General features: G+C 50.7%; 2 protein-coding genes across 6 annotated transcripts; one reads left to right on the top strand and one right to left on the bottom strand.

The window, feature by feature from the left end:
• The first annotated feature begins 3,980 nt into the window (after positions 1-3,980).
• MFSD4A (major facilitator superfamily domain containing 4A) lies at positions 3,981-25,932 on the top strand. 4 transcript variants are annotated; one of them, XR_012584326.1, is made up of 11 exons: positions 4,953-5,293; positions 12,019-12,217; positions 12,338-12,577; positions 17,864-18,032; positions 19,707-19,822; positions 20,880-21,053; positions 22,798-22,945; positions 23,609-23,679; positions 23,880-24,000; positions 24,812-25,000; positions 25,720-25,932. XR_012584326.1 is itself a non-coding variant. In XM_074563967.1 (10 exons), the coding sequence occupies exons 1-10, from the start codon at positions 4,206-4,208 to the stop codon at positions 24,874-24,876; spliced, it is 1,356 nt and encodes a 451-aa protein (XP_074420068.1). In that variant the 5' UTR covers positions 3,981-4,205; the 3' UTR covers positions 24,877-25,932. The 4 variants fall into 4 exon arrangements, 2 of the variants coding, with proteins under 2 accessions (XP_074420068.1, XP_074420067.1); XM_074563967.1 differs by lacking the exon at positions 4,953-5,293 and adding an exon at positions 3,981-4,258 and having other exon boundaries at positions 24,812-25,932; XM_074563966.1 differs by having other exon boundaries at positions 24,812-25,932.
• On the bottom strand, positions 22,940-49,548 carry ELK4 (ETS transcription factor ELK4). Of its 2 annotated transcripts, XR_012584328.1 has the most exons (8): positions 48,858-49,548; positions 40,136-40,351; positions 37,800-38,723; positions 36,506-36,622; positions 34,356-35,339; positions 26,771-26,942; positions 26,150-26,433; positions 22,940-23,638 (listed from the first exon to the last, which is right to left on the bottom strand). XR_012584328.1 is itself a non-coding variant. In XM_074563968.1 (5 exons), the coding sequence occupies exons 2-5, from the start codon at positions 40,340-40,342 to the stop codon at positions 35,241-35,243; spliced, it is 1,347 nt and encodes a 448-aa protein (XP_074420069.1). In that variant the 5' UTR covers positions 40,343-40,351; positions 48,858-49,548; the 3' UTR covers positions 33,790-35,240. The 2 variants fall into 2 exon arrangements, 1 of the variants encoding a protein (XP_074420069.1); XM_074563968.1 differs by lacking the exons at positions 22,940-23,638; positions 26,150-26,433; positions 26,771-26,942 and having other exon boundaries at positions 33,790-35,339.
• Between the last annotated feature and the right edge of the window lie 8,023 nt (positions 49,549-57,571).

A 57,571-nucleotide genomic window follows, 5' to 3' on the forward strand; every position in this document is an offset into this window, starting at 1 on the left:
TTGCCTTCTCTCATCCTCAGCATCATGCTTGTCCTCCAGCAGGAAAACCAGATCCAGGCAGCCAGGATACACATACTGTGAATGTTCTCTGGTGTGATTCATTTGCAGAATACCGATAATATATATTTAACTAGTGTACAAATGAAAGATGCATTTTAAAAGAAATGATTTTAAAGATTTATTCCAAAAAGAAGCAATGATTTTTTTTATAGAAAGTTTTTTCTGGAATAAATGGAAAGGTACAAAAAAAAAAAAAATAAAAGATTGTATCCATCTATCAATCTTGTGTCTGAATGTTTTGTAAGAATATTTCAATTTTTATATTTCAGATGTGACATGGACTATTTTGTGGATGTGCTCATTTTATTGCTAAGGCTTATATTACAGTTGTATTGTGAACACTCCAAAGCCAAGATCAGACAATAAACTTTATTGAATACGGGATAGTTTTGCACAGGATATAATTTTTCTCTCTTTTTTTTTTTTTTTTTGGTAGGAGAAGGAGCGGCTTTGGGTTTGCATTGCAGCTAGGTAGCACTGACATCTCGGGCGCACAGGTCCCTGGGCAGGTTCCCGAGCGGTGAGTTGCTCCGTGGTGGGTGTGCAGGGGAGGACGGCTGCCGGACCGTGCCGTGCCAGCCCGTGCCGTCTTCGTGCCTTCCCATCAGAGCCATTCCCCACAGCTGCTTTGTGTGCAGCTCCAGGACACCTTTCATTCTCACGCCTGCTACAGGGCGTTTTCCAGCTGTGATAAACTCCCAGACACAGGCTTGGTACAAATGGAGTTTCCCGCTGCCCGACCTTTGCAGGGGGTTGAAACACAAGACCTCGGAAACTTGTGCGCAAGAGGAGAATGTTTCTGCGGTCCCTTGCGTGGATCCTAAAGCCCTAAACAAATATTGCCACAAGCCTATCGGGCAAATAAAGCACGGAACTGGCATGCCCAGCCCATGGTTGCAAAGCACCTGGAGGGCAGAGCTGGGGACGGGACAGGGGAGCCGTGTTTCTCCCAGCCCCAGCAGCTAAAAATGTCCTTGAGGTCAGAGCTATTCAGCATGGAAATCCCTTTACGTATTCCTGCTCTCGGGGCCCATCAATGCTGACGAGAAGCTACAGCCCCCCGGCTCCGGGGGACCTGGGAAGAGCCAGAGAAGGAGCGTGGGGGGACCTGTGGCGTCTTTGGGTCCAGCCCCGTGGCGTGAGCCCGCGGACGACGGGTTTAGGGAAGGGGGCAAAGCCCTTCACCCCCCTCCCCGGGCGGCACCTCCAGCAGCGCCCGGCCTGCCTGAGTCACATTCAGGCATTGACGTGGGCAGATCCCAGTAACCAGCTGTTTGCCAAACCAGTTCCTCCATCTGCCACTCTCATTCTACCAGTCTGGCGGCAGCTGACAGCTGGAGCTGGGGCCAGGGGAATGCCACCGAGCAGTCCCAGCCCACATCCTCTGCCCGCGGACCCGGCCAGCAGCTGGATGTTGCCGGTGGCCCAAATAACTGTGACCTCCCCGCCCCGTGTCCCTTCGGGAGTCCTCCTGCCCCACAGGGATGCTCAAGCCAAGTCACCCGTCGCTCCCCGCGTCTCTCGGCGTATCTCCCTGCAAAGCGGGAACGATACCCGCTGCCCTTAACGAGATTAGTTGTGTGTCATTAAATTACAGGTGCGTTTCGGGAGGCTCAGCCCAGTGGTTTCATTGCAGCCCGCCCTCCTCTGCCGCAGTTTTAGTGAAGTGCAGGAGGAAGCACATCGATTCCAGCGAAACGGGGGTGGGAGTTATTTCAGCTGGATGGTAGGAAAACCTGTAGGTGAGCGCTTCCTCTTTTTAGAGGAGTGTTACAAGATCTGTAATAACTGGGACAAGATCTCAGGCTAACGTTTGACCTAGAAGTTGAGCCAAGGTTTCCAAATCACACAGCGCGTTTTGAAACTCTTGACCGCGAAATACGTGAGGTGAACACCTCTCTCGTGTGTCGCCGCTCCAGCTGCCCGGCCCCGTCACGCTGGGTTGCTGGGCATCGTACATGCAGCCTAGAATAATTCAACCTGCCGTGTGGAGAGTTTACCCTCTGTTTTAAGAAGCATCACATCTTATTTCAGTAAGGTTCAGTGATTTGAGGTGTTCTTTTTCCTATCTGCTCAAGCGTGCTTGGTGGTGGGTATTTTGGGCTGAGTTACAGCTCTTGAGAGGCATCAGTGGTCCCATCTCCAAATGCACACGCGGCTCTTTGGCCCATCACACCGGCAGACGTGGTTACTGGGATGACATGTTGGGGTTTCTGAGGGTGTCAGCCCAGATTTGCCCTTTGTGGACTCTTGGCAGAAGGGGGACGGGGGAAAAACTGTTCAACGGTATCTCAGCGCCAGGCCCTTGGCCGCCACTGCCAACACAAACACCGGCGAAAGCCATGAAGGAGCCCATCCCCGGGCGGCTGCTGTCCCAAGCCCACCCTCAGCTGGTTCTTCCCCCAGGAAACCTTTAGAAAACCTATTACTAGAATTGAATTTTCCTGCTGTGTTGAGACAGGGCTAAGAGAAGCGATGCCAGCATCACAACAATGAACCTGAACTGAAAATCTGGCTTCTGGGTTGAAGCTCTATAGAGCAGTCGCTGCAAAGCAGGACAGATCATGTTAAAGAAGTAATTGCTCCACTGGCTGAAAACATTAACTGATATCGTGTGAAAAAAGCCTGCTGTGCCTCTTGCTGCCCCAGGAACGTGCAAGGGCACAGGAAGCAAAAGGAAGGTGTTTCTCAAGTGCTCGTCGGATCTTTTTGCGCAGCGATGGCAGGCACGGGCTGAGGCTGCGGGCTGCAGTCGTGCTGCTCCGCGCTTCCTCCATTCATGATTCCACTTTGCAGTTCGCAGCAAGTGCAAAAAATGTGGGTGTTTAATTCATTGCAAGTACAACATCGATTTCAGTTTGGAAAACAGCTGAAAGTGCCTCCTCGTGAAGCTAATTCGGGTATTGCATACACTCATAGTCCTGTGGCTTGCATTTTTATGAGCTGCCTCTGAGGGTCTGGGTTTCAGTATGTGGAGCCAGAAAGGATCTGTGTGTTCTTATGCTGACTAACCCACCTACGCTTCGTTTCTTATTTGCAAGCATATCTTGCATGATTTGTGTTATCCCTGGTGAAACGGCCTGATATTCCTGGAAGCAAGCGTACTGGCATTTAGGTCATTGCTTTGCAGAGCAGGGTCCGCTGCTGCGGCTGGGGTAGGGGTTGCACAAATATTTGTAACCTCCGGTGCCTGGATGCTGCCTTTTCCTCTGGGGGGGTGGCTGCAGTGAAGCTGCAAAGGTGGGGAAAGCATCGCTCAGCCATTTTCCAGTTGGGGAAGTCGGAGCCCTTGATGCTGTCAAGGGATGGTGGTGCAGTAATGGAAGCCAGGAGTAGAGCGCAGGCCTCCCCGACTCCCTGTCCGGTAAAGGGAGAACCAAGATCAAGCCTGAGATCAAGAATGCGGTCCAGGGGAACCACGTGTAAAGCCCCATCAGCCCTTTCCTTGGGGCATGGCACCGGGTATGTGGAAGATAAGGATCTGCTGTTTCATCAAGTGACTCCAGCTCCACACACAAGGAGATGTATGGACAAAGAGGGGCAGGAGATGACCCTCCCAGCAGCACTTCCATGGAAAGGCCTTTACTGTCACAATCCTTCCTCCCTCGTGCTGTTTTGTCCCCACTTATGGATGGGGAAAGCGAAGCTGAGGTAGTCCGCAGCACCGTGGCCTTTCTAAGCCAGGTACTGCCTGGCAGGGAGGGCCCATACATCAGCCCCCCCCCCCCCCAATCCTGCCATCCAGGCTATTAAGGAAGATGTTTTATCACGTAATGATAAAACCTGATTTCCGGCCATGCTGTTGACTCACTCCGTGTCCGTAAGCAAAGTGCTTCATTCCTTTCTGGCCCTCAGTTTCCCCATCAGTAACAGAGGATAACAACATTGCTCATCCCTCCAGGCAGCTGAGCTGTTTCTTTGATTGCTTAATGGTTTCAGGTGCAGGTGCCTGAGGCTGCAGGAGTTCTCCATCAGGGCAATCAGGGTCTATTGCCCACCTGTTCTATGTTCCCTTTGGTGAAGGAAGAGGGCATGATCCTGCTCTCCTTACTCTGGGAAGACTCCAGGGGATGCCATGGAGCAGGAAGAACAAGGACTCAGATGTAATTTGGATTGGCTAAACATTAAGCTATGTCCAGGTGGAAATGAGCACCCACAGCACCGGAGCAGCATTCCTGAGGGACGGGTCACAGGATGTGTGAGTACACCTGTGGGTCCGCTGGCATGGGAAGGGACCTGGTGTGCAAGGCCTGGAGCCAGCCTTCTGCATGGCTGAGCTCCATCGGTTCTGGTTTGCCTGGAAAGAGCGTTCTAAAAATTGCTAGTCTTTCCTAGCTAAAGTAGGTGAAATATTTATAAATCCATCCTCTAGAGGAGACCTTTTGCGTAAGCATCAACCACTCCGACTTTAAAATGCGCACCCCCCTCCAAGATATCTTGTGCTTCTCATCCAGAGAAGGGGCAACTTTAATTGCATTTGTCTGGAACGGTTGCACCAGTTTACGGGTACGGGAGACCGCAGAGACAGTCAGCAGCAGAGAAAGGGGATTTCTGGGTTTCCTTGCTTGCCTCTGCTCTGTGTTGCATCAGGTTTGATGCTGTGGCCGTAGTTCAGTGCGTGGACCACGCAGGCGGGTCGGGGGCTGCCCCACTTTTGGCGAGATGATGCAAAACCCGGGGGGATACGGGGGAAGGGGGGAAGAAATCGGGCTCCTTTCGGCTCCCGGGAGGGATGCGCTGGAGCGGGGTCCGCCGGGGCGGCTCCGGGGGATGAAGGAGGGGTGTCGGGGGATGGAGAGGGGGGTGCCGGGGGATAGAGGGGGCTCCGCTCCGCCCCGGCCCCGGGAGGCGGCGGCAGTTCCCGGTCCCGGAGGCGGAGCCACATCCTGCAAAGGAGGAGCGGGGCGGCGGCGGGGCCGGGAGCCGGAGCGGGGCCAGGGCAGGAGCGGGGCCGGGCGGCGCGGGAGCCGCATCGCCGTGGCCGCCCCGCGCCGCCGCCCAGGATGTGGTGGGACGAGCGGGTGTCGGCTCGGTTCCGGAGGAACCTGCAGCCCACCCTCACCTACTGGAGCGTCTTCTTCAGCTTCGGCCTCTGCATCGCGTTCCTGGGGCCCACGCTGCTGGACCTGCGCTGCCAGACCCAGAGCTCCCTCTCCCAGATCACCTGGGTCTTCTTCTCCCAGCAGTTCTGCCTCCTGCTCGGCAGCTGCCTCGGAGGGGTCTTCAAGAGGACGTAAGGCACCTGGCAAACTCATCGCACCTCCCGTGGGTGGGCTTAGCTCTCCGCAGCCCCCCCACCCCTTCCCCGCTTTCCTCCTGGGTCGGGGGTGGGCAGCACCGGCCACCCCCAGCCCCGCTCCGGGCTTCGCCTCCCGCCGGGTTTGCGTGGCTGAGCCGGGATGCTGCCATCCGCGTGGGAAAACCCTTCCCGAATGGAGCCCTCCGTGCGGGTCCCTGAGGGTCCGCAGCCTTCGGAGGGAGGGGGCTTCCCGGGAGGTGCGGGGGTGGCAGTGGCTCTCCCCATCTCCACGGTTCCGTACCACCGGAGAGAAGCTGCCGGTTCCCCTGGAGCTCAGGACAGAGATAGCCTTAGCGTGAAGTTACGGCCAGAACTTCCTGGAGGGTGTTTTCCTTAACCTGTTTATCACAAAAAAAAATATTATTGTAAGCCTGTTTTAATAACCTCGGTGTCAGAAGTCGAGGCGGTTTCGTGCTCCTCGGGAGTTTGGGGAGATGCGAGTGGTCCTTGAGGTCTGGCTGCTGCGGGGGCAGAGGCAGCGTCTCGGCAGCACGGGGTGGCTGGAGACAGCAGAGAACTTCGTGGGGCAGTAGGAGACCCGGGCACGGCCCGACGGGGGGTTGCGCTGAGCCTTCTGTCCAGGATGTGTTTAAAATAAATAATACACAGTTGCTCAACCCTAAAGATCGACAGGCATTTGATTTGAGGCTCGTCAACAGCTCTGCTCTACTGAGAATTGGCCGATTATTTACATTGTCAGTAATTCATCAGGCAGTGATGTAACGTGTCAGCTCTGTGTGTATCTCTGATATACACGTCATATATTTATATATGTGTTTAACATGTATATGAGAGAATTTTGCACGAATCCTCCTCTGCTCTAACATGCCCATTCGAAAATGCTTTGTTAAACTTTTGTCTGATGAACTGGGGAGGATGTTGGCTAGTGAAGGTGGCATTAGGGCACCTGTTAAATTACCATCCTGGTATATTGAACTGTCCCAGCGCCCCTGTCCGGACAGAGCCCAGAGGGTTCATGGAGCAGCCGGAGGTGCCGGCTGTGGGGCTGTGCTGGGGGCGGAGGTGCGAGGTGGGGTGCACGGGAATGGGGACGGCACGTGGGAGCCTTGCCCTGGGTCTGACACGGATCCGAGACTGCTGGGTCAGCAGGCAGCGCCTTTGCCACCCCCTGCTCTGCTTCACGTGTGTTTGGAGGAGCAGCGAAGGAAAATGCAGAATTGTTTCCTGCTGTCAGCTTCCCACCCCGAGCTCCTGCCCTTGGCGGGTGCGTTGCACAGACCCGTTTGGGGTTTCATGCCCGGGAACTCCCAAACTTTTAACTGCGAGGCAGCACGTTGCGGGAGAAGAATGTGTTTGTCGCTCACTGTGGTTATGGACCAGGATGTGTTTGTGATCGCAGCCTCTTGGAACAACGGGCTTCTGCGAAGCATCCGCGAGCCCCAGCGAGGAGCGGCAGCCCTGCCAGGCGGGAGGGCATGTTTCGGATAGTTGTAGCTTGTGAGCGTTGCGGGGGGTTACTCGGAGTAGTGCGGCGTAGAAATGTGTGGGTTTGGATGAGAATAGTATTAACTGTTCAGGCTCTGAGAGCTCCTGCACCATCCCCTCTTCAGGGGGGGACAGAGCTGTCCCGCGAAGGATTTCTGCTTCTGGACCATGCTGCGGGTTTATAAATCAAATTATGCTGGGCTGTCTTCTCCAGTGAGGAGATGGATAGCTGCTGGTAGAGGGTCCCAAAGCGTGGCCTGTCTGCAAGCCAAGCTCTGCCCACAAGCTGCGTTTGATTTCTAGTGCCTGAGGAACATAGACTTTGCTGCTTGCTTTCGATTAAACTATGTATTGGTCTGAGCTGTCTGCTCTGAGTGATGGACTCGCGAGGGAAAGCAATGTTGGTACTGGGTTCTGTGACAGAAGTGGGTAATGGGACTTAAATAATGGTTTGGTTCCTCTTGCCAGAGAAGTTGCTGAATGCTGGGCTGTAGTCTCCACTCTCTGGGCCCAGCTGGAGTCCTGGAGCGCTGGGAGGACGGAGCATAATGATGGCATCGACTCAGCATGAGTCTGGACTGCCAGAATTAGCTCCAGAATTCCCTCTCGTGCAAGATTTCAAGGAAGAAGAAAGTTTGCCATTGCGAGTTTCCCCCAGGGATGTAGGAATGCGATTGTTGCCTGCGGTGCTCAGCCCCAGAGAGCCAGGTTTGCCGCGGGGTCCCTTCCCTGGCGTGTCGGGAGGTGCCAAGGGCAGAGCATCCCCCCCGCGTAGCCGCATGGTGCGGTGTTTGAGCTCACACTGGGGTTCACAACAGGCTGCCACTCTCTGGCAACTCACGTGTGGGGTTTGCTGAGTTGTAGTTACAATCTCTGCTTCAGAATCCAGCTTTTTACAGGGTATTTGCATGAGTGGGGTTGGGGTTTAGGTGGAGCACGTGCTCTGGCTCAAACCCCAGTGCTGCTGTGGTGTTGGTAGAGGTTCTTCCAGCAAAGAGAGCCCCGGCAGCAGCTGATGCCCTCCGTGGGGAGCCCTGTGCACCTTTGCATGGAGCACACTGATGACTCTCGTTTCCTGGTATTACCCGGAGCGGATTCTCAGAAGTGCCTGACGCGTCGCGAGGCTGCAAATCCAGCCAGCAGCGTTGGGGTGGGAGCGCTGCGAGGACCTGAAATCCCTGCCTAGACTCAGAAACCCAAGTGGGAGGTGAGCTCCTCAGTAAATCCACCCCGGGCGCCTGGCGCTGCCAGCTCCAGGGGTGAGCTCTGTGCGCCTGCGTCCCCCGCTGCTCTCCCTCGACTCCCTTGCTGTTGGATTTTAAGCTTGCAAAGGAGGTTGTAGAGAGGTGGGGGTCAATCTCTTCTCCCAAGTAAGAAGCGATAGGACAAGAGGAAATGGCCTCAAGTTGTGCCAGGGGACATTTAGACTGGATATTAGGAAAAAACTTCTTCACAGAAAGGGTTATCAAACACTGGAACAGGCTGCCCAGGGCAGTGGTGGAGTCGCCATCCCTGGAGGTATATAAAAGCCGGGCAGACGTGGTGCTGAGGGACATGGGGTAGTGGTGGTTTTGGCAGCGTTGTGTTGGTGGTTGGACTCGATGATCTTAAAGGTCCCTTCCAGCCCAGACGAGTCTATGATTCTATAAAATCATGTTCTTCTATGCTGCTGTGCTACACACGTTTGTGACAGACGCACCAGAGTAACTGAGTGCCTGTGCCCCAGTTTGCCTTCCCCCCCCAAACCTGCATTTTTGTGTCCTCCTGTGTTTTTTGCTTTTTCTCCTGGCGTTCGGGTCGGCCCCGAGCTGGTCCCGCTGGTGTCAGCAGAGGAGGGGAGGGGGCTGGTGGGTCTGTTGCTGCATTGGAGCCCTGAGCAGGCTCCGCTCAAAGGAGTCATCCACGCCGGGAGCTGATGAGACGGGACCCTTTTACCCTTCTTTTGTCTTCACCCCGGGCACGTCACAGCCCGTCAGCTGAGAGGGGGTGACCCTGTTCTCTCCCTGCCCTTCAGACTCCCGTCTTCTGAAGGTTCCTGTCCAAGCACGTGGCTGGTGCACGCAGGACACTTCTCACCACAAAGTAAAGCCGTTTGTCTCTGAGAGCGCGGTGACTCGAGCACGAGCTCCTCGAGGGGGCAAAATGCTCCCCAAGGCTGGCTGGTGCTTCCTGCTGGAGACAAGGGTACCAGAAGGCAGATGTGGGATAATCCACGCCGCCTTCTTCCTCCGTGTCCTCGCCTCGTCCCCTTAGGGCTTTGGGGTTTTAATTATGAGTGTTGCAAGTCTGAATTAGCCTGATTATCATTTTTCTTCTTGATGTGAGGGACTGAGAAAATGCTCCCTGATGTGGGGAAAAACATACTCGAAGAGCGGCTGCTGCAACAGAAACACCGAGGAGGGGGTTTATATAGGCTGTGTGGGAAGGCGAGGGGAGGCTTCGCTGGTCGTGGCTGTGGGGTAGCGTTAACCATCCTGATCCTATAGAGGAGATCAGCCTAAACCTTTCGTGGGGAGCTGCAGACCTTCCCTCAAGCCTTGTGATGGAGCCAGGACGTGCTCTGGGTGCTCCTGAAACAGAGTCCATGGTGTTACAAGGCTGGTTTCATACGCTGCTGAAGCGGAGCCTGCCCTGGGCCCAGCTGCAGCCGGTGCAGAGCTGTGCTGGGGACGTGGGGACCAGTTAGTGATGGGGAGGGCAGCGACGTCAGAAACCAGACCATGGCATAATATCAGGGTGGCGTTTTAAGCCCTTTGGGAGGGCGCGTTGGTTTCGTGTCATCAGGACGCAGCATTCAGACCCCCTCTGAAAGGCATTTAAGGATGCTTGCAAAGAGGTTTGTTTCTAAAGAAATCCCCCAGCTGGTTGTTCGGTGCCTCCCTGGGTGCTGAGCAGTGTCCTTCGACTGCGTCTTGGGCATGGGAAGCGTGGGAAGCCAGCAATTTCTTGGTCCCCCGCTAATGCCAGAGCCAGGGGAGGGGGCAGCAGGGCTGCTGGTGTTTGCAAGGGGGGGTGCAATTGTGTTATTAACATCTTACGGCTGGAGGCAGGAATTTTTGCTTGACGGGGGAAAAGTGAGGTGATCTTTTTAATGGTTTTTAAGTCCATAACATCATCTGCAATTAATGTTTAACTCTAGTAATGAACATGCTCCCTAGCCAAGCACAAGCGGCGCTGTGGTTGTTTTGCTGGGGCTTGCAGAAGAGAAGAGGCGTTTCTGGGATGTCTCGGTGCGTGTTTCCCTGTTTCCCTGTCGCTCCCGGCCACGGATTTGCCAGCTGCCAGTGCCTCTGCCCATCTCCCTCCTGCTGCACCCTGGAGAGTGCTGCCTGGGCTCGAAGCGGCTTCTCTCCCATTTGCTGCTTGTTTTTTCCTGCCGTGACTGTGCACATCTCGCTTGGCTCCCTCCCTCCTCCAGAAATCCCACGCTGGCTCCCCATTTTGCTGTCGGAGGAAGATGGGTAGTTACGGCTTTGCAAATACGCGGTCTTGGCTGATGGGTGAGCGGGGCTGGGCTGGGAGACGGCAGTGCACCGAGGCGCTGGCACAGCCAGGTTTGTGCCACCGGGCAGGAGAATAAAGGAGACGTGTCCTTGGCCTGTTTCCCCCCCCTCGGTGCCGTCAGAGAGCAGTGGAAGCAGGATGTGGAAGGGCCACATCACTCTGGGTTTGCAGGTGAATGAGGGGCAGGCAGAAACGCAGTGACATGCCCGAGGCCGGGCCGTTCCGGACGAGTGCTCAGGGCAGGAGGGCTGGTAGCGCGGTGCCCGGCGGAAGTTATCTGCTGTGGCTCCAGCCTGGGCCTCCGCGGAGCCTTCTCCTCCCTCTCTGTGCAGAGCGTGAGGCAGGCACAGGGTGCAGACAACCCGCAGGAGCGAGCCGTAGGCATTTTGCTTGCCGGTCGTGTGTCCATACGAGAGACGTACCTCGTAGCATGGACCTGCAAACCCTGGATGAGGCTTTGGGCAGCCTGGTCTGGTGGGAGGTGTCCCTGCCCAGGGCAGGGGGGTTGGAACTAGATGATCTTTAAGGTCCCTTCCAACCCAAACCATCCTGTGATTCTGCGAAACCCATTCTGTGGCCAGGTGGCTGTGCCCCACATCCCCCCCGCAGCAGACCCCGATTGCTAATTAGCAACTCATTGTAGCTGGCGGCAGTTGCAATGGGCTTCTACCAGGGTTTGGGAGCCCGAGGAAGGGATGTGCCACTGCTACTTATTCTCCACTGTGACTTCATAATCCCATCTTTCTGCTGGTTTCAGTGCTTTGCTGTCTGGTCCCTGCTTCCTTCCTTCCTGCTTTTCCACTTGGCAGCTCCGGAGCCGCGCGGTGCCAGCCTGGGCGCCGTTCTCCAGCGAGCTGGCGAGCGCCCGGCTCCCATGGCGAGCAGCCTCCCCGCTCCGCCCGGCAGCCCTGCCCAGCTCGGGATGGAAGACACCAGTTTTACCTCCGCCACATGCATCCCTTGGGCTTCTCCAGGGGACCGCGTGGGTTGGAAAGTGCACTGGGAACGGCGGCAGTGCTGCATCCCGCCCCGTCGTGCTGGGGAAAGGGGTGATGCTGCCAGAACAGAGATGGCGCAGGACATGAGGGGGAACCGCAGCGGCTCCCCAGTGCTCCCAGTGAGGCAGGACGGCATGCGCAGGCAGGTCCGGGATGACACGGGGATGGGGATGCCAGCAGCTGTCTCCCTGCCTGGAAGTGGGATTGCCCAGCAGCTCTCCTGCCTGCTCATGCAATACAGCCCTGCAGGAGAAATGCCTTGGAGCTGCTCAGAAGTCATGATGTGGCTTCATCTGCACATACCCGTGGCCCTGTCCATTCCCAGATCTGCCCGGTTAACAAGGGAAGGTTCTCAGGCCTTATTCTGCCTTGAAATGTGCAGAACATGGGTTTGAAGGGATGGTTACTCTTCTCCATGAAAGCTGGGTGGAAGATCTACCTCTTTGAGGCGTCACCCTCCATGCAGGAGGTGGCAGTGCCCTAGGCTGGCCACGGCTGTGACGTGGAGGCACTGGGGGTGCGAGGTGTGTAGCATCTCCCTTTTCTTATCATAGGAGCTGCATTAGTTGGATCTACAGCCTGTGGGTGCATCTCCTGCTAATGCCTACACCACCGACTGCCCTGGGGCTGAAAACGGGAGGCATGGCTGTGGTGTGGATATTCCTCTCGTGGTGGTAATTCTGTCCTGTCTTTCCTCTTTCCCTGTCTCAGGTTGGCTCAGTCCTTGTTTGCACTCTTTGCCTCGTCACTGGCAATCTCCTTGGTCTTTGCCATCATCCCTCTGTGCCACAATGTCGTGGTCCTGGCTGTGGTCATGGCTGTGGCAGGACTGGCCATGGGTTGCATCGACACCATCTCCAACATGCAGCTGGTGAAGATCTACCAGAAGGACTCGGCCGTCTTCCTGCAGGTGAGCATGGGGCCCGCGTCTCCCCTCTGGCCTCTGGGGCCTCCGAGGAAGAGGGGTGAGGGGCTCGGCCAGAGAAGAGCAGTAAACCCCTGCTCTACTTGTGTGTCTCATCTCTTGCAGGCCCTCCATTTCTTCGTGGGCTTTGGAGCGCTGCTAAGCCCGCTGATAGCTGACCCCTTCCTCTCGGACACCAACTGCATCCTCTCAAACTCCACAGCCAACACCTCCAGCAACCTCCCTCACATCCGCAAGTCCCTGGTCCCGCACCATCCAGGCAACCTGTCTCATTACGACCTGCCGATGAAAGGCATGGTGGTCACACGCGTCTCCTACGCCTTCTGGATCATGGCCCTCATCAATGTAAGTGCCGCAGCGGCCCAAGCTGTTGCTGGGAACATCCCTGCTTCTTGCCTTTGCAGGTGGTTGTGGTGTTTGGGGGGTGTTGGTGCCTGTTAGGTGGTCCCAGTGATGGAAGGGGGCATGAGGATGGTTGTGCTGGTCCACAGCAAAGGTTTGTTTTTTGCCAAGTGCCCAGTTTCCAGCAGGTGCCTGGGGCAGGAGGGCAGGACTCTGCGACCACTGCACCGTCAGATGGGATAGGGTCCATGGTCCGTCCTGTGGGGATCTGTCTGGTCTCTCTGGCAGCAGGTTGTACCCCCGGGATCCCCCTGGGCAGGAGTTTTACCAGTTAACTACTCTCGGAGCCACAAGGTCTTCCTCCCTGGTCAGTCTGGGGAGGGGGGAGCTCGGTGGCGTGGGGTGGTTTGGTGGGAGGGCGATTTGTGGCGATGTTCATAGGGAAGCGCCCACGGATGAGCTGAGGTACTGGGGCCAAAAGCTTGTTTGTGGTGTCTCTGCCTATTTGTTACGTTTCCCTGGTGATTTGCAGCAGACGGAAAAGTGGCCCTTCCTTTGTGAGAGATGGGGTTTAGCGCCCGTCCTCTTTCTCTGCCCTGCTGAGTCCCAGAGCGGATCTCCAGCGAGCTGCCCTCGCCTCCAGGCTCTCTTTGAAGTGTAGCCCCGTGCCTTACCCCCCGGCTAATACCCGGATCCCAGCCTGGTCCCGCGCACAGCCTGGCTGGGCTGTGGCCATCGTCGTGCCCGTCCCCGGTCCCTCGCAGCGGGGCTGGCTGAGCTGCCGCTGGCGTTTCCCGTCCGGCAGGAGCCCCGCCAGCGTCTGTGTAATTGTCCATGTAGATCGGGAGCGATAAGAGCGGAGCGCGTTGTTGCAGCAGTGGTGCCGTTCGTGCCGGGATTGACGCTGAGACGCGGTACCTCCTGCCCCTTCCCTGGGCAAGTTTAGCCATTGCTTTTCTGCCAAAACAAGGATGCGCTAGTGCTCCTTCTCCCTGTCCCAGGCAAGGAGCAGCCCTTGATCTTCTCCCACTCCATCCCCACCAGGCAAAGGGAACAGGTTTCTTTGTGCTCTCGGTCTCACCGTTCGCTGAACTACTAAAACATACCCCAGGACACCTGATCCAGGGGCTTTCATTAGAGCAGGGTCCTCAGAGCTCGCTGATGTGAGGAGAGGAACAGGCGGGTTCTCTGTAATGAGTTTCTCTGTAGAAGTGCCACAAAGAATGCTCTCTGCCTAGGAGGAGAAACCAGCTTTAATTACCTCCAACTCTGCGTATGCCAGGGGAAATGGGCTTTTAATTACACCTGAGCGTTATCTATTTTGCCAGTGAATCCTGAGCAAACTAATTTAGCTTTGAAGGCGGCGTTTAATATCTGCTTTGACTGCGACGATGTGTCCGCTATCTGGAGCGCTGATGGGAGGGCGGTTGCCGGACCCCACTCTTTTCCTAGCAGCGTCCTGTGGATGTTTGGGGAGCAGGATGGGACCCTGGGCTGAGTCCCGCTGTGCCCAGCAGCTGACCGTGAGCTGGGTTTGGGCATGGCTGTGCACCCCGGTGCCGTTTGCAGGAGGCGGGGGTGGGGATGTCGCACACCGTGGAGCATCACCAGGAACACGCAGGGAGACCCAGGGTGCTGGGAGACGGATGGATTTTGGGATGCGGGTTAGGTACCACACATAAGAGGAGTGGGGAGCCGGACATACGCCGCACACGCGGCTCTTGAGCGCGTCCCCTCGCCAAAGGCAAGCTGTTATTGTCTTTCCCAAAGCCTCGCTGAGGGAGCTGCCTTCGTTCCTTGTTTAAACTAAATAACCCAACCCACTGGCTGGAGATACCGAGAGCAGCTCGGCTCCAAAACTGCTGACCCTTTTTTAAGGTGTAAACGTCAGGGAAAGAGGATGATAATTGGTGTTTAAAACCCCCAGGGAAGTGGATGAAATGAGTAAGCTATAGAAATGGAAACCAGGACCAGCAACTTTGTTATAAAATGGTCAAAAACACATTTCCATCCCAGTTTTCGCAGGGCTGTGTGTAGTCTGACAAGACACAAGCTGAAATGATTCATTGCAATTTCTTGCATTGTTTAAAGTGGAAATGTCTCAATTTGACTTTTGGCATAAATGCAACGTGTGAAGCTGACAGAGTGGTTGTTTCGATGTTGTTGAAGCAAAATGTTTTTGCTTTAGTAAAATTAAGTGGTTCAACATTATCAAAATGAAGTGCTTGGATGACTCCCGGCCAAAATTTTTCATTCTGAGAGAAAATTTTGGCTTTTCATCCAGATTTGGAACAAAAACATATTTTAAAATTCAGTTTCCCACAGAACGGAAATTTCATCATCCAGCCTGTTCCAAGGGGCTGGAAATCAGGAAAATGTTCCTCCGAGAGGGATGTGTTTGTCCGGAAGGTGGTTTCCCAGGGGAAGTGTGGGACACTCCATTGTGCTTAGGTTGCTTAAAAGTAGCCCGGGCACAATGGCAGGGACCAGCCCCGTGCTCCTGGGGGAGAGACCGGAATAGACACTGGAGGGAAGGAGCCTGGGTCATACCCACGCTTAACTGCGTGATGCAGCAACTTGTTGGGTTTATAATGACGGTTCAAAGCTGCCAGGGGGAGGGAAACATCCCCAGTGAGTGGAGCTGGAGCACCAGGTCCAGCTCTTGCTGCCCGTGCAGGCTCCTGGTGGGATGCTCCGATGTCCCTCTCCCCCTGGGGGAAAAAACCAAAAGCCTTCTGCCCAAAAAGGCGAAGCAGAGTTGCTCTGGGAAGAAAACCCATGAGCAAACGGTGATTGCACCAAAATCTCTGCCCGCTCGAGAGGGAGGGCTGGTCAGCGATGGGGACCGGAGGTGCCTGGCTTGCTGTGGCGGGGGATGGCGTGGGGCAGGGCAGTGCTCGGAGGACCAGTGCCCTTGTTTTAGGGGCTGTGGCTGCAGCTTGTCTCGCTGTTTGGGTTCCCCACGGGGTGGGAAGGCTTTGAGAGCTCTTTGCCTCGTGCCAGGCAGCCGAGGTGTCGACCCCAAGAAAACCAAAGCTGCTTTAAGAGCCGGGTAGCGAGATCCTGTCATAAGCACGGTGGCCATGCCCCTGCGTGTCTTGGCACGTGTCCTGGCTCCAGGGGCCAGCGAGGCTCGTTGTCACCACCCGACCTCTCCAGCACGCGGGAGCCGCGGATGGGGAGAGGGGCTCAGCGCCCGCCCTCGTATGGGCGATGGAAGGGACAGTCCTGGAGTTGTCCTTGTCGTGTGGTCAGGGTAGGCTGCTCCTCCGGGATGGATTTGTCCCTTTGCTCGGTGAAACATGCCCTGGCAGGGCTCTGGTGTTCACCTCTGTTTGCTCCTCTCCATCTGCCCAGAACTGACCTGCTTTCGTGGGTGCTCCGTCCCTGGATTTATGGCCAGCCCCTCCAGGTGGCCACGGGTGACTGTCCCCCAGGCGATTTGCCAGCCGGTGTGTGGGACACCGGGCTGGTTCAGGATGAAGCCCTGGGAACCTGCTTTCTCTTGACGTTGGTCCTTTGCTTTTCCCCGCTTCCCTGAGCGTGCTTTGGGGTGGTGGCAGCCCGTGGGGGAGGGCTGCGCTGGAGTCCATGGCTTTTGGGCATTTCCTACCAGAAATGGCCAGTGCTGGCGAGCAGCTCGTGGCTGATGGGGTCAGAGCCCTCCTGCGCCCGAGGTGCTGCCAGCTTCAAAGGTGGTACGGTCTGGATAAAGCAAAAGGGACCTGCCTGCCTTAGCGAAGAGGATCTGGGGAGCAGGGATGTGCCTATGGTGTTGCTGGGAATCCGGGGCTGGAGTTCTTTTCTGCATAGGCACCGAGTGCTCCTTAAGGCTGGAAGTGCCCAGAGGCGTTATCTGTGCGGCCAGTCCCTCCGCGTGGGTATCTTTTTTTGCAAAATCTGCAATTTAGAAGAATAAAATCTGGTCCTGACCTCCGGAAGGATTAGAACTATCAAGCAAAAGCGTTTTTCTTCCATGGGACCGAACTAACTGTTCCTATTCCCATTGTTCCCAGAACAATGAAGTCCTCGTAAATGAATTCAGGCAAGAGAGGCAGGGAAGGGGGGGGATTCTCCATACATTTAAATCATGCCACGAGCCAACAGAAGGCAGGAAATTTGGAGCTGGAGCTCACACTTGCTCACAGACATGTCGAAAACAAGCGCTCGGCGGCTGGAGAGTGAGCTGTCACTTCGGATTTCCTGGCTTTCTCCCCCAGTTTGTTGCAGAATAAACACTGCTTGGTTGTGGCGGGAGGAGGAGGGAGGGCTGGCAAGGGGCAGCCCCAGCTTCGTTGGCTTCCCTCTGTTTTGTCGCTTGAAAAAAAATAAATAAATAAAAGAGCAGCAAGTCCCAGCGGGTTTGGAGGCACCACCGAGTCGTGGGTGTGCGCGGGGAGCCGGCTCGTCCCCGGGCACATGGCAGCGAGGGAGGATGGTGCCGGGGGGCTGATGCTGCGGGTGCCATGGGATGGATCCAGCGGGCAGGTACAAGCCCACGGTCCCCGTGTGTGTTAGCACCAGCTGGAAAGCCCCGACTGCAGGGAACGGTGCTGGTGTGTGCTGGGAGCCTGCGCAGCAGCATCCCTGGGCGCGGGGGGGGCTCTAAGGCAGTGGCTGGGGGCTCCGTGCTCTTCAGTCCCTCCGCAGAGGCTGCACCGAGGGGCTGTTGGCAGCAGCTCGGCTGCGGTGCTGCGATCGTTGGCCTGGGAACCACGAGCTCATCTCTTACGAGGTGCTGAGCAACCTCTGCGAATGGCTGGAGGCGGGCAAAGAGGTCTCGGAGCAGCTTGCTCTTCCCTCGCAAAGAATTTCAGCCGCAGAAGGCCTCCCGTTAGAACCTTCCGTAGGCAAAAGCTACGTTTTTATTATCGTTCTTTGGGCAGAAGTGGCCAGATGCTTGGAAACCAGAATGTTTTGGTTTTGGAGTGCTTCATGAGGTTTGTATTGTGCCTTCTGCTCCCCATCCTAGGTGAGTGGTCCCCAGCCCACCCAGCACCCCACAGGGACTGGCAGGAGACGCCCCAGCCGTGCTCTGGATCGGGAGTCTTTGCTCTCAATTTCCTTTTATTTTTTGCTCCCTACCGGCTCTCCTAACAACCCTCCGTCCCTCCTGCAGTGGCTCCTTACCCCGTTCCCAGCCTCTGCCCTTGCTCTTGGAGGTTAAATCGGGCACATCTCGTGCAGGTGCCGAGCGCGGCTTCCTAAAAGGCTGTTGCGACTGGGGAACGGGACTGTGTTTCGTGTGAGGCTCGTCGTGCTTACCTGCCCCTCTCTGTTCCTCCCCAGCTGCCCGTCCCCATCGCGGTGTTTTTCTTGCTCTACAAGGAGCGGATGGTGCCGTGCTTCAACAGCAGCAGCCACCCGCTGCTGTCGGCCGACGAGCTGGCCATGGAGACGCGGCCCACGGAGAAGGACGATCTGTCCACGGCTGCGCAGAGAGCCCAGGCAGCAGGAGGTGAGCTGGGGGCACCTCTCTTACAGGTTTGGGGGGATAAGGGGTGAGCCGGGGGGGAAAAAGCCATATTTCTCAGTGTCTCTGAGTTGAACAAGTGAGATTCATCGCTGTTGTTTAAAGAGGAAACTTTCCAAAATGTACATGTGAATGTAATCCAGAAGTACCCAAACAATCCAAACGTAATTTTGTGCCCAATTGCCCTCGAATTAGATGGGACTGTGACCCCTGAACAGATGTTAATATCCTGCCGTTGGGACTCCAGGCTGCTTTCCTCCAAGCTGCCCTAAAACTAAACCCGGGCTCCCAACTCCTTTAAGCACACGTGAAAGTTGTGCCCTTTTTGTTTCCTTCTGGTTTTCGGTCAGGTCTCGAGCTGGCTCCGCTGACTGTTCAGTTTAAAAGCGGTCACCATGCTGCAGAACGCTGGTTTTTATAAATCTGAAAGGAATAAGGCCAGCGCCCTTGTTTGAGGGGAGAAGTTAAACTCCAGCAATAGTTTGCTCTTCAGCTTGTGACTACACCCTGTCCTGGGGACAATAGAGATATTGTTCTTTGCTACCCAAGAGAAACATATCAAAGTAAATTCTTCAGCTAAATAGTGAATCTCAGAAGTAATTATATTTTAGGATTATCAGAGGAGCTTTTAGTGTTATTACAGAAGAGGTGGCTTTACCTGAACAATAAAAGGAGATTCTCGGGAATACTTGAAGGTGGAGGCAGTTAGAGACGTGGTGAGGTGCTGCAGGGAAGGGTCACGGGTGTCCCTAACAGAGTGGGTTCTCCAGTGTCTGATAGGGTTGTGGTCATCTGACAGCATTCCCCTTAGCCGAGACACTGATGGTTTCTTTCCTCAACCCCACTGCCCATTTTCATACAACCCATTGGAGCTCCACGTTCTTCAGCTCTCCATCTTCCTCTTAAATGCAGTTGAGATTAATCCTTAGAAGCAGGACGGCTGGATGCCGACTGCTGTGATCTTTGACAGATACGTCTGTGCTGGCAAAATCCTCCTTCCCCATAGAAGCAGTGAGAATTTCATCCTTGCTGTGCGGGAGCAACTGTCTCCCCTGCACAGGGCTCCGGGTGCCGTTACTCTAAAACCAGCCCTTTGCACGTCCCCGAGTGGTGCGATCAAGCCTGAGGAGGGGAGAGTCAGGAATTCCTGGGGTCCTGACCTCCGGCTTTGGCAGGCTGTGTCTATTCAGAGGAGGCGACACTAGCTGTGTGTTTATCACTCTCTTTCCCAAAGTTGGCTTGTTTGGTTAAATAAAAATGTGAGCTGTCCCGGGCTGGACTCTCCTGTGTGGCGGTACCCGGGACGAGGGGCTCTGAGCTATGGTCAAATGGGCTTGTTTCTAGGGATTTTAAGAGCGGGGCCAGCAATGTGTTGCTCCTAAACGGGAAGAGGAGCACAAGCAGCTCCAGTAAGAGAAGCAGCAAGCATCCTGGGGAGCTAGGATCCCATAAGCGTATCCATCTTCCTTCTGAAAGTTTAGAGGTAGGTATAGAAAGAGGTGGTGCCAGCAGAGGTTAGCAGTGCTCCACGTTGTTCACCGTCCTCTATGAATCTCTGTCGTGCAGCTGAGCACAAAATGAGTCCCCGTGTCGGGCTGGCAACCACCCAGCCCCAGGGGGACGTTCCAGCTAAGTTTGCTTTGCATTGTTTTTCACCAGGTCATGATGACTTGTTTAGCTGCTGCCAAAGCAAAAACTTCAGAGGGGCTTCTTACACCTACTTCGCAGTCCACATCACTGGGGCTCTTGTTCTCTTCATGACTGATGGGATTGTGGTGAGTTCAGCTGATGGAGGGATCTTGTCTGAGCAAAGCTACATGGCTTTCTTCCTTCCAAAAATCACTTGTAACAGCCCAAACCCAGCACATGTCCTCTGCCTGCAGTGGGCTGGACCTGAGGGTCTGCCGGTGCAGCAGTCTGCTTCCCAAAGTAGCTCGTTCCAAGCTAATCGCAGTCAGGCTGAGATGTGTCCCGCTTCTTGGGAGGGTTTTGTGGCTTCTCCCGGGCTCTGTGGTGTTGCAGCTAGATTGGTACTAACCTGGCCAGTTCAGAGCTGGAGTTGTGATGTTGACTACTTGTACGCAGTGGAGGTCTCTTCTCACTTCAGCCAAGAGGCAAAACCAGCTTCATTTTATTTCGTAACAAATTGTGGCTCTTTGATGGGTCTCCTGAGCCCTCAGAATCCAGAGACGAGCGCATGCAGGGACGGTCCTCTCTGTAGTGGCCTGGCAGCGTGTCCCTGGCCGGGGCAGTCACACCGGCTGCCCCGAGTGTAGCACTTCTGTCCGGGCGAGGAAGGCTCGCTCTTGGCTGGCAAGTTGCTGTTCTCTTTCTTTCAACAGTTTTGTCTCAGTCCCGGCCTGGTAAAATACTGCTGGGTCTTATTAAGACGTTAAATAGGGTCTCAAAAGATGAGCAGGGTTACGCCAAGCAGCTCTCAGATATGGGAACTTTCCAGGGCCTCCATCTTCAAGGACTATCAACTCCAGGTTCTTAACGTGACACATTTTGAGAGTTTGCAATTCCAAAAGGACAAGACAGTCCCTAGGGAAGAGAGCATCTCCGTAGATAAGAGGTTAGCATGCTTTTTACCTGGTAATGCTGTTAAGCTCTCCTAAAAGGGCAAGACGTAAGTCCCACGTTCTGCTGGGGGGAGCCTGTCTCCAGCTGCAAACCCCTGGGGACGAGGTTCGTTGAGATTTGGTAGCAAATAGGTGGGCTTTGCAGCACTATCACAGTATTGTGAATAATCGAGGGACAGGTTGAAGTTGAAGTTGCAAAGCCTGTAAAGTCCTCGCGTCAGCGTGACATGCTGTTTGGTTTTCCCCGCAGGGCGAGTACTCGGGCTTCGTTTACAGCTACGCGGTGGAAGAGCCTCTCTCTGTGGTACACAAGGTGGCCGGATACCTGCCCAGCCTCTTCTGGGCGTTCATCACGCTGGGCAGGCTCATCTCCATCCCCATCTCCTACCGCATGAAGCCGGCGACGATGGTCTTCATCAATGTGGTAAGGCTGGTGTTTACGAGGTTTTTCTCCAAGATGCCGCCTGGCTTTGGTTTTCATCCAGCGACTCTCGTGCCATTCCTAGGGTACAACCCGATCGCCCCGCTTTCCTGAGCTCGCGCCTCGGTTAATCTAAGGTTAGGTTTGTGGAAGCACCTAGTAAAGTGTCTGCCAACTTCATTCACTCTGCACGCTGTTTTCTCTGGCATCTACAGGGAAATTAGCGTTAAGCCATGGGAAAGGGAAGGCAGAGAGCTCAGTAAAGCCTCTACTTAGGCTGTAGCGTCTGTCAAAGAAACCAGTGTGATGGGAGGTTGCTTAAATTAATAAAACTCACTCAGTTGAAGAAAGGGGAAGGAATTGTTTAAGGATATGGAAGAAAGATAAATGTAAGGGATGCGGCAGACAGCAGGGAGGGAGCAGTTCCCATTCACACTCCTTACAAAAAAAGAAAAGAAACAAGTGAGACGACAGTTAATTTGCAGTTTATTTAAACCAGACGTTATTTTGGTAGCAAGTTTCACAGTTAATAGTGCAAGGCCAAGAAGATACAACAGGGTGGTGAGAGAACAGGAGAGACAGTTCTCATGGGGACGTTTTGAAGGTTTGGGCCGATGGCTTTGCAGACGGGAGGCAGGGGAGGCAGCGGCTCGACACCTTCCTGCTGGACACTTCAAATACTGAGCTTAGGTACCAACAGATACAGCCAAACGAGATGCCATTGTTTTAAAAACGGGTGTAAGCTCCTGCTCCAGCACATAGTCCCTACTCACGGGGGAGCAGGGAAGCGCGGCACAGCAGATGGGTGGCAGCGCTCCCATGCGACAGCCCCGTCCAGCTCCTTGATGCCTACGGCCGGCTCCATCGCTTGTCCCAGCTGCGCGACTGCTCCGGTAACCCTGAGGCCAGGACTGCGTTAGCCGCCGCCAGGCCTTGGAGCGGAGAGGGGATAGCCCCCAGCTTTGAGTGGAAGCCTTAAAGGCAGTGGCAGTAGTAGCAGCCAAGGACAAAAAGTCACTGGACCGACACTGAACCCTTCGCACCGTGCGTGCGCGTTGCTACTGCTGGGTGCAGTGAGATCACCAGCACCGGGAGTCGTTTCGGCATTATAGCGAACTGCGGTTTTTGAATTCCATTTCTTTAGAATCCAAACGGCTCTCGTGTCTGTGTGCACACCCATAGTCAGGGCCCAAACAATTAAGGAAAAAAAAAATAATCATCTGAGCTGGTATTGCGGAGCTCCCTCTGCTGACTCGGTGCCGTGGCGTAACTCAGCGCTGCTGGATGCTTGTGCTGGGACTCCTTCATTTAAACGGAGTTGGCTCTTTGGCTCTGCTGCTGTGACTGGTTTCTGAGCGGTTATTGACAGTGAGTTAATTCTTTAACCTGCCAAATAATATGTATTAGTGATCGAGACGTAAATATTCTGGAAGTGCTATTGCATTTAAAGCTGCAGAGGAGAAGTATTTTTTTCATATATGATCTTAATGAAGATGAGACTTGAGTACCAAGTCATGTTATAAAGTCCTGTTTTAAAAAATAAAGGTAAATGGATTTTTTTTTTTTTTAATGTAAAGGTAAATGGGTTTTATTTGGCTAGTTACTTCAGTTTTTCAGAGATGGTGATCTTTTTTTCAGTATACTTTCTTTTCCAGACTGTTCTCTACAAAAAGTAAAATAAAATACAACCTAGAGCCTCTTGCAGCTCAGCATTTCCCTTCCTACTGACTGTGTGTGTTGTCCACAGGTCGGAGTCCTGATAACCTTCCTCCTGCTCCTGATTTTCTCCTACAGCGTTGTCTTCTTGTTCGTGGGGACGGCGTCCCTGGGGCTGTTCCTCAGCAGCACTTTCCCCAGCATGCTCGCCTACACCGAGGACATCCTGCAGTACAGAGGTGAGATCTGAAAGCCGGTGGGTTTTCCAGACCAGAGCTCAGATACCATCACACCCAGCACCTCCTTCCCTCTTCAGGGACGGCTAGGCGGCCTGGAAGAAAGATCTACTTCTGAATACCGTGTTTATTGAAGCTTATAGTCAGAAAATCAGTCTGCACAAACCCTGGCTTGGGTGTACGAATAACTTCTTCAGGCAGGGATCCAGCCCGGTTCTTGGTTTCCTGTAGCTTTAGGGCTTTCGGGGACTGACAAGAACGTCTGCTTTAGAAGCTTACAGGCAGCTAGTTTTGAAAACATCGTCCAGCTTATCAGCGAACTGAAAATCCTAGAGTTTGGCCAGCTCTTACAGGAGGTCTCTGCCAACCTCCGGCTCTGGGGCAGTGACACAGAAGAATGACGATCTTTCCAGCAAGAGGCAACATCACCTCTGCCAAGAGAGACGAGTGACAGAAGAGGAGGTGGTTATTTGGCTTAAACTTTAGCCTTTCTGCACTAGCGCAGGCTAGAAGAGGCATTCCCATCACTAGATGGGAACATACGTTAAGTATTTGTACATCTTGGATGGAGAGATCCGTGGAAGAGCAGTCTGCAGAAGCTCAGGCTGATCCTGCTGGCTCTTTCACCTCTTCCCTGCCAACACCACTTGCGCTGTTTCTTTGCAGGCTGTGCCACAACCGTGTTAGTGACCGGAGCTGGAATTGGAGAGATGGTACTTCAGTTACTGGTGGGATCGGTAAGTGTAGACAAGGAATGCTAAAACCTGACTGGAGCTCTTGAATAGAAACCTTAGTCCTGGTTCTGGAGAGCTGCTGGGGAAAAGCACTGCATTACCCTGGAGCCGTCAAGCAGCAAAGCCCTTGCTGAATGCCAGTGAGGTATTTGGGTGCCATCATGACGTATCTGCTCCCTTTTTTTCTTCCCCTCCCACTGCAGATTATACATGACCGGGGCAGCTACAGTTTCCTGGTCTGTGGGATGATCTTTGGAGGCTTGGCCTTTACCTTCTACGCTTTCCTCCTGTTTTTCCACAGGATGTACCCCAAGCCCTCGGCAGGTAAGACAGCCCCAGCACTCAGCTTTATAATGGAAGGGAGAGTGGCATACGCATCAATTCATAACCAGGGTGCAGCGCTTCAGCAAAATGCGAGGAAATGTTTATTTTACTGCTGCTTCCTGTCCCCTCTTCCTGCTTTGACTTGCCCACAAAGCCCTGGCAGCCACAGCTCAGGGTTTGCTTGCTTTTTCTGCTGGAGAAGCAAAGGAAAAAGCAGGAACGGTCCGTGGGTCGGAGAGGAGCTGTAAAGCACGTAGAAGGCAAGCTGTGACAGCACGGCAGAAATAGCAGGAGCAAGTCCTCCCAGTACAAGCTTCCCTGTGCTGTTCCCTGCCAAAAATCCAGGGAACAAGGGGGTTCTGCCCTCCCAAGGCAGCTGTCGGGCTCTTGAGAAAAGCCTTGCTGATAAAGGATTTCTCTTAGGTATTGCCTCAGTTTGCATCCACTATTTGCTTTTGTAAGCACCTTCCTTTGGTAAAGGAGTGCTGCGTGACCGGCCGAAAAATCATGTCCAGGTTACTGGAAACGGAGACCTTTCTTCCGTGATCAGCCAAGTAAACAAGCTGGTGTGGTGGGCGGTAGGAGAGGAGCATCTGTGTTTGGGAGAGCTCATGCACGTTCCCTTAAAGCTCAATAGAATTGGTATTTTCAGATGGAAATGTTCAAGGCCAGGTTGGACGGGGCTTGGAGCAACCTGGGCTGGTGGGAGGCGTCCCTGCCCAGGGCAGGGGGTGGCACGGGGTGGTCCTTAAGGCCCCTTCCAACCCAAACCATTCTAGGATTCTCTAAGTATCTCATATTGATTTTGCAGATCTGGACGATGCCTCACCTGACAAACCAGCAATAACGGATGACACTGGACAGTATCAGCGCTAAAGAAGCGGCCAAGCCCTAAACGAGCAATAAAGCACCACACAGTTAAGCGTTACTAGTAAGGATGATTTCACACTTAATGGCTGAATCATGCAAGTTCTCTGCAATCAAAAGCACATTAGATTGGGTAAGTCGGAATCGAGAAAACATCCTAAAACACTGCATCAAGCTAAGTGCAAGTTGCCCGTGTCAGAGCTACCAAAAAGATGGTGTGTCTGTGATGCCGTGTCTGAAAGGCTGCGGTAAACAGCAGCGATGATGGGGGACAGTTACTCCTGCAAATGAACTTTCTTACCAATTAAGGATGGAGAGGGGAAGGAAAAGGTTCTCTCTGTTCAATATATAAGACTATCTCCTGGCTTAGTCATTGAACTTTAAGATTTTTCTTTTGGCCTGTAATGTACAGAAACCCCGACAATTTACAGCACAATACTGGATTTGAATTCATTTCTGTGCAACACCCCCTCGACTATATGTCACCTCCGCGTATACTTCCAAAGGGGAAAAATGACACACTTGGTCGAACCCACCAGGCGCACAGTGGTAGCGGGACCTATCGCTATTTGCACAGTCGATGCCTGTATAGTACACAGTGTAGACATGGTCACTAAGACGGTGTCTCACTCAGCATGCTAGGCCTCCTTGATTATTAAAATCATTAGCTTTTTTTCTTTTTTTTAAGTCGAGTTGTGAGGGTTTGTTTTGCTCTAAGTCACTAGTTTTAGCTGCTCCGGTTGCAGTGTCTTTTAGGGTGGTTTTTATTTCTAGCTTCCAGTTGAAGCTTGAACAGAGGTATTTGGGAGCCAGCCTCCAGCTGCTTAATCTGTGCAATACTTATTATACCAGGTGCCTTCCGTAAGGTACTCTCATCCCCCACGCATGACCTAGTGCAAGCTACGAAGAAAGGACCGGCTTTAGAAGAGCGTAAAGCTACACACATCTATTTCTTCAGTGAGTGATTGGCCATGTACCTTTTGCTTTAACTGCTGTATGTGGATGTACATATGTACCTGTGTATATAAAGCAGTGTTTAATTAAAGGTGATTGATTGCTACATTCTCAGCATGACTGGACTCGGGTAACTTAAGCTGAACCTAACAGCTGTTTAAATTAAACTGGCTTTACCATTTCTATTTTTCCGAGCGAGGCATTTAAGAGAGGGGTAGACACGGTGGTTAGAGATACACTTCAGGGATGGTTTGGTCAGAGTTGGGTTGATGGTCGGACTCGATGATCTGAAAGGCCCCTTCCAGCCCAGGCGACTCTATGATCTTACCTTCCATAAAGTATCTTCACAAGGTCCCAGGGCTGTTTCTGTAGAAAATCTCTTAAAAGAGGAGACTTGGTGACTTGGCTAAAGGTCAGTGACTGGCTAGAGGCCAGTGCAGGAAGGAGGTAAATGCAGTTGAATTCTGGGCTCAGCTCCTCCATGGCCTTCAGCAGCCCTCCTGCCTCGCGCCCGGGGCAGTCGCCGCTGTAATTCTCCTCCAGCACCACGGGATGCCACTGTGACTCTCCTTGGCTACCCAGAATGAAAAAAGTGTGCGCCGCAAAACCCATCTGCAGCAAAAAAAAAACCCCAATCTGTCATTAATGGGGCCCCTCCCACCATGACAGCATTCTCTCCATCCCTGTGCAGAGGAAACGAGCGTGAAACAATACAATGAGGGAGTTTATTTTGAAAGAAATCCACTCAGCTTGCGTATGTATCACACCAGGGACTGTCAGCTATTAAAAAAAAAAAGCACCTTGCAGATAATACGTAGCTAAACGCCAGTGCCAGAATATTTCTTTTGTTAAAAGCGCACTTGACAATTCAAACCCCCGCTTTGCTACCAGCACTATATGGGAAGTGGAGCTGCTCACACCGAAGGGAGTTTTCACCCGAGAATAATACCTGATTTGGGAAAAGGGCTGTGCGGCGCTACAAAATGAGCAACAGTAATTCCAGCTCTGTCTCCGTTCCAGCGAGATGCGAAGGAGCCCCGTGCTGGGAAGAGCCAGGGCTGACGCCCTCCCCGGCTCGCAGGGCCCGCAGCCCCCCCAGCTGCCACTTTCCATTTCCTCTACTGTAAAAAAAAAAAAAAAAAAAGCGGTCAAAAGAGCCAGAAAGTTTTGTTAAAAATATTTATTTAAAAAAATACAATTGTTTTGCATGTCTGGTTGCACATAACTATTAACATATGATTGACTTGAATAATTTGCTACAATGCTTTTTTTTTTTTTTAAAGCCAGCTTGCATTATACAAAGCAAATCCCTCTGTCAGTTCTTACATAAAATAGTTTTCTTTAACTATTCCCACCCCATTTTTTTTAAAAAAGATTGCAATACATTGATTTATTTATATTTATTTTTTTTGCACAAAAATTGAAGCAATAGAAAAAGTCACCTGATTTCTCAGGAAAGACCTTCATTATGTTTGAAAACTGCCAATGTGCCACTCTTTAAAAGCAGCATTGGTTACTTTGAAGCGTCATTGCAGTGCACTTCCTCCAAAGTGTAAGTTTTGCATCTTAGAACTTTGCCTCTAAATTGTATTCAAACCTGAAATGTCTTCAAATAACTGCATATCTGCTATAGTCAAGTTGATCAGACTTTTTTTTTTCCCCAGTACGATCTCAACACGCTGAAGGTCCTCCTAATATGTTCTCTTGGAAGGTTAAATAAAAGCAAATTTAGTAACACTGAACAATTACTGAAAACTTTGGCTATTTATGTACTTGCATTACATACCAGCATTTTTTTTATTTTTTTTAAAACACAATGGCATTAAGATACTCTTATTATAAGGTATTATTTTCAGAAAAAGTTAGACTGAGAAGCTATTCTCTCCCAGGCGAGTTTACCCAACTGTAACGAGAGCACCAAAGCGGTGTAAGATTACAGTTGTCTCTAAAAGACCGTGTCTAGAAAAAGTCTCCAGTTTAGGAAGTCGAGACACTCACTACAACAGAACTTGCTTTGTCTCTTGACTCAGTACTATATATATATATATATGTGTGTGTGTGTGTATATATATAAAATGCAATTCTGTTCTGGAAAGAGCAACTGAAAACGTTCTCTGCTGCTTTCAATGTAGTTTTGACCTCTAATGGTTCTACTAAAATTTCAGGAGAGTAAAAGAGAATCCATTCCCAAGTGAGAGAGGAACCTGACAGCGCCGTCTGCCCCAGGCAGAGCTGCGGCAGCGTAACCCCCCGCCGTCATCCTGCCCCTCCGCAAAGAACCCGGGTTAACCTAAAATAGTCAATTGAGGAGTAAACACTTAAAGGCATCAGAAAGTCACTTTCCAAAACAGATGTGCACTTTAGAAATAAACGGGACAACAACTGGCACACGCTACCCCAGCTGACGAGGGTGCTTAAGTTCTCTAAAATTTAATTTACCCTTCCCTCCGCCGCCTCTAGCCGAGCCGCGGCCAGAGCCCAGACCTCAGCCACTGCCACCCGCCCAGCCGCAGTGAAGCCAAGGGATTTATTCTGATTTACAAGCTTCTGGCACACCATCCGCATCTGCCATCAGCTCGCTCAAGGATTCTCAGAATTCCCAAGACAAAGTCTCACGCTGGTTAACGATCCCTATTCAGAGTCGTTTCAGCCCCAGATTAATTCCAGCTGTCCTAATATACATTAGGAGGAGACGACCGCTATCCACACCCTATATGTTGCTAGAATTTCCCCAGTTATTCATCTCTATTATTAAGAATATACTTCTCAGCTATAAAAACAGAGGGGGGGGGGAGATAAGCATTAAATGTGCTACTGTACTTATCACAAACACTGTGACGTACATAAGGCCATCTGGTAACACTGCAACAGAATACAAACAAGATTTTTAAAAGGGAGTTTTTAGAATACAACTTTTTTTTTTTTTTTTTTTTTTAGAACTACAATGAATAATCTCAACCCTGTTCACAGAGAATTAACGTTAAAACTAGTACATCATATATATAAAACTCTGTGCAACTGAACAACAGCAGAACAAAAAAAAGTCAACACAATTCTATAAAGCAGTTTCAAAGCCTGAAGATTTAAGACATGCTAGCCAAAAAAACACAACACATCTCAAGGAGCCTTAGAGCAAACCCAGGTATTGACTGTAACCCCCCCCCCAGCACACAGCACACCCCAAGAACCATGCAGAGGCCATCCTCCAAGCCTTCCTGTGCTCAAAAAAAAACAAAAAAAAAGAAAAAAAAAAAAAAGAACCTCAAACGAAAAAAAATATATATAAAAAACAGCTTCCAGTTATTAGTACAGCACTGCTGCGTGTACTGCTGATTCCGACCCTCCTCCCCTCGCCTTACTGCCCTGCTCCCAGTTCATCCGCTGGCCCCATTAAAAGACCCTCGTTTTCTGAAGGTTTGTAATTAGCCTGTTACACCCCCTGCCAAAACCCCGACTTTGAGATGAGATCCTTCTGCAACGCACGGCCTCAACGGAGAGCAAGTGTTTTAAGTAAAAAAAAAAAAAAAAAAAGAAAAAGAGTCTAAACTTTTGTTCCATGAACATAAAACTATTCAAAGACACATTTAAGACACTTTTTTTTTTTTTTTTTTTAGAAGATGTGGCATACAACAATGTCAAAGATGCATTTAAAAATAACCTTTGGCAACTAATTATTGGTATAAATTGATTTGAGTACTGAAATTAAAAAAAAAAAAAGAAAAATGCCCCGAAAAACCTCACCAGGGTGTGCAAAACATTTAAAAGTGGCAACTGCACCGTGCGGTCTTTGCTGCGGGTACCGGCTGAGAACGGTCGATACGAAGCTGGCAGCCAGGCTGCGTCAGGAACACGCACGTCCCGCCGCGCGGCGAGCGCGTGCACACGCGTGTGTGCACAGGAAAAGAGCTGCTGCACCCCCACTGCAAGGACGCGGCTAAAAAGAAGGGTTTTCAGCTCTCAGAGTACGCTTTTTATCAGATGGCTGGAACAGCTCCGCAGCCAAATCTCCTACTACGTTCTTTGGGAGGGGGTAAACAAAAATAACGTCTAGTCAGTTTTACTTTTGTAGAATAATTTATACGAGGCAGACACCTTGCTATCCTGAAAGGGGAACGCGTTACCGCACGCAGTCAAGAAGAGCCACTGGGCCCTGCCCAGCTTCCTTCCCTCGCAGCTCACTTTTTTTTTGGCAAAGCACGGTTACGGTCAGCAAAGCTGCATCCTCCAGAAAGAATCAACGATCTGCAGTGAACGCATTCTCCCTTCTTTTTTTTTTCTTTGTACAATGGCAAGAATACCGTTCCTCAGTTGAAGATGCCACCCAAGCCCAAAGCTTAACCCTTCTGCTTTAGACGGCACCAGGACAGTCAGGAAATTTCAGCAGAAGGGCTGTTAGGATAAACGCGGAGAGCAGAAACGTGGCAGCACTGCCATCGCTGTGGCTTTGTAGCTCCTATGTTACGTCCTTACGACTAAAAGCAAGCTAAAGAGAAAAGATCTGGTTCTATTTTCAAAAATTCTCTGCCAGAACCAGCTTTTAGGAAGGGCTCCTACACAGCCAACGCTCCTCGCGCAAACGAAGCTGGTGTGGATCCGAGACAAAGCCTCGTGCAGTAACGGCCCCGAAGGACTGTGTAAAACAACTGTCACCGCTTTTTATCTTTTAATCTTCATGGGACAGCCTCTGGTTTCAGCAGAGCAGCTTTAGCACGTCACACAGTAACCACCACGCAACGCGGGGGCAACAGCCAAAGGCTTCCCCATTGAGCACATCTGCTAACGCTGCTCAGACGAAACAGCAGCCATTGCCAATTACTGTTTAATTAAATTCAAATCAAACCATAAAAATTCCTGTTTCGGCAAGACATACTATACCTCATTAAAACATGCCGAATAGCTTCTAAGCAACACGATTGCAATTCTAGTGGATTTTCAACTTAGCTGCCGAGCGCAAGGTCCTGCGGGGCTGGGGCTGCCGGTTTGCAATCCGCGCTCCGCGATTATTAAGACAAAATAAACTACTCATACCCAGGACCCGCGGCCAGGAGGTACATGTATCTCTTACACGGGAGAACTAAGGAACGAAACAGAACAAAATCGTCATGGACACCTAAAACTCAGACATCAAGTTTTTAAAACACCTGTCAATTTTGACAATGTTCCTTAACTACGGATGTAGTTTATTTTCATAGCTGACAATACCAAGATACCTCTTGATACAACACTGAGATGCGTCTTGTAAACAAATATGCATTAAAAATGGAAGAGGTTAAATTGTATAGTAAAACATGAGTACATACAAAACCGCTATAAAAACAGTAGCAAAAGGTAACTAAAAGATAAATGAATAAACCACAGGTAGCCGAGAGACTGTCAGAACCGCGGGTTCTGACCTCAGCGCTGGGAAAACGCTACAGAAGCGGAGCAGAACCCTGCGCTCACCCGAGGAGAAGCCTCAGTGCCCTCGGCCGGCGCCCGCAGCACATCGCCGCCTGCAGAAGCTCGCAAAGGAAGGCTGAGGTCAGGAGGGCATCTGACGGTAACGCACCTCGCTGCGTTTCGAAAAGCTGCGTAAAGGAAGATCCGCACACCAGCAGCCTTGGCGGTGGTTAAAATGAACACTATAAAAAACAAGACGACTTTATTTGCCAGATAGCCGAGGTTTGAAAACGTATCAGAGGGAGAAATTATCCCAAACAAACCACTGACCGGCCAAAGCCTTTCGATTACAATGCACGCTCCATTATACCAAAGATTGCGCGGTTACCGAAATCTTAGGATGCTCTAAGTTAAAACAAGGAATTCTCAAATTCAAGAAATTTTATCATTTCCTGACCTATTGCAAAATGCAACTTGAATGTGCCAAAGACAGTGCATAGGAATTACATTCAGCCGTCACTGCTGAGGACCAATTTCTGGAACAAGGATCTACACTTAAGCTGCTGGTAAGAAAAAAAAATAAACACTTTTCCTCCCTCACCCTCGTTCCTAGGATCACATTCTCTGAAAACAGGTAAGACAGAACACGGTTCTATAACCGTAGGGTATCAGCAACACGGTTCTGCTTTCCATGGCTTGTTTCTGCTGGCAGCGCGTGTTGCTAGTGGCATCCTGACAGTCCGGGATCTCAAAAAAAGCCAGACGTAGCACACACAGCAACGGCAGCACAAGCTCTTCAGCTCTGCAGCGCTATCATACAGCGGCAGTGACGTGGAAAAGAGATTTCCAGAAGCAAGACAGATGTTCAGCTTCCATGCTCATCCAGTCTAATTCTACCACCATCTATGAATTAACCGATGCAAATATTATCAAGCATTCAACAATACCATGGCTACTTCAGCAACATGAACTGTAATAAAACGTTTCTGTAATGCTGCATTATTATTTTTTTAAACCAACACGGTACTATACCCATATTACAGACTGCTAACGTGATAATTAGAAAAGAGCCTATATTAACCCCCGCCTGCCCTGCATTAGATTAAAAACAAGTCGCAGCGAGCTGCAAAGTGCTCCTGAAGCGAGCTAGGAAAAGTACCAGCGATTCACATAACCAAGCTCCACGAAGTCACGGCGACACTGTGCTCTGTCAGGAATGTGATCCCAAACAGCTGGCAGTTACGTACTTGTTAGTAAAGGTGTGTTTAACGAGGCAGCATATATACACGATACCTTAAGTGACCTGAAAGTTGTATTGGAGAAAAGGTGAGCAAGCCTCTCCTCTCCCACCTCCCAACTCGCTTTCCCAACTCTCTCCTGAGTTTATAACCCGACACGGGACTTCTCTTTTCCTAGGCAGGTGCTTAAGAAGCAAAAGCAATTATCTTCTCGGTGCTCTCCATCAGGAAGCTGGGCATTACCGGACTGAAACCAGCACGCACACGGGCTGCGTCTTCACCTCGCCTTTGTCTGAAGCAGTTATTCCCGAAGGTGAAGGTATCTCACCCCGCCGCTACGGCAGTGCAGGCTTACCTGGAGAAGAGCATCAAACTAGACCAAGCACAACCCACAAGCTACGCCAGCATTTGGTTCTCTTGCATACCTATCCTGAAAGTGATAACAGTTCACAAAAAAATTAAGTGCGTGTGCGCACATACACAACTTTTAAACAAATAAACCTGGCTTTTCTCCATAGGGGGACAAGGAAAGGGAAGCAATTAAATTGCAAGTCTTTAGTGCTCATTAATTATTTTTAAATTCTAATCCTAGGCTGCAACGTCGCTCTCAAGCCCACGCGCTCGGTGGGCATAAAATTGGCCAACCTAAAACAACCATTAAAAGTGCTGCTATTTATATATAGCTATACGTATTTTCTAGAGCAGACTCAGAAGCCATCATGCAAACCAGAAAATTCCAGGTGCCTGCTCTTAATTACGAACTGCAGCTTGCTTTCTGCATTTACAAAATAAAAAAATAAAAAAAAAGGTCAATATTGCACATCATTGTCATTTTAAGAGCCGCTGGCACAGGAACTTTATCCTGCATCTGCTGATGTCTAACATGCGAAGCAGAATTATGCCTCTGACGTAACCCAACAGGAAGACGGTTCACGACACGAGATCATTCCCTGCCACCTCCACCCAAAGACAGGCATGTTCTTTTTCCCCCACCTCCCACCGGGCAGGGGACTTTCTGGATGACCGATGCCCAAAAAGCAGCTCCGTTGCACCCTCCTGTCTAGGGTGTCATGTCAGGAACATACCGAGTGGTTTACGTATTTCAACGCTAGAATATAAAAAGATAACGTCGCTGCAGTAAATTAAGCCTTGGGTATTGTCACACGCTTTAAAGTGAATTCAGAGTCTACAAAAGTGGCAAAAAGAAAACTCTGGAAAGCTCGAGTTCACCACTTATCGGTAGGAGAGGTGCAATATATACAGCGGACACTGTCAGCTCCTCTTGCTGTAAAGGTGCAATCCTCCTCTGCTCAGTAAAACTTTGAAGACAGCCAGCGAGGATGCCAAAGGATAGAGATGGTCTCCATCTGTATTCTAGTGGGTATTTTACAGAGAAGGTTATCTTACATCACCAACTCAACGTACACGGGAGCAAACAGAAGTTGCTGCCTGGCATCAGATGCCCGAAGTGGAAGCGCACACTGCCCAGCACCAACAGCCCGAGAAATGCAGCCCCGAGGGGCCGCGAGAGGAGATTCTCTCTTCTTTCATTCCTCAGCTCTCTTAAAAGGCCTCCCGAGGCGTAAAAAAAAAAATAATCTAACTACAAATTTCATTTCATCAGTTTTTCAAATGGCTCTGGAAACTAATCTTGTCTTAATCCACACACACGTGGCCACCAAGGAAAGCAATGCGAGCGCAAATTTACAATAAGGTGACACGCCGTGGTACCCCTCCCCGTGAGCCGTACACACTGAGCCTAACGCACTTTGGGTCCGAGTGCTTCCTCAAATGAAAAAAACCCAATAGATCTAATGCAAAACTTGAGATAAGTGCTGGTAGAAGAGGAGCTTCTCCACTTCAACTGTGGGAAAAGAGCAGTAACGTTAATGCTCAGCCGTTAGTGTTCTCGCCCACCGTTTGGGTCTGAAACTGGAGCATCAGGCAGCAACCTCACCAAATGCACCCTCAGAACCTCACGTAAAATCCTGCTAATCTTCCGGCAGTGAGATGACGGGCTTTGTAACAGGTCTCTGGCACAAGAAATGTTTGGACTTCAGCATTTCTGAGAACTGAAAGGAACTAATCCCACCATTCGTTCGTCTCCAGCCCTTGCCTCCGCACGGAGGGAGGGCAGGGAAGCATCCCGAAGCCAGCCCGACCGCTCCTCCCAGGGGCTGGGCTGTCAGTATACAATGCCATTCAAAAATTGTCCATATCTCAGTAACACAATCATTGAATAGTCCTTGAAAATTTCTCCCTGCAAAAAGACAAGACGTTTTTACAGCAGAAAAGACGCGGGCTGTTCTGTTGCTGCAGAAGTTATCAGGCCCCAAGGCGAAGCCGATGCACACACCCCTTTCCCAAGCATTTCCTGGAATGCCAGCTTCGATCGGGATTAGATTTCTTCTTGCCAAGCACGGGAAGCAGAAGAACAGAGGGTTTTTCCAAGAGTCACAGAGAAAAGACTTCTCTGATCCCGTCTGCTGCAATCAGTGCAGAGTCAGTCACTGCAACTCCAACCGCAACTCCCTTTGAGCAGAGGGAATCTTCCGAACCGCGGAGGGAAGAGAAGAGACCGGAGCTTCAGCTCCTATTAAGGCGTTTGCATATACATTCCCAACCTGGGTCTTCAAAAAAAGGGAATTTTGCAAAAAAAGGCATTTTGTTTGGGAATGGCAAAAACTATGATTGTTGATAATCTCTGTGGAATTACAAATTGCTCGTTTAAAAAACATGGTTAAATATAAGTGTCATATCTTTCCCTTGCTTGCCAATGTGTCCTTTCCATGAGTTCATGTGCTATGTCTTCTGTAGATCAGGGGAAAACGGGCCAGGGGTAGAGGGTCCATCCAGTCCAGACAGAGTAAATGGGCCGTGACTGTTCAGCACTGATGGAAACTAAGAGACAAAACAAAAAAGATTAGGGAAGAGGCCATTTTCATTTACGGTTCCTCTCACATCGGTGCGTGCAGAACCTCCCCCAGGAAAAAAATAAAACCAAAACACAACAAATAAAAAAACCCCAAAACTTTCAAAGAATCTTCTTGGTTTCCCCCAGGTAATTTACTTTTTAAATGCTGGTGCATCACAGACTGCAGCAATCCAGCTGTTAAATCCCGTGGCACCAGGAGGACCCTGCCTGGAACCTCCGAACCGAGCACTGCCCGTGTCCTAAGCTAATAAGTGACTTTAATACAGGTTGTTGGGAAACCACAGTCTAAATTGTTCCTCAGTTAATTATCAGCTACTTACAGAGAAAAATGTTCGATGCATTTTCAGACCTACTTGTTTATTCCCTATCCTCACGGTACATGTAAGCTACTTCCTTCATCTCCATGGAGATGACAGATATAAACCCAAAAGACAACTAGTTAAATTTTACCCTTTGCTGAAGCAGACTCAGGCAACAGATGTGGTTATTCCAATTCCAAAGTGGAAGGTGAAGGAAGAGCATGAATAATTACAACTAAAACATGTATTTTTTTAAAAAATAGGAGGACTTTTTTTCTTCTGTATTAGTTGAACAAAATTATTGATTAAAACCAGCAAGGCTGAGACTTGCCAAACAACAGACAACAGCAGAATATAGAGATCATAAAAACCATGCTGCCTATCGCCACAGAGATCACACACACGACCTTCCTTCTTATTAGTGGTGAGATTTAATTAATGTCTTTCAACAGAAGAGGCTGTTAACAAACGATTAAAACAACGAATAGAGTAGCAGAATTCAATTTCCAGGAAAATCTCAAGCAGTAAAGCTACAGGGAGGCAAGTTTTAAAGGAAGGACAGACCTTAAAAAAAAATAAAGCAAGCTATATCTAACTCCAGCACAGCCTGCCGTTCATGTAAAACATTTCTGAAATACCAACATTTACGATACATTTCAATAAAACTGGGTAAGCACTAAAATTAAACGCTCTCAAAAGCTAGCAGAGGGGTTAGAAAACAGAAAGGTGTCTATTTCGTTTGTAGAGCAGCTACCCGGGCTGCAGGTCTGCTGAGGAAGGCACTGCCAAGCGCGGCTCAAAGGGAGAGACTGGCCGAACTGGCTGGGACTCACCTGAAAGAGCGTGTTAGCACCTTGCAACCTGGCAGGACTGAGAGGAGCAACGGGGCTGAGCGTACTCCAGAAGTGAATGCTGGAGAGCAAGGGACTCGGCGTCAGCAAGATGGGAGTCTGCAAAACACACGGAGAAGCTGGGTGAAACCCGCACCGAGTAACGCAGAGCACGCGTAAACCCAGACCCAATAACATCCGCTCCTGCAGCTGCAGAGGGCTGGCTCCAAATCCCAGGAACTCCCATTCCCTCCTTCCTCCTCCTCCCGCCTTCAAACCCCGCCGCCATCCGGCTCTCCCTCCCCTCGCCGAGCCATCGGCCCTCTTTTCCCAACAGCTGCCACGTGCCGCTGTGACACGCCGCAAACCCGCTCCTCCTGCGGCTCCCAGCACCTGCAAGTGACTCTGGAAAACCCAGTCCATGGATTCACAGAGAGCAGAGAGCAGGCGCAGACACGGTCTGGGCAACACTGACAATGGAAGCCACAACAAAAGACATTTACATCCAGCTTCTGAATGTTCGGGATGTTCCAGGTTCACCGGCCAAACACTTCCAGAGGCGCCAAAAGAGCAATTGCACTTGGTTTTATTTTTTTCCTGTCTTCAGCCATTTCAGTTTTCGATCAGCACTTTCCCTGCAGTTTCACTCTAATTCCAATTTATTACAGGAAAGAGATTAACTATATACAGAAGAATTTAACAGCCTAGTTGGGTTCAGTTCTCTTCCAAATTTTCCATGAGGCAGAAAAGCTTTCCTTTCCCACACAAAGATAACAACCAAATTAAGCAGCTGCTCTTATCGCCGTTAAGTCACGATACTCGGGTCTTAAGTAAATGGCGACTGAATCAAGCAAAACAAAGCTCTGAACAGACACCTCCGAGGTTCTCTATTTTTAAAGCATTTTCAGAATCAGCCCGAAGGATCAGGGCAGGGTTTAGGGGTTTTGAAATAATTCAGTATCACCCTGGCAAGATTTACAAAGGATCCTGCTGGTGCTGGTCCGGGTTTTGCCTCCACACGCTAACGCTGCAGAGACGTGTACCACGCACGTACCGCCCGGGCACACTGCGGGGTGGAAGCTGATCCCGAGTATGAATAAAGTTTCTGTGTTATAAGAAAAATGGGAGTGACATCCTGAGTTTCTGAACTCCAAATACAATCTACCGACTACTCGTTTTCCACTTGCCTTTCCTTACTTTTTCAAAATAGAACATGACCACTATTGTTACTTAAAAGAAAAAAAAAAAAGAAAGAAAAGAGAAAACAAAACAAAAACCAGGAAGGGAATTAGGTTACCTGGGAGAAAAGTGCTGGAGTAAGAGAAGCAGTTGGGAGAGAAGGACTCAGGATCCCCAGCGGACTTGGATCGCTGCCTGTAATGACGAGAGTAGGAGCCAACTCCAGCCCTTTGGGTTTTTTCGATCTGGAGAGGTGATTGGCAAACTCCTTCTCCAGCACAGAGGAATCCTGCTCTTTGGGCTCTGGGGATTGATGCTGAAGGCTCTGAGCCTGCTCCAGCTGCTGAGAAGTCACGGACTCGATGTCCGTGTCAATGTCCAGGTCAGGGTTAGAGCTCAGGGGCGGCGACGGGGGCGTGGAAGGAACTTGCAGAGTGGGAGAAACGGAGGATATGGGGGGAGTCGGGGTGAAGCTGGTGGTTAAGTTTGGCAAAGGTGCTGGAGCTTCAGGGACAGTTAACTTGGGTAGAACAAGCGTCTCCAAGGTCTGGAGAGTTTCTTCCGATCCCATGGGAAGAGAGGATGCGGTGGAAGTGGCAGAGGCGGTGGAAGTGACAGGGACCGCTGAAGTGGTGGAGACCAGGGGGACAGAGGAAGGCTTTTTGGAGGGCATGGTGACAAACTTGATGACAGAGGGTGTTGGATCCTGAGCAGGTTTCTTCTCCGACAGTTTCTCAGCTGGATTCTCAATCTTGATGGACCTGAAGAGTTTTACGCTGGAAGAGTTCAGGGAGTTCAGCGTGAAAGAGGAGTACAAGCCTGAGTGGATATAGTCATTGCGGCTGGAGGATTTAGCACACGACTGAGACTTCTCCTTCCCGCAGTTTTCCACATCCTTTGGAGCACTGCTAACTTCCGCAAAACCAGTCATTTCGGGGTCTCCTTCTATACGGCCCACAACAAGTGGATCCATATTTAAAATCTCCGGATAAGAAACAAACTTGTACACAAACTTCTTACCGTTCACTTTTTTAATGATATTCTGTGGGCAAGAAGATACATATATTTAGGCCTTCTTCAGATTAATTTTCTTCCTACAAACATTGCCTAAAATAGACTGAGGAATTAGATAGTCTGTAATCTTTCATCAAAAAAGGTTTCTTTTTAAAACACACTGCATTCTTGCAATTTAGTTATGCTCCCAAAGTATCATTTCCAGAGCTTGCAGACAAAACACTAACACCGGTGAGTTTAACCTAACATTAAATATACTAACAACAGCCTTAAAACTGCCAAACGATTCTGTTTAATGTATTTTAAAAGATCAGCCAAGAAAGAAAAAAATACACGTTATCCTCATCAAAGATCACTGACCTGGGTAACAGTAAGTGTAATCTAACAGGAGAACCTGCTGAGTTGAAGTTTAAAGGTTTGCAGAATTGAGAGCTTGTACTTCAAATCAAGCCACCTCTACTCTTAATAAGATGATAATAAAAGAAAGTAAGTAGCTGAACTAGTCAGCAGAATGTAGGCTAATCAGCTATTTCAATACCACAAAATAGCATACGTCAAACTCGTTCTGCTCCGAAGTGAAATGCCACACACAATTTGGACCTCAGAAGATTCTTATTTATCGTACAATTATTATTACTGAGACCTCTCGGTACAAAGTCAGATTTGTGCTACCCAATAATAAACTCCAAGCAACGCACCACCTGCTACAAACTGACAGGTTCCTCAGAAACCCTGTTTTATTTTTTTATCTCGCACGCCCACACGGTAACAGTTGTGGGATAAACGGCGTATTAAAAGGAAGGTAAGACTCCCACACGGTGGTTCTAGTTCAGCTTTCGACACTACCTGTGCGCTAATGAAAGGCGCTCTGAGTTATTAGAAGACATTAGCTGAATAGCAGAAGCATCTCACTCTGCTGGACTAAACCCACTGACGACTTCAGTGCTGCGATTCTGAATACGCGCAGAAGAAGAAAACTATTTTGGGCTGCTTCACTGAAAATCCCTATTTTGATAGCCCCTTCCTAGAGACAACTGCAGCAAAGATCTCGAGGTGGCGCAATATTCACCACCTCAATCATCATAATCATCCCGTTGCTTAAACTGGAGTGTCGAGGATTTTAACTCTTGCAAGGGCGCATATTTTTGGAAAGGGGATTAATGTTCAAAGACAGATTCGTACGAGCAAAGACATAAATCAAAGAGAACAACATTTTGCACAAAGCTACCTAGAACCTTACAAAATAAAGGGGAGGAAATGCAGCACAATGATAAATGAAAGAAAAACCCCCTCTAAACATAAACTAGCACGCTTTACTTAAGTCTGGGAGACAGACGTGACACCTATCCCCTTGAAGAGAATGGAAAAGGAAACAAAGCTCATTAGGCAGAAGCTGGTAAGATGGATAAGGATCTGAGGTGGATTTGCAGACTTCGTTACCTTCACATAATAGTATCTGAGAGCACGGCTGAGTTTATCATAGTTCATACTGGGCTTGTTCTTGCGGATTCCCCAGAGTCTGGCCACCTCCTCTGCCTGCAGCAGCTTGAACTCCCCGTCGTTGGAGGTCCAACAGATGATATTCTTGTTCTGAGGCTCTTGGAGGAGCTGGAGGAGGAACTGCCACAGGGTGATAGCACTGTCCATAGCAGTAAGCTGAAATTCAGAAAGGCAGATAAGAGGCAACAGATTAGGAACAGCGCATTTTCTTCGTCTCCCTAGAAGGGGGTAATGGAGCAGAGATGTTATTTCCAAAGCCAGCAAGAGTAAAAATTATTAGTCACCAGTCGTGAAAGATGTTCCCTGCAGAACAGAGAGGCTGAGAGCCAACTGCTGTCGTCTCCTCCCACATGTCAGTACTTTTCACATGGGTTATATTTAGCCTCATTTAACTAAATCAGGTCACTTTGGGTAAGTTGCAATGAGTCACTATCCAAAAAAAATTCTTCTAAGTTGTTCCGTGTTCACCCACTCTGACTTGTACTGCTTCACGAGAAACAGCTCAGGTGCACCCAGGTAAAAATCCAACCACCCACGCGCCGCCTCCTCCCCTTACCTGCACCCACCTCCAACCTCGGTGGCTTTAAGAGAACGGCGCAGACCAAGCGGCTGCTGAAGCTGCGTGAAGATGCCAGCGCAGAACAACTCAGCGTCCCTTCAGTTCGCATTTCCACTGCCTCCCCGTAAGCAGCCCTCGCCAGCAACCCCCAGCCTCCTCTCTTTCAAGTTTCCTTCCTTTAACTGGTATCATCCCTGTCTTTTCTAAGCGAGTAAACGTGAAAGTAAATAATCTGATTTCAAATGCTTTTCTCTTGATTCCTGCCGCGTCTTACCTACATCAGTCATTTAGGCCGAGACTTTCTAGGACTAGTATCTGTCACTTGATTCATGCACTTCCTGCACGGTTTTCTTGCGCTGATGTATAAATTCGCCAAGGACAGACAAGGCAGCAGAGATGACATTTTTCCTTGACCGTATCTGACTACACAAAACAGTACTCCCACAGATATTTTTAAGCGGAACACTAATAATCCCATCTGCACAAGGGAAGTATAAAATACACTGTGAATTAAATCAGATAAAATTATATTAATTCAGTATCCCACATGGATTCTCTTATTCCAGAACAGAACGGCTTCTATTAATGCAGCTTAAACTTCTTCCAATGGAATAAAAACAAACCCGGCCACTCTGGAATAAGAACCATCGCAATGAATTACACTAAAAATGTTTTGATATGCGTAACCTTTAGATTTTTATCCCCCCCACCCCACCCCGTCAAACCTCAATAAAGGCAAACCTAAAGGGTACAGGGGTGTCCATCTGGGTGAACCTGCAGCCCGAGCGACCGAATGCTATTCACAAGCAGAAGCTCCAGAACAGAGGCATCGCGTCCAACTTCAGCAAGCGGGACCCACGCCCGTGTCGTTTGAAGTCCACGTACGCGCAGGCTTAAGTTTAAGATTCACTTGGGACTGCCAGTTCATCTTCGTTACCAAAGCCTTTTATTCCAATCTCATTACTGCCCAGCACTTATCCAGCCCTATATAAGGAAGAGAACGGGTCTACATGTCAGAGCTTCAGAATTTAGTCAGCCCTGTAAAAGGATTACTGCTGACAGTTTACACAGGACTACACACTCTTATTTAAATAAGGTGCCCCAGGGCAGGTGCTTTTTTGGGCAGAGCCCGTTGCATTTAACCTATTTTTAAGAATACCTGCCTAATGGCATGCTTACATGACTACACAGGGATGTTACATCGATCCAGCCGGTTAAATTGCTGCAATTACAAGGAACAATCTCAAAATGAAGGACACCCACACCACCTTGTTATGCTGGCCTAAGGTGCTTTCCTTGCTAATTACTGTATGCGTACAACTCCATGCTTGCCCAAATTAATTGCTCGGCACTCTAAGAAAATATCAGCTGCTGAACGCGGTGCTTTGAGACTCTTCCCACACCGCGCCGTGGCACGCCAGCGGAACCATACGGCAACGCAGGGCCGGGCAACCACATTAAAACTCTTCCAGGACTTCTCCTCCGACTCGTATTCACGTTTGCCAATAACATTTCGTATCTGCCTACCGGCAACGCAGAGGACGCGCACGCTGCGGAGCATCATTACCCCGTCGGGATGATGCGCACGCACGGGGCGTCGCGTAGACAGGAGGACTCGATTCTGCCGTTCCGCAGAGCTGTCAATACGGGCGATACGTGTCAGCAGAGAAAGAGCAGGGAAATGAAGTCGAGCGATTGTTCCCACGCTACATTTATCTACAGCGCTTTCAAAACCCAGAAGCAGCACTGCACCAAACAGCGCTGACTGATGCAATGGAGGCAATCACATAGAAATTAGATTAGGAGCGGAATTTCAGAGCAGCAAAGGCTTTTTTTTTTTTTCCTTAACTCCTCCTAAAAATCCATGCAGATTTCATCCCAGAATTTAAATGCTATCACTTCATTGGGCTGCTTCCCTATAGCAAGAAGTTCCTTACCATTCTTTCAAAGCTCACCCAGCTCTGCCACAGCCAAGCATCGCTGCCCAGGTCACTGCTGGGTTTGAATCGAGTTGGAGACACCCAATGCTGGCAGACCGGCACTCTGACAGCACAAAGCTCAGCCCTACAGAGTATGCACGGAGTGACTGAAATTATGGAAGAGAAGAGATTTATTTAAAAAAAAAAAAAAAAACCAAAAACTAAACACCTTTCCCACTGATGAGCTGTGCTGTTCTGAGGAGTGTTTACCAAAAGCAAAAAAAAAAAAAAAAAAAAAAAAAAAGAGATCATGCTGCCTAAATCCCAAATACTGTAGCTTTCGGGCTGGAAGGATCCTTCTCCCAGGGGCAGACTGGAGTGTTAATCAAGTTACTACTGACGTTTCTGGTGTTTACAGGCTTTAGGGTTGTCATGATTCCTTCCATCGTCCGGAATATCTGCATATCCTCAGCACCCTCCACTTCAAAAAGTCTTACGACAGACACATTAACAACAGGGCGGAGAAGTTCTACTTTCTCCTTGGCCGCCACAGAAGAGGAGCAGAGCGTTAACGGATAGGTTATATTGCATATGAGAGAATCGATGTCCCTCTTCATTAAATCTTTGTTGTGCACATCTACAGGAAGCAATGGAGAGTTACCTCAACGCAACTGGGAGAAGAGTTTTTCTGAAGATCATATACAGACACAGGGAAGGACAGAAAATAACCCTCCAAACTGGCCAAAGCAATGGGATCACAGGCGGATCTCGCCCCTGCAGAGCACAGGAGTAAGCTGTACCTGGGAAAGTGTAGTACGTGTACGGGAGACAGTGCTGTATTATGAACCAAGACATCTAATTTAACTTCTTTATTAAAGTTGCTTTGGTACTGCATAAGAATACATCAAAGAACTGTTGCTTCTTCAGGGAAAAACAAAACAAAACAAAACAAAAAAACCCAACAGAATAAAAAAAACACCACAGAAGATGCAAAACTAAAACCAGTATAGGCGAGATGAGCACTTCTCTTTGTTTAAGACAAACCGAGTAACATGTTAAAAAGGTTCTTCCTTCTTCAGCAGGGGCAGAAGGCAGCTGATGCCTTTCATGAGCCTTTACCTTCAAGCTCCCCGTGCTGTCTGCTTCTGCGGAACACCTTCAGCTGCCCCGGCACGGGGGGACCCGCCATCCACACCATGGCCACGCACTCAAGAGCGTCCCCGTCCTGCATTGACGCTGGACGGAATTCAGCAGATCCCCTTGTCCTTTTTATTCAGGCATCCAGCAAAACCCCCGCTCTCCAGAGATGTTACAGGCCCACCAGAGAAACCGCAGACATCAGGATGAGGAGAGGGACCCGCTGTCCCACTCTACACTGACAACGGTGAGATGTTACTTCTCTCGTGATTTGTCAACAGCATTTCAGCTTCTTTCAAAACTACGTCTCCTTTCATGAAAAGGCATCCATCTCCCAGCACAGCTCCCCGTCAGCATAAAAAGCTTAGCAGCTTGATTGCTTTTTCTTCAAGATGAATACACCAATAATTACAAGCACACCACTGCAAACTGTCTTTTTGCTGAAGGTTATTTTCCTTGTCAGAGTCCACGGAGAAAGAGAAAGGTCTCATTTGAAAAGACGATGAGGGAATTAGGCAGAGAGGCAACACTGCTGCTTATGACGACGGCCTTTCCACTTCTGCACCATTTGAGTAAGAGGAAAAAATAGTTGCTAGAGGCAGAGGGCAGTTATACTTTGTAATGAGTATGCTAAAATAGAGCACTATTATTGTCTTGAGATCTTCTCTGACGCCTACGGATGACCCTTGAAGTATACTGAGAGGCTGACAGAATTTGGCTGCAGTACTCTAAATACAAGCGCTGCAAACTCAAGCTTTCTCGTGTTGCTGCAGCTTCGTCTGAGGCTGCTGGAGCTTTGTTTGAGGCTGCTGGAGCTTTGTTTGAGACCTTGACTTTACAAAGCCTTGAGTTTACAAAAAAAAAAAAAAAGAAAAAAAAAAAAAGCCAGGACATGAGATAATGAGATATGTATCTTTTCCGGTGACTTCTCCCCATGCATCTGTGCCACCGCGTGCTCCACGCAATCCATTTGATTACAGAGCCTCAAGGCTTTGCATCTCCTGGGGAAGGAGAGTGCGCAATCGCTGGGTGGCAGAGGGGGTGGCACACGGTAACTAACCTCTCCCATGGCCGGCAGCTACGCTTACCATTGCAAAACAAACCCGAGTGTTCATCCCTCCATGCTCGGAAAGGAGAGGGAGGGACACCTCGCTATGCCCCAGCGAGGCAGCGCCAGGGGAGGTTTGCACTGGATATTAGGAAAAATTTGTACGCTGAAAGGGTTATTAAGCATCGGAACAGGCTGCCCAGGGAAGCGGTTGAGGCACCATCCCTGGAGGAATTTAAAAGACGGGTAGACACAGTGCTTAGAGATACGGTTCAGTGATGGTTTTGTCAGAGTTGGGTTGATGGTTGGACTCGATGATCTGAAAGGTCCCTTCCAGCCCAGGCCATTCTATGGTTCTATAATCTGCCCTAACCCCCATCTTCAAGGTCTTCTGGCAGATTTCCTGTGCTTTGACTCCGTGCCGAGAACAGCTAGAGTAGTCTTTCACCTCAATTTCTTCCAACAGCCTCCTGTAAGCATCTGCAGCCTGATGACTTCTGCAGATGGACTGAATAAAGCAGTCAGGTCTACAGAACCCACACAGAAACAACGGAAAGAAAGGATGTCACAGAGACGTTACGCAGCGAGGACAAAACCATCACTACCACGCATTTAAATGGCACGGTGTCGGCTGTCCAGGTGTTTACACAGAAGTGACATCTTAAAAGATGACTTTGGAAGCAGCACAGAGCAGAGGTGAACACGTAGGGTGCCACAGAGACCCCTTCTCAGATCACAAACTTCGCTAAAAAAAAGGAAGAAACCAAAAAGGCAGCAACAGTAACTTAGAGATGGTCTTGGGGAGCTCACGCTGCATCGTGCGAGTCAGACATTCGGCAGGTGAGCAAATTAATCTTTACACAACTCCAGGAGAGCCGGACTTGCCGAGCGCACTCACGCTCCGCACACGCGCAGTGAAGCCGAACTGTGAAGACTTTACAGTGCAAAACTATTCCCGTCGTTTCTTAATAGTTTAAGGTGGCCACGGTGCGTGAACAGCAGGAATTTGTAGACAATAACCCCTGCTCCATTGCGCAATATTCCTGTGGACACAAGGCCTTAGACAGTTGTTCCGGGAAAATAAACAACAGAACGACTTCGGCTGAAGGAGATTTTTGGAGGTCGCGGGCCCAACTCCTTGTTCAAACCAGGGTTAACTTCAAGGTTACATCAGGCTGTTCAGTGTCTTTGTCCAGCCAACACCATAAATAAATAAATGGCTGCCTTTATTTTAGTAAAGGGACAGGCGCTTTAACATCGCCGACGCAGTATGTAATTAAGTGGTTATCAACACACAACCAAGCAACAACTTCATTAGCACAGCAGTTAAAACATCCCGTTAATGAACCTCCCATAAAATACTTTCAAGCCCCTGGGACAGCGATTCACCTGAACTAGTACTTTAACTATTTTATCAATTTTGATTCATTTTAGAAAGAGACTGCCCCCCAACACGTACGAAACCCACTGCCCAAACCCAGCCCCTTTGGGGTGCCGGTATCCAGCTACTGACACGCTCCGACGGGGTCGGAAGCGTATTAAGGGTATTTAATCCTTTTCCAGAACATACAGAGCACTGTAAAAGTACCTTAACTACTGTCACTATTGCTTGTTTCGTTAGCATACTTCCCAAGACAGGTGAATTACCAGTTAAAAGCCTGTTGCATGTGTAAAATAAAGTGACTATTTACGAGAAATTAAACCAGAGATGCAGACTTCTGCATCTGCAACACCACCGTTAAAAAATTCCAAACGCTGGCAGCTTTCCAAGCAGTAATCAAATTCTATCTTCTCTAATAAATACTAAAATCAGGTAAGAGTAAGAAAAAAACCCACCCTCGGCACCAATAAATTCTTGCCTTCCCCTTGGCTCTGGCATTCACTGCCCCGTTGTTTCCAGAGCCGTCAGGAAAACCAGCCTGTCCTGAAGGAGAAGCCGTGGTTATCGGGGCAGGAAGCTCCCTGGAAGGAAATGCTGGAGGATGTCCTCACGATAAGAGCTGCTCCAGAGTTTTCATTGCCTAATCCCGCTCCAAGTTTGACAGTTGTGTTTATTTAAGACAAACATTGCAAGAAGTTTTAGATTCCTGGCTCAAAAATCAAGTTACTTTACATGAAATTAAGGTGTTAGCAAATATTTGGGGGTTTAGGACCAATTTGCTTCAGCTTCTTAACTCCTATCTGAGAAATGAGTATTTCCTTTTCTAAGTAAGTATTTTCTAGTACCCTCCACCTTTCAGTTGCCCAAGAAAACCCTTCTGTACAAGCAAAAAAGCAAAAAAAAGCCACGAGGGAGAACATTTGCATCAGGATTCCCATCGCACTTATGGCTGAAGGCTCAGGCTGGTAGAAGCTGACAAGCCAAACAGCTTTTTTGGTTTTTTAAATCATAATACAGAGACAATGGTGCTTGCTTCGGTATTTAATATGGTTTTGACTAGCACACCCTGACACGTAAAAACGTTTTAATCTGTCTGAACAGGGCCAATAAGGGGGACTTCAAAGCACAGTCCATGTACTTCCTCCGGCTGCTACCATCATCCCGATCCCCCATCCCTGGCTCAGGACAACAGATACCCCACCGTAGTCAGTTTTACGGACAGCAGACCTCATTTCCCTGCTTTACTGTACTTCGATGAAGTTTTCCTTTTCTACCTCTCCTTTTATAAGGTAAGAGAAGGTTATGGACAACTAGAGAGAATGGTAAACTTCAAAAATGAACTGCCTTTGATCGGCTCCTTGGTTGGTTTCTGCCCCGATGTGATTGTTTCCAAGTAAGCCATGAAAATACTTATTTCCGTGGAAGCCCCTCTCTAAGTAGATTACGCTCGCTTCCTCCTTATCTGCCACCACAATGGGCCGAGGGGAATGTTTACCAACAGCAGATTAAATTAGCAGCAACGGGCACAACGTGTCCGCCAAAAGTAAAAGCATCCTTGTTTAAGAGTAAGGGGCCAGGTCTTTGCGTGGAGCAAACCCCGAACAAAAGGTTAAATGTTTTCTGTCGATCCCAACTTTATTATGAAAAGGAAGTCTCATTTCAGATGGAAAAGGTTTCCTTTAATAATGTTTATAATACACTTAGCCTGGTTGCTATGACGATGGAACAACTATTCTCTACAAACAGGCGCTAAGACCCTAAAAATAAACAGGCCGACAAGAAAAAAAAAAAAAAAAAAAAAAAAATCACGAACAGGCAGCTTTGTCAGGCTGGTGCAAGGATCGTGTTTGTTCTGAATATGATGAAGATAAAGAAATGCTAATGAGGAGCTCCTGCCCCCACTGCACACAGCCCTCGCCTCCAGCGCGCTCCCTGCGCTCACAAACCCACTCCAAAGGCAGAACTCCGGGCTCCCCCCGCCCCCCCGCCCCAGGCAGCAGAACAATGCGGATTATCAGAAGTTTGCCTGTGAAAATACGGTAGGTATTGTGGAAGCAACACGCGCATGAGGCGTATATACGTGCGCGTACGTATACATGCATACAAAATGAGTGTAACAGCGCGTATTTGCATACTTTCTCCATGGACTCACTTATTGATGTGGGTAGGCATCCACCCATTTCACGGAGGGGCGAGTACACAAGTATTAAAATAACAAAAAAAAAAAAAACCAGCGGCAGAGTCAGGAAGGAAAAAACCACCCAAGTTCTTGATGCCCCCAAGCTCTCCCTGACCCCCCCCCGCCGGGAGCGGCCGGTGCCGGAGGGCAGCGACCCCCCGACCCGCGCTCCTACGCTCCTCACACCCCGCGTCAAACCGCTGAGACACCGAGGGGGTCTTCTCCCTCCTCCGGCCCCGGGGCGCTCCGCCGACCGAAGTCCCGGGCCGGGCCGATGCCCTTCGGAGCCGCCGCTTTCGCTTCCCGGCTCGGCGGACCGACCCCCTCCCCACCCACTCCCTCCGGGACTGCCGGCCCCCGCCCCCCGCACAGCACGGAACCCGCTCGCTCCCGGTCCGGAAACCGCCGGGCCGGGCCGCGCCGCGCCGCCCCCGCTCACCGAGGAGGAGCCCCGCCGGTCCCCGGGCGTCGCGGTCCCCTCGCGGCGGGCAGGTGCTGGCAGCGGTTCCCCCGCCGCCCTTCATGGCCGGGCGCCCGCCGGGCACCGGGCCCCCATCCCGGGCGGGGGGATCCGGGCGAGCAGCGGAGGGCAGCGGTGCGGAGGCGGCGGCGGGGGGGGAGCGGCGGCGCGTTACATGGCGGGAGCGCCCGTCCCTCCGCCGCCGGGCCTCCGCGGCCGCCGTACCCCATACTTCCGCCCACCGCCCCGCAGGGACCAATCCCCGGGCGGAGCGGGGGCGGCGCCGGCCAATGGGACGGCTCTGCCCGCCCGCCGCTCGCAAAGCCCGCTGGGGAGTGTAGTCCACCGGGGCCTAGCGCCCGCCGGCAGCCATGTGCCCGCGGCCCGGCCCGGCCCGGCCCGGCGGCAGCCCCGGGCGTGAGCACCTCCCGGGAGGTGCGTTTGTGTGGCGTGTCACGGGTAACACGGACCCTCCCCGCGCTGCGGTCCACGGCGGGAGCGGGGCTGCGCAACAGCGGGATTCCCTGGCCCCGGTGGGAGAGTGGAAGGGGCTCAAGCCGGAGCAAGCCGCAGAGCCTTAAAACGTTTAAAAAAAATACTTCAAAATTTAAAAATAAAGAGAGAAATCCACCCAAAACTGGGCAGGTTACCAGGCAGAGTGAGGGAGGAGGCAGGACCGGGGACAGCCGAGCGCTCTCCACATCCCTGTGCTGTGGGCAGAGCTCCCCCGCCACCTTCTGTACCCCAAAACCTGCCCATAAAAATACCTCTGCACGTAAAAGTCTCTCTTCCCAGGAGAACAGCACTGCCACGGGCTTGCGTTCCGCCCAGGGAACACGGTGGCATGGAGCCACCTGGATCCAGAGCCCAGGCGGAGGCGTTCCCCACTGAGGGCCGCGGGTTCGGCATGGCATCGGTGCCAGTCTCTATCCCCGGGCCTTCTCCACGGCTCCCCTGGTCCTGGCAGCACGAGCACAACGCCATCACGGTCCCCAGACCCAGCAGAGTCGACGCTGGGCTGGCCACAGGAAGCTGCACACAGCAGGAGCCTTAATCACACGAAGCTCGTTAAAGCAGCCCACGGCCACCCTGAGCCCCCAGGAAATGGCTTTCCGCGGCAGGGGCTGTGTGTGTGTTGCTGAGGTGCCGCGGCCTACGGGGGAGCAGCCTCAGTGCTGGGGTCTCTACTAAAGAAAGTGCTTTTCATACCAGTTTAAGAGCTGGGATATTTTCCATCGGACCAGGGAGCGGGAGGTGAAGCGCCAATCAGGCATCGCTCTCCCGCATCCCTCCCGTGAGCAAACAGCCCCCGCCGCCTCGCCATCGCATCCCCACCCGCTGCCAGAGAAGACAAAAAACCCAAGAAATTTAATCAGCGCTTCACTGTCAAACACTGCACATGCCAAAACACGCCGATTCCCGTTTCCTACACACATGCCGGCGAAAGGTTAGCCGCGTTAGTACAAAGTCTTCCCTCCGCGTTTCACCCAACTCACAGACCTCACCCCCGCTCCGCGCGGGGGCACGAGCCACAGCACCGCGCAGCCAGGTCCGGTGTTGTTGGGGAAGTTCCGCCATCCCCAAACCCACCAGTTGTAGCTCAGAGCCCAGTTACATCTCAGCAGCTCCAGCTGCAATTAGTGCTGTCTCTATGAAGGCAAATTCCCTGTCGTTACCAAGTTACCTCCGTCAGCTGGTCCCATGCCGTGGAGTCAAACAACAACCAAAGCGAAAGGAGATCTGTAAACTCAGGAGCAGGAACACAACATTACATTTCACAATACCTTTAAATAACCCTTTATCAGCACTCACTGTGCAGTCACAGGGGATCAGAAGAGAGATAAAAGCAGCAAAAATAAGGAGGTTTAGGGAATTGAGATGTCTTTTGACTCCAGAGAAGAAGTACAGGGGTTCCCCCAAAGCGTGCTTTCTGTCTTGGGGAGAGAGGAACTTTTCAACCAGACTGACCATTACTTATTTATTTACAGAAGTTAACTACCACATTTTAAAATAAAATTAAGAGAGTGGTTTCTGGTTTTCCCACCTCCACTTAAAAAAAAAAAAAAAAAAAAGTGTGAGAGAGACTGGGCAAGGAGGGGAAGAAAAGGAAAAAGGACAAGAAAACCCTCCACAAACCTCCAGAGTCAGTTTCTTCAGCTTTCAAAATAATTAAAGCCCCTTTAAAGTGAAAGCATGTGGTGTTTTCCTTTCCTTTTTCCCCCTGGAAAACACCGGTCATTATTTCCACAGAGCACTCCACGTTATCAGTACCGCGTTTCCCTTGGGAATGCCCAAGCCAGGAAGCGCTGACCCAGGAACAAAGGTCTGGAGCTCGGGAGGCCCTTTCCCATGGCACTGAGCCAGAGCCTCCTCACCTCTGCCTGGTCTCCTGCGCTGCACAGGACTCAAACACAGCTCACGCTCGCTAACGAACTCCACGAGCCTTTGGTCAAGCATTTCCCTGCACCCGTCCCTCTTATCTTCTGCTGCTGCTGTGCTCCATCCTAACCCCTCGCTCTCTTTAGAGCATGGCCCCCTCCTCCCACACCGACTCAAAAAACAAAGAGGAAAACAAAGAAAAGCCCTGTGCTCTCTCAGGCTCTTCCTGTAGAGTCACACGTGGGAGGTTTGCCAACATCTGCATGTGTGTACCTCAAACAGAGCTAAATCCATTTGTTCGGGGAAAGGACCAGCACCTGGGATTGCACAACTCGCTCGGGAAGTGCTCCTGGAACCAGCTGGTCTCTCCGGGAGCTCCTGTAGCCCTTGCCGTGATGAACAACCTCCGGGACTGGCACACACCGTGCCGTTTCTTTCAGTATCTTTTCCTCATTTGGCACCGAGCATCACGTATTTGCAAAGTGGGAGCATGATCCAGCTCGGAAAAGGAACGTTTCACAAGATACACGATCGCACGAACCCGGCGTTTCAGCACACGCGCCAGGCACAAGCGGGGTCCAAGCACATTTTTGCAAGGCAAACAGCAGAGCTCCATCTCCGAGCACACCACCACGACTCCAGATTCTTCCCTGGCTTTGTTTCCACTTGCCATCAGCAAAATCTACCAGTACACCCAAAAAATTCGTATTTCCTTAGCACTCAGTTAGGAAACTGCATGAGCTGAACCCAAAAAGACAGCGCAGGCTGCCATGGAAGAGGGACAACACACAAAAAAATCAACTCTACTCTGCCCTAGCATCCAAAGGACCTGAAGAGCTTCAGCTGCAGCTGTATCGGCTGGGGTGACTCCACGGACAAACAATCAAAGCGCCTTTTTAGACAGATAATAAATTTCCTGCTTTGTGCAACTCTCACTTTGTTCTGCTTCCCCTGCCGTGGGTTTGCAATCCAACGTGGGCTTGTTCCTATCTTAGACAACATCACAAGGGACAAAAAATATAGGACAGACAAAGGGATGGAATAAAATCAAGCAGGCATCAAGGCAGGGTTTGGGAAAAGCTCATATGCAAAGATCTTTCATAAAAGCAACTCACACACAAAGGCACTTTAAAGAGAAAGAGGCAGCAGAAAAAAGAAGTCAAACAAATACATTTCAGTTGGGATTTCTGGCGAAGGTTAATCAGGCAGCGGCACCTAGAAACAGATTTTGCAAGTTCTGAGGCAAGGACAGAGTCACGGAGCGGTACGGAACTGCCAGTTCTAGGAAAACGCAGGAAAACCCAGTCAGTTTCTAAAAGCACTGACATCAAAAAAGAGAAATCCGACTGCAAGGTTCTGACTTCACCATCATGTGGTCGTTGGCTTGAGAGAGTGACGGGGAGGCACCAGGAAAGCCAGAAAATTATGCAATAGCTAATCAGAGCCTAATGAGGCCTTGCTCCAGAACACGGAGGTGCTAGGACGAGGGGAAACGGGTTCAAGTTACGTCAGGGGAGGTTTAGATTAGATATTAGGAGACATTTTTTCACTGAAAGGGTTATTAAACATTGGAATAGGCTGCCCAGGGAGGTGGTGGATTCACCATCTCTGGAGGTGTTTAAAAAAAGGGTAGATGGGGCACTGAGGGACACGGTTTAGAAGTGGCTCTTGTCAGGGTAGGCTAAAGGTTGGACTCGATGATCTTAAAGGTCCCTTCCAACCTCAACAATTCTATGATTCTATGATTCTATTTTAATGCAGCTCCCAACTCCGAGACTGAGCTTTGCAAGAGCGCCAGGAATCCATAAATCACAAAATAAGCAGAAGAGCTACGAGAGGTTTTGTGCCTCATTAGTGAGAGGATACGCTCACGAGGGAAAAGCCTTTAAGATCAAGGAAGGGTTGTTTGTGGGTTTTTTAAGTTTCACAACAAAAATCCACTCATCGCGCTCTCAAGAGGGATGCTCCCGGGAAGCCTAATGCTCAACGCCTTCTCCGACCTTTCAGGCTTCCATTACCAACATTAGCACCTTATTCCTCAGCTCCTACGACGACCTTGGAGGCAAAGGGGGATAAGGCGAGCCCCCCGCCCGCTCTCAGAAGCGCGCTGGGAGAAAGCCGGGTTGCTGGGCACAAGCGGCCGGAGTGGCCCCAGTCAGGCAGCAGCAGGGACGCGCTGCGGGACAGTCCGGTTTTGGGGCTGCCAACCGTCCCCCTCACCCCACAGAAACTCTACCAAAAAGCGGGCACGAGTGCTAGTTTGCCTACGAGGCCTAGATGGTGCTAGTCATCAACCCGACAAGTTTTTCAGCAGGAAATCTGCTGTCACTCGCTTCCGAGCAGCTTCACACCCCGCTCACAACCCACAGCAAAGCCAGGTGAACGCCGTTGTCCTCATAGAGATGCCACCTCGTAGAGATGTCACCCCCACCGTCCCAGGATGTGGCGGCACTTGTTCATGCGGGACGTCACCGTGTCCCAGAGCTCCCAAAGATGCTGCAGGATGCCCACAGAGTATTACAGGGCACAGAGGGGTCTGCAAATACCACCCGACTTTGCCAAAGCTAGGAGGAGCACCGTGAAGGGGATGGAGAAGCGACTCGGTTCCCATCCTGGTGTTCCCTTTCACACCCACCTGCCAATGACTTCTCAGACCTGATAAAGCCTTTTTGCCCTCAGTTCCCTGGGTTCCCCTTGCAGGGAGCAGCTCTGCCTCTGCTTTGGTGTTTGATGATGCTCTCAAAAAAAAAAAAAAGCCAGAGATCTGTGCTGGTTTCAAACCCTCGTTAGTTCTGAGTCTGCGAATGCCAGAGCCCCGGCCTCAAGGACCGGGCAACCTGCGCGCTCAGGGCAGGTAAGGGAGAGAGGGAGTTCAGCGTCCTGCAGCGGGCACAGGGCAGCTAATCCAGTCCACAAACCTCCATCTCCGCCCCCCCAGGAGATATTTGACCGGGACAGGCCCGAGGCTTGTCAGCAGCCAGCCACGGGGAGCTCACCGCTGCAGTAAGTGCTCCAGAGTTAAATACTTGGATGAACAGAACGTGCAATGCCCAGCTTATAAAACAGCTGTTAATATTCAAAGTTACACTCACTCGTTCAATTCAGGAAAAAGCAGAATTGCACAGTTACACGAGAACTTCACTATACAGCAAGGAACTAGATACAGTAAGGCTGGGTTTTGTTGGTTTGTTGTTTTTTTTTTCAGAAGGGCCAGTCGCCACTGACTCAGGCTTGGAGGTGGTTTCAGGTGCTCATGAAAGTTAAGCCCTAAAGCTGTGCACCAGAGGATCCCTGGTTATTACACAACGCTGCCAAACTAGTTTCCACCGTGTTATCTCCACAGCCCTTCTCCTACTGAAAGCACAATTCCCCTTGTGAAGTTCCCACATCCGGAATAAAATTCCGGGATACAACTCTTAAAAACCTCACTGGTTCCTCTCCTGGCCCGAGCCAACAGCACCATCACAGCTGGTAACAACAACAGGGCAAAGTCAGGAGCCGTCGTGACTGTTTAAATGACATGTAGAATTTCACCTCAGAGCCTGTTGTTTGTGCAAACAGCCCAAGGTCTGAAATAGCAGAGGTGAGAAGCAGACTGCGGCGCACTCCGCTCTTTTAGCAAAGAGCTGTGAAACTGCACTCGGGGAGAAATCGGTGTAATTCACCGAGGAAAGCCAACGTTTCCAAAAGCAAACACAGATCCGTGGATGTTGAATCACATATTTGATTTCCCCCCCACCACCACCGCTTACTTTCTAAGCCAAAAAAGGCTTTATCTGGGTGGATTGTCCAGGGAAGGCTAAGCCCTTTCTGTACCACTGCCCAGTTCCTGGATCAAACAGCAAGAAATGCCACGGCTGACCAGACACCGTCACCCCCGTCCCCTCCTGCGGGGGAATTCCTCACATCCGCTGGGGACCTTCCCCCAGCAAAGCAGCTTGGGCAAAATGTCAGAAAGCAAAGTTTTACCTGCGCAGGCGGTGGAGAGCAGCTCCTAGGAAAGGTGCATCCCTGCAAACACCCTGCCCAAAGTCCATGCTAAAAGCAAGCACCTGGCCTGAGGTTGGGATCACGGAGCCCCGTGGGGCAAGCGATGAACAAAAGCCAGTCGCTCAATAGCTTTATTCCTACACCGAGACCCTCTTCCCTGCTCCAGCCACCCTGCGAGTGGACTTGTGCCTACTCAGAAAGCTGATTATGAAGCAGTAAGTCATCCAGCGTGGCCAGGCCAAGTCAATCCAGCCAGCTGTTTTAATTTAGCTCTTTGGTTCATTAAGCTTTGCGGTGCCCTTAACCCTTCCGTTCCCAGGGTGGGAGCTCCCCCAGAGCGGGCTCACAGTGGGGAGAGATGAGCAGAGCATCGCTGTGAGCTGCTGCATCGCCTGCAGCACAAAGCCGCGCTACACCCCACTTCTTTGCAAGAAAACATCATGTTTTGTGCTCAGCCATGGCTCCAGAAGAGCCTGAACCACGTCCCGGGACACATGCAAGCCAACAAAGGGCTCCTGTCCCTTTTGCTTCCAGCTTCAGGCCCAAGAAGAGCCACTGGGCCACCCCAGGGTTGGCTGATAGGGCTGCAAACCTTCTCCACCTGTTTCCCATTTCCACCTCCGACCTTCTGTTGCTCAGGAGCAGGATCTGGCCCAGCTGGCGGGGCAGCGGAGGAAAACTCAACTGACCTTCTTTGCTCCTGCAAACGTTTGCCTGTTTTCCAGCCTGTGCAGTCCCATGCCCACAAAAGCCCTTTCCCATTCTGAGAAAACTCCAGGCTCCGTCCGCTCCCTGCCCCAAGGCAGCTCCTGCCACTGAACCACCAGGAGAAAGAGAAACTCGGCCAAGAATTGCATTTGCCCCAAATAAAACTGGACTCCAGAAGGGAGAATCATTGATAAAAATCCAGTTCTGATTTTACTGGGGCAAAAGAAAAAAAAGCCTAATGATCCATCCTAGAGATACATTTCGAAAGGGCCCTTAAACCCAACTGTGGGTTTCAGTGGCCCTTATCTCGTCTCAAAGGCTGAGCAGCCAGCACGAGCTCCTCGTGGGCTGCAGCTTGGGGATGTCACTGCTGTCACTTACGCCACCGAAGATGAAGGGCTCTGCACTGCGTGCTGCTATATCCAGAGCCACAGCTGCAAATTTAGAAACGTTGCCTGCGTTTCTCTTTGTGCTCTCCCACGTCCTGCCCTGCCACAACTCCTGTCTGCTTGCATTTCATTTCTGAAAAAGCACTGCTTAGCAACCTGACAGCCTTTTCACTTCGGCAACCAGTTCCTCCCATTCCCGCTCCTCCAACAGGGAAACTGTGGCAGGCACCCGGCCCCGTTCGCTTGACAGCACCATCTGAGATGGAGCCGGGGTTGTCACCCAGTGGCCTCAGTGACACGAGGGCAGCTTGTGTCACCTCTTGGCAGCTCCGTGGGAAGACAGAAGGGTCCTCATCCTTCATGATGCCACGGAACTCATCTGTACTTCCACAACGAACGTTTCTGCTGTGGAATAATATCCCCACTGGAGCAAGGGATAGGTAATTACAGAGCCTTCAGTAAACCTTTTAAGCCATTCATCCAAAGTCCCCAGAGGGAAGCAGGTGAGACTCTAATACGCGCTGCACAAGAGATACGTATCTAGGGTATTTTATTTATAAAAATCTCTCCCCTCCCTTTGCGGTTGGTTTAAAGGGAATGGCAAAACAAACCAGGTAAGCTGCAAGTCACCGCTGCCGCCGCTCCCAGCCCTCTCTTCCACAGCGGACCCACCACAGGACCGGCACGGACTCTGCGGGAGCTGCTGAGCAGATGAGCTGCTGGCAAACAGAGAAGGGCCTCGGACCAACGATGAGACTTCTTCTTGCTCCACAGTTTGGAAACACGCAATCTCCCCAGTCGCCTTCGGCTGAGAGCGGAGGGAGGCAGGATGGGGCAGGTCCAAAATGAAGGAGTGCTGTGAAAGAGTCTGGAGTGAGGGAGAAGAGCAAAGGAGGACAGATAAAAGCACAAGACGGGCGTGAGTCATGTTGGCGTATGGCCTCCAAAGAGTGCCCTCAAGCAAAGAGGGTATGAAGTAAATTCATAGTCAGGCAAAAATCCACTAAAACAAAAGGCAACCCAGAATAGGCTCTGGCATACCTGCCTCCTCTGGCTCATCGTTAAAGGTTCAGCATCACATGAACTCGGGCTGCGGTTCTTGCTGGCATCTGGTCACGCTTGGTCAGGCCAGGGCAGAGGTGGGAGCACCCCCGGCTCCCCGGGGCAGGCCCAGATCTCCAGCTAATCCCTGCAAAAGCCGCCTGCCTTCCCCCGAGGGGAGAGCTC

Source organism: Larus michahellis, chromosome 21 (genome assembly GCF_964199755.1).
Source record: "Larus michahellis chromosome 21, bLarMic1.1, whole genome shotgun sequence".
Classification (NCBI taxonomy): Eukaryota; Metazoa; Chordata; class Aves; order Charadriiformes; family Laridae; genus Larus; species Larus michahellis.

Bases quoted from the DNA above. Each gene is read 5' to 3' on its own strand.
- ELK4 (XM_074563968.1), bottom strand. From the start codon at position 40,342: ATGGACAGTGCTATCACCCTGTGGCAGTTCCTCCTCCAGCTCCTCCAA. The intron at 36,623-37,799 runs GTAACCTAATTC...TGTGTTTTGCAG, and splicing joins CTCCAGCACTTTTCTCCCAG to ACTCCCATCTTGCTGACGCC. The intron at 35,340-36,505 runs GTGAGTCCCAGC...TTTGTCTCTTAG, and splicing joins GTGCTAACACGCTCTTTCAG to TTTCCATCAGTGCTGAACAG.
- MFSD4A (XM_074563966.1), top strand. From the start codon at position 5,064: ATGTGGTGGGACGAGCGGGTGTCGGCTCGGTTCCGGAGGAACCTGCAG. The intron at 5,294-12,018 runs GTAAGGCACCTG...TCCCTGTCTCAG, and splicing joins GGAGGGGTCTTCAAGAGGAC to GTTGGCTCAGTCCTTGTTTG. The intron at 23,680-23,879 runs GTAAGTGTAGAC...CTCCCACTGCAG, and splicing joins TTCAGTTACTGGTGGGATCG to ATTATACATGACCGGGGCAG.